The sequence below is a fragment of the Pezoporus flaviventris genome, unplaced genomic scaffold (assembly GCF_033815535.1).
Source record: "Pezoporus flaviventris isolate CSIRO_AGI_PZ_B2104156 unplaced genomic scaffold, CSIRO_AGI_Pfla_v1 ptg000007l, whole genome shotgun sequence".
NCBI classification, from domain to species: Eukaryota; Metazoa; Chordata; class Aves; order Psittaciformes; family Psittacidae; genus Pezoporus; species Pezoporus flaviventris.
In genome coordinates this window covers 92700022-92772110 of record NW_026892555.1, presented here as the reverse complement: position 1 = coordinate 92772110, position 72089 = coordinate 92700022, and the positions used below count along the sequence as shown (strand labels likewise).

Here is a 72089-nt window from a genome sequence, read left to right as displayed (position 1 = left end):
TCTCATGAGGCAAGCCATGGGTCAGATTCATGTCAGCTGTGAACTATGAAGAAATGCAAGCAATTTCTGTAAGAAAGCTCCATGGGCTATCGAAACTGTCTATTTCAGTTCTATTATAAAATTACCAAAAATGAAGAGTCTTCAGGGTCCTCTGTACGAGGACAATTTAGCAGACAGCCCTTCTCTTGGCAGCGCTGTTCCCTAGGAACATCCTCGAATGGAAGCTGTTGAGACTTGAGTGCTTGGCCTGCCTCAGGAGAGCGATGAGCGGAAGACCTCCCTGCCAATATGCTTCCAGCCGCAATTGCTAATTGTATTATTTGCTCTTTAAAATGCAATACCAGTGAAGCTGTCCTCACCATCATGAGCAGGCAGAATCACCCACATCTACTTAATCTCCTACTTTATTGCCCATTGAAAAGAAAGGCAGTTTGCCCTAGCAGCATACAACAGGCAGCTGTGAGACAGCAGCCATCCATTTCTACACAGTATACAAGTCTGATCTTGTTTGGCTAATTATCCCATTAACCTGTACCTAAAGATCTGATTCCTGTAGCTATAGGTGACTGAATAAAGGGCAGCAGTGGTGGGCCTGGAATGTGGGATCTGTGTTAACCTTCTCTGGTGTGTTTGTATCTGCCTGAGCCAAATAGACCCTTAAGAGACCAGCAAAACTTAGGATTTTATTATCATCATGAACAAATAGTAATTTTTTTTTCTCTTTCTCTCTCTTCTTTTTTTTTTTCTGAACTGAAAACAGGATTAGTGTTGAGGCATTCAAATACCAAAGGCTTGAGTTCAAAACCAGTCACAATGTGCAAGCTTGACCTGAATGGCTTTGTGGCAGGGTGCATTTGTCAATGCAACTGGAAAAACTCCTAGAGGAATGGAGGTTTACCTGTATAAAACCTGCCAGCATTGCACTAGGGGCATGTGAACTGATCTCGTGCAAGAACACTAGCGTCTAGGCTGTTCCCTTCAACCACACAAACCTTGACTTCATTCTCACTTGGACAAACAATGATGGACATACAGACATACAGCTTCCAGAATAGCACTGATGCCAATTGTATAGTAGAAGTTGCTCCAATCGCTCACACAGAGGAACAGGAGACAAAACCACCATGTTTTTATTTTCACAGCAAGTTCTACAAGGAAGGTGGAAGAGAACACAGCTGCAAAATGCATGCACTAAAAATCCCAGTGGTATAAAAGATTCATAAACCTAACAAAAAAAATAAGGAGACAAAGGAACTGTCTATGAAGTTAATGGAGAGGAGTAATTATTTTGAACAACACTAGAAATTATATAGAAGGAAAGTAAGAAAAAACTGATTAGAATCTTTATGTTTCTTAGGGACAGAAAGGTTGATGAACATCCAACATTATCTATAAGGACCTCTCACCGAGAAAAGAACAAGGCTGGTGGAAATGCACACTTGGGGTTTGCTTGAAGAAAAGGTTTATAATCTTTCAGGAATATCTTCAGCATCTAAAAATCTGAACAATATTTTGAGACAAGGCATTCTGCTTCTCCAGGTAGAGTTCTCCATTGCAAAGGGCATTTAGGTAATCCATTCAAGAAGAAACAGAGATTATCACACCAAAACTTCACAAGTGATTATGAGAAGTACAGCATGGATATTTGGAATTCAGTAGAATTTTTCTTTTTTGTCCGTCAGCCTACAGAGATCAGATCATTTACCCTGTCCGATTCTTAAAAGCAGAGAATGAAATCCAGACAAAAAGCAGCCTTCTCCATCAAAAATCCTTTTCCTCCTTACACTGAGAAATATTTTATTTTCTTCCTAACTAGGGAACAGCAAGGATCCGGAAAGCTACACTACAGCAAGCAGCTCTTTTCATTAGACTTCTCTTTTGAATATCCTTTTGCATTAGTTTCCAGAAAACTTAGCAGACAGTGGTTTTCATCACTGGTATTCTTCCTGTCTGTCCTCGTGTACCGGATATCTGTGCATGAAAAGAATTTGCAAGGCTAAAGCCAGACTGGAGCCTGCTCAGAGATCATTATATTGGTAACAGTGGACAAAGGAGCAGTATAATTCCCTTCTATAGGATGAGAGTTATCTCCTGGTTGCCCAGCAACAGTTTGATTGACTGATTTTATTCTTCTGTTGGTAATGTTTGGTGTAATTTCTGGGCAGTGTTTCTAATCTCAAATGGTCACAGGTTGGTGATTTTCATTCTTGAGTTTCATTTCCTGTGCCTAGAGGCCACAATGCTGGGCATGTGTTAAATTACAAAACAGCTGAGAAACAGGATTCCACAAACAAAACCTCACCTATTACACCTTTTATTGGGTGCTTTTGTTATGTGTGGTTGAGATACACACAGTGGTTTTGTATCAGCACCCACATGCGACTACCATTCCTGCCTGTCAGGGGCTTCCTGCAAACACAGGGATCATATTTTCCACTCTCACACTCACTTTCTGTCCTTTGCTGATCACTTCTCGATATGTCAGTGATAATGCTGATTTTTTCAGAACCTGCTATAGGAAGGACACCACCTTTGTCTATACATCTGCCACTTTTCTCCTCCAGCGTTCGCAGGTAAGTGTAGCTAAGTAGCTCTTGCTGTCAGTCCTGGAGCTATCAAGCTCAGAGGCAGTGCTTTGTTAGGCAAGGGCTTTTGTCTGGAAACCCTCACTTTGATATGCCTACAGATGCACATCTTCCACGAGCTTCAGAGGGTGATTTGAGAGGAGTTTATTTGGTGTAGATCTCGGTGATTCTTCAGGGACTTCACTTGTGTGGTTTTTAAGTTATCTGAATGTAAAGCGAACAAAAGAATGACGATTTTAATTGTATCCATTGTGGGTGGTGACGTTTTGTGCTTTATTATTTTTATGTGAAGTGTTAGTATGTGACTGACTGCTATGTCAACAGGCACTCCAAGTTTTCAAATAACAATGCAGCAGAATATCCAGGTTTCAAGAGTACTTGTCTCTTTCTGTTTAGAAGCTGAAGAGACTGTCATATTGCACGGTGTATCACATCTTGTGATATAACATCATTTGACCTAACATCATAGAAGCTGAGTGGCATCATGCATGAGCCAGCACAAAATATTATATGGGAAATTATGAGCAGTGCAGAGGTCCCTGGTCCTGTAAGTACTTAAACATGAACACAAATACTTAAATATGTATACAATAGACAATAGACAAGCAATGTTGCCACGTTACTCAGCTATTGCTTTAAAATGCAACTACTACAGTTTGCCATGTCATTCCTCCTTTATGATCAGCAAAAGAAAACATGGTTATAGTTTGTAACACACAAGCAATTCATGGACAGAACAAAAGTGAAGCGGTTTTGCTCATGCATTTGTATCTGACACTACCTTGAGCTTTGCTGTTCTGGGTAAACCAGAAGTGGGAATGATCTTTGTTTTTTTCTCCATCAAACTGTAATCCCTAATCAATAAGAGTTTTGCTGAACTGCAGTTTAGGCTCAGTCAATATCTGGTTTCTCCCTGAGACCAAACGCGTCTTTAATACTTTTTTTCCAATTTAATATTGCTTGTTGGTGCAAGTACAGTAGCACTTCCATGGAACAGCTCATACAACAGTTATGAAACCAATTAAGAAGCTCAGAAATATCCACCACAATGGGACAAGCCCTGCTTATGCTGAAGCTACTTGAAACGTTGATCTCAACTGAATGAAGGTTGCTATTGTGAAGCAGCAAATTCCTGCAAGAAATCAGCATGCCACATTGTGCCCAGGTGCTCACCATGTGGGCTTCCATATCCAGATCCCCTCTATTCTTTGCTAGGCTCATGGGGAGGGCTGCAGAAACGAGCTTGGGATGCCGCACACCTTCCTTTCCCCATTCACTCTCCAAACACCTTCTTAATTTACACACATTTGTATCCTATAATGTCATGGGGCAATCACAAATAAAGAGACTCATTCCCATTTACCTGGAGACTTTTCCTAGGCTTTCCAGCCCAAAGCCAAACTGTTAGATATTTCAAACAATTTAAAAAAAAAATCCATTTTGATGGAATATGGGTTTTGGTTCAAATTGTGAGACGTCTTGGGTAAATGTTTGCATTTCCATACCCACCATGTAAAATACCCTGAACAGTTCACTAATGAAGTAACAATATATTTAGTGCTTTAGGAGCTGACAACAGACAGGCTGTTATGCTGGGAGCTGGTACTGAACCATGTAAGCAGACACCAGTATGTGCGGCATCAGACAATTTTCTACTTAACGATATAGGCAACTGATCTGTTGGACATCTTCAAGTTTTCATCTCTTTGGACCTGGGCCATTGGGTTCAGGTAGCCTTGTTAAAAAGGGATTTGCAGGTCTTTGCGGTGCTACAGCCCTGCCAAGCTGGAAGCTACAGACAAGGTCAGTGTCTAGGACTCTCTTGTATTAAATGAGCAAGTAAGCTTATATGCATTGCAGATTCCCTGCCCATGAGATCTCTTGTCTAAAGCAATCTGCTGAAAGGTGATAGGGTTGAAGTGTAGGTTAGACAACATGCATATGGCAGAGGGTTTGTAATATTCTAAATAGCATCCACTGTGTTTTCTTGGGTCAACATACAAAGGATGTTGGTAAATCAATAGTTTAATCCACATGTTACAAGACAATTCATCAAACCTCTTACAGAAATGCTTCTCTATAAGACAAAGCAAGTTTGCAGTACTGCTGGCAGAAGCCATTTTGCACCACATGGCATAATGCAGTTATAGCCAGTGAGAGGTGCCTACAACTTAGCCTTTCTATGCTGAGGGTAGGTGAGCTGGGCAATCCTAGTATTTGGGCTTGGAAAACACTGTTTAGCACACAGTGACGTCTTGCATTATAATACGTACGTAGAAGGGGTGGAAATAATGACTGTGTGTTCAACTTTATTTACAAAGGGGAATTTGTTTTGCTTTTGGTTGAAGAATAGGAGCCATTGCTCCCTGGGCATTACAGAGACACAACTCATGGCAGCTCTTTCAAAGGTATAGGTAGGATGCTGTTACAAGAAAAGGGAGGAATATCGCTATGTGACAGTGACAACAGAGAGGAAAAGAATGGGGTACTTGTATTTCACCATTTGATAACTTTGTGTAAATCAAGGGCAGCATTTGCAAAGCCTGGGTCCCTCCAGTTCAGTCCAGAGCAGCATAATCAGACATTAAATTCCCTCAACTTCTGAAATCAAAGGCAACAACAGGTACCTGCACATATTAGCAAATGCGTGTGATCAGAAGCATAAGGCCTGCAGGTTTGAATGATTCAGGCAGGAACTTTGCAGGTGTACATCTCCACATATCAAATAGAGGTGCTCTTCTAAATTCCCAGATTCAAAAATGTGCTTAGAGCCCCCACCAGGATACATATATTAAATGTAAAAGTTCTTTGACCTAAGGTCTGAATAAAGCAAACTAAATTAAAGCCACAGGAAAAGAACAGTAGGGGAAAAGAACCCTATCCCTTACAAAAATTTGTACAGTCAGATAGAGGCCAAAGATTTTGTTCTGAAACAAGCCTACATAATATAACTGAATGAGAATTCTTGAAAACAATTGAGTGCATGTCAAAACAGGGTTATGCCTTGTGCACCTATAGAATATCCTTGTTATAAAATAGCTGCTATAACAGAATACTGAGCAACTCTTTTTTTTGCAAGGCCATTAGAGCCTTACAGATACTTTACACCCACATGTAATTGCTCACAGGCTAAGAGCTTCTATTCATATTACTCAAATGCCTTGCCTTAGCTGGAGACAGTTGAAATGAGTACAGTGCGCAAGAAGATAGAGTGAATGAGCTCTAACCTTTCTTCACTAAAGCAGGTACCAAAAGATACCAGACTTGTTTCACTCTGTGGATAATGAACACAGTTTAGTCTCTCATTTCACTTACCTTCCAGGCTATGTGTCATTGTGAAAGGCTGATTTTTTTGCATTTTTCTTATTCTTTTTTTTTTTAGTTTTTTCCTTAGAGAGACTTATGGATGAGAAGGGGGGGAGTCCATCTAAGAGAATGCCTTGTTCTTGGCTTCTCCTGCTTCAACTTTTTAACCGGAACAAAGGTATAGTCATTTCAGCATCAGTGACTCAACAGAGCACCCAGTGAAACGACAGATGACATTTTACATACTGGCCTCAGACATGAGCAACTCCCAAGGACATTCCTGTGGTACAATTCTTCACCACCTCCCCACTACCATGGTCACCTTATAACGTGGTTAGTGAAAGAGTCATATCACTCCTGAGGAAAAGGACTGCACCTACAGAGAAGTAAAAACAAAAGAAAAGCTCCATCAGTAGAGACACAGAGGAAAACACTTTCAGGAGTGTGTGAAAGAGCAGAGAGCAGAAGGGGACACAAAACAAGTAGTAACCTGTGTCCCTCTAATAGCTATGGAGCAGTAGGTCTTTTCTTTTCTTTTTTAGGAGTAAAATAATTCCTGAAGGTATTTTTCCTGCATAAGGTTGTGGTAATTGTAAGTAGAAATTCACCAATTTTCCACTGAGTTTGTTAAGCTGGGCAGATTTTTTTTCCTTTCCTTGAGCCCTAAATGTGATGTAGCTATTCAGCCCCAATGCCTTCCAGCTCTAGAAGCAGCTACTCTGATCATGGGTTGTGCTAGAAGCCAAGGTCATCGGCAGTGAAAGCTTGTGCCTTTGCACTCCCTCACATGTGTCCCTCCAGCTCCTGCAGTTTCCTTTCCTGGCAGCAGCTGCTCATGCTCTTCATCCTGCTTTTAAATGCAGTAAAGAATAGGGAAGTGACAGTAGTACTGAGTGAACAGCAATGGTGTAATCCTGCAAATGAGCCATCACAACGTGGCCAGCTATCATGTTCTGTGTCGCTTCGTGTTTGATACGTCACGTCTAACAAATACCTAGACTGGCAAATACCTAGAAATACCTAGAAACTTCTACTGCTAGGTCAGATTTGCTTGAAATAAGCAAAAGTTGATAAAGGGATGCACCAACAGATACACAGATGGACCATGGTCCTATATATTATGTTTATACAGAAATATGCATAAGACCAGTATTATTGTGGAGCTGTTGAAAGGCACTGGGATGGTAAAGAAATTCAGCTGGGCAGACCGAAGTCCAGCTTTCCATACGTGTCAGTGTAACAGCTTGATCAATGTCAACATTAGAGGCAGCTCAGCATCCTATGCACTTCTTGTCTTCCTAACTCACTCTGAAAGGGGGCACAAGACATGTCAGGTTTTTCGCCAATAAACTACAGCTGAGACAACCTTCTCCACCATCCAAATTAACCTCATCCCAAACTCTTCAGATGAGTTTAAGGCAATCTGAAATAATGCTTCGTAGAGGGCTGGGCTGACCTGAAATCTGCGGTGTGTACCCGTATGATAGACCAGTAATGATTCACCCCACTCTGCTAGTTACAGCTTATGCTTCACCTCTGGGGAGAAGGTGCTAGAGATAAGGCTGCAGGACAAGATAGGATCTAACTCTGGACTTTTTTCAGTCTAAATAGTGTAGTCTATGTGATGCCCAGGTTCCCTACACACACTCCTCTGGTCCTTCAAACAAGCACTCTTCTAAAGATACATCTTTTCTTAGCCTGTGAAATGTATAATACACACTGGAGAGCAAGTGGGGGAAAAAAAGACTATCTCTTTAAGAGTTAAAGCTGCATTGCCAGGTTTCTGGAAGTTGATGCCTACGTTCTCTACACATACTTCTCAAATCTTTCAAACAAGTCCTCATCTAAAGAATCAGTTTTCAAGATGGTGGCTTGGTAACACTTAGGATAAAATAGAATATTTAAGTTGGAAGAGACCTCCAGCAATCATCACTGCCTCAGAGTGAATTTCACATGAAAAATGCAGTTTCCACAATGCTGAAATCTTTTTAGATTATTTTGTTCTTATTTTTAACAGATTTTTCTCTTTCCCTCCCTCCCCCCCAGTCAGTTATCATCATTAAAGACTTTCTGTTGCTCAGGCTATTTCCAAATCAGAATTCCTCACATTGCTGGACTGGCCTAAGCTATTCATTCTGAAGCAGTTCCAGCTTAAACTGGAATTGCATTTTAGTGGCACAGGGCTTCCCAGGAGCCCATGCCTCCTGTGATGTCCCACAGTCTCCTTCAGGGGATTTGCCATGGGCACAGTGCCCTATAGATGTGTTGTGAGAGTTAATTAAGGCCTTGTGGGAAAAGGGGGAGTGTTATGTTCCCCATCTTCAACTTCTCTGTACCATGATCAGAAAACACTTTTCTGATGACCCAGTGTGTTTTGGGTCACTTTCATTTATCTCTCAGCTTGCTTCATGGTGATACAAAAAATGCTCCCAAAGCCCATTTTCAAGGTAACCCTTTGGGGCTTTTGATTCCCCAAAATCTCAAATCTTTTGTTCTCAATATTCAACAAAGATTAATATTGGAATTTTTTTGTGTGGGTTATAAATTCCTTTTCTTTTCTGCAATTCTAACTACCTGTAATGCTTTCTTGCTATCTTCCCATATATCTGCCTCTCTGTAGTTACATATGATATAAGATTTTTCCCACGTGAATTATCACTAGGACCTAATCCCAGATCCCCAAATCCCATAGTAAAGATCTGTTCTCTCCAAGATGACACAACAGTAGGCAATTCATTGAGCACAGGCAGACACATCTTTTCCATGAACACATTTAGCATCATTGCTAAAACTGTCTCAGTAGCAATTTCAGCTAATAAGAAAATGAAGTTAGCGCAAAGCTTCTGAAAATAAATCCTGTGGAAGACGTCTTTCTGCTTTAATAGAGATTGAATGCAGTCCATTTCTCTTTCCCCATGTCCCAAACAACACATCAAAACAACGTTTAGCAAGTAAGCTACATTTCACAACACACTCGCATCACAGATGGATGTAAAGTAAGTTGCTTGGCAGCATAAATGCCCTGGAGAGAGGAAAGTTGGTTGGTGTTTTGTTGTTGATTTTTTTTGCCTTTTCTTTTCTGTCCAGCCTGTTTTCTCCCACTACTTTAGAATTGCCCAAGATTATTCCATTATCTCATCTGTGTCTCTAGTGGCTGTTAACCCTCTACGCTGCTTAAGAAGTGCTGCCACCAGAAGAAGCCTTTTCGCCTGCCCTTTAAATTCAGGTTGCAGAATAGCTGGGCAGCACTGCTGTTAATTCCCAGCATATCCTGCCTAAGTAAACTCAAACACCATGAAATCACAGGTGTGAGAGGTGCTTTAAAATGCAGGGACTCCAAGCTCTGTTTAACCAAGCAAGGAGGAAAGAGGTAGAGAGGCATCATCCAGAGCAAGTCATCTATTCAGTGATTTTCCCCAATTTTCCAATTTGCTTAACGGTCTCAAAGACATTATTTTCTCAAGTGCACTGGTGGCTAAATGGTATGTGGAAAATGTTATTTTACTTGAGATTTTCCCTTCCAATGGTGGGGCCTCCATAAAGTAGGTCTTGCTAAGTTCTCCCTGTGCTTCTCGGGAGGAGTAAATGCAGGCCAGGTCCCAACATCTGCAATGGGGCCCGTGGGGATCCATCGTAGAAAATTTGGCCCATAAAACTCCATTTCAAATTTCCCAACTTCTCTGCCCAAGAATATCAGAAACATGGCACTGGAAATGTGTTTTCCTGAAACATTTGGTCTAGTCAAGCGCCTTCACACAATGTATGTGGCAAGCAGATGCAACAGGGTCACAAACACTGCTGAGACAAATGCTTAACGATTCGGCAGAAGATGTGTGGATTTTTTTGTTGTTGCCTGCTGCTAGACAACTTCGTACGCTGCTGGTAATTGCTGTATCTGGGGTCTTTTTGTTTGTATACTTACGCCTTACCCAGTAGCTTTGTTCATGGCAATAAAAATATTCCAAGCAGCTTGGAAAACTTCCTTTGCTCTGACTTGAAAAGGCTGAATTCAGTTCTCGGGGAACTCGGTGGGAGCTGGATTAAGCTCTGTGGCAAAATTTTTACTTCTTACCATGCTGCTGCTGCAGCAGGTGCTGAATTTCCTTTTACTGATTGGTTAATTTATCCTTTTATGGTAATGATGTACCAAAGTCCCCTAAATGTCTTCCCTTATGCAGGGTTTCCCTGAGCTCCAGTAAGAGGAGATACTCAGCCAGCTCAGTGTCCCAAAGTTTCAGCTTTCCCAGGATTTGTCCTGCACCAACAGGTTCTCTGTGTCAGTCAAGGAGATTTGCAATACTTCTTACTCCTTTTTCACATACTCCATCTCCGGAGTATGCCTGTATGTTTATTCTTCCTCCAGAGTGTCTAGCCCATCCAAATCACAGTTCTGGGTAGAACTGGAAACAAGGACAGGCACATCCTCTTACAGCCCGAGGGAGAAGAGGAGGGACAAGGTAAAGTTTTGGTTTTAAGTCTGAAAAAGAAATGATGTATTTACCTTAACTAGTATCCATTTACAGTTTGAAACATAGGTACATTTATTCCCAGGATGTAACTTGATAGACACTAGCTAAAAAAAAAAAAAATAGAAAAATACCGTTTCTTCGTTCATAAAGAGATCTGCCAGTCTTTGTTGTCCTGTCTTTCTTTGGTGCCCTTCAAAACCATTATTTTGGTATCTTTGAAGATTTTAAACAAAACTGTAGATCTAGTCCTATAAATCATGACAAAACAATTAAAAGAAAAAAGAAAAGTGCACGTGTTCCCAAGTTTTGCCATTTTCCCACCACTGGAGAAAGCATTTTTTAAACAAGCTTTCCATCATCTTTTGAATGCTCAAATACCACAGGGCTGAAACAGAAGCTGTAAGCAGCCACCATGCCTCACAATACAGTGAAAATGTTCTGTTCAAACTGGAAAAAAAACAAAACCCTTCAAACCCCACTCAAAGCAAAACAGCAAAGGCACCTTCCTTCTGTGGCACTGTAAATTAATTTTAGAGGCGGGCACATCTCTAACTCAGCTACAGACATAAACCCAGGAGCATAAAGCTCAAAATAAAGCTGGGTCATTGCATCCAGACCACCATGGTAGCTGGCAAACAGGTAATAACTGATTAGTTAGCAAAGTCCACAGAACATCCATTCCGTATATCCCCTATCTCACAGTATATTTCCCCGTACTCTGCACCACTTTACATCCTGCACTGATGTACCACAGACATTTCTGACACCTTAGGTCTCTGTGACAGACATAAAAGTTGTTGGTTTTTTAAATATATTCTTAAATAACATAGTTTGGGTTAAAATTTTCACCCATAACTTTGAGCCTCATTTATGGAACCTCTCAAAATCCTTCTTATTTATTGAAAGACAAATTCTAGTTAAAGATACACCAAGAAAGGACATTCAAATAGAGCAACTTACCTAAAACATGACCCAAATCTGAATCTCAATGGTCACCAATTCCTGGCAATTCCAGTTTAGTCTGGGACTAAGAAACAGAAGCAAACAAATATATAAATACATGCCACTTATTTTCTGAATGCATTCATGCTGGACAAAAGTGAAGAAATGCAGAAGATATGGTCTTGTTTTTCATTTTAGGAAGAATTAGTTTATTTAAGAGAATCATTCAGCTAATCTAATGTGTTGCCAATAGTTGTTATTTGATACCAAGGAAATAAAAAGACTCGATAGAGCAATTCAGATGATTGCAAATAATAGGGAGGTAAGTCCGTATGGCCTCCTAAATCATAACAGTTTCTACATTGTTTAAAATACAAATCACACAGAGTGGTCAAAATCCACCTTTAATTCTCAGTCTAATGATTACATTGGTCAATTTCCAAGACCACAGCTAAAGGCCATGAGAACTTTTAAAATATTTTCCCATCCATATGCATACTGTCCCAAGCAGTGGAAAAAAAAAAAAAAAGAGAAGTAAAAAGGCAAGCAACCAAGAAAGAAGAAGAACAAAAACCACACAGACAGCACAGTAGTGAAATAAAACTTTCGACATGGAGTTACTGCAAATGAGCTTTGAAATCACCAGGAGACATTACGATCTTCATTTAGCATCCCGTCAAATTCTCAGAACTGTTTTGAAAGGTGGAAGGGGCCGCATATAGCGCCTTGGACCTCTTTACTATGGGTTTGAGGAGTTTCAGGTTTCTTTCGTTTTTTAATTTGCTTTCCCGTGTGAAACAGATTGTCATAGAAAATTATTTCAAGACCTTTCCCTTCGCTTTCCTGTGCAGGGCTACAACAGAGTAGTATTAGCATCTGGTTCTGCATATGCTTAGAAGCCCATTCATTTCAAGCCACTTTGAGAATTAGGGCCATGACATGTATTAATTCACTACAAATTCTGATATGCATAGGTTTTATTCTTAAAATTTCAAAATACCCAAAAATCTCTGCAAGTCTCTTGGGAGAATAACTTTCTGGGGAATCGTGACATTCTTCATAGCGTTCTGATAAAGGAGCAGTATGACAAAAACTTGGTCTTATAAAAAAGCTGGATAATATCAAAATAAAAATACGAATACAATTTTACGAGCTGTATTAGTCATAATTAACCACTCAGGAGAAATGTCAGTGTATACAGATCTGCCATGTGAAAAGTGCTGAATATTTTAGCAATTTTTTCAGAAGGTACTGAACTTTTCTTGCAATCAATTATTCATCCATAAAACTTTCCTTTCCTTATTTCCTCCTCAAATTATTGCAGAACTTTCTTCGTCTCGGTAAGATCAGGGGTGTAATCACATGCATGTATATAGTACACAGACAAAAACACATACCCATTAAAAAAGCTGCCACAGATACCACCCCCAACTCTCCCCAGTTGTACATTTGATGCTTGCTGGTGCCATTAAGCAAACACAAAACAACAGCAAGCGCATTCTGTTGAAATGTTTAGCTAAATGGAACCAAAACAGTCACAGTTCACAATTTCATAAATACATTAATTAGAAGTGTCTCCAAATAGCATGTGATTTTGAATTATTAACATAAAACACTGCATTATAAATGACTGCAAATTGCATTCCTTAGTGCTCTCCATGCTTAATTTATTATGCCGTAGGAAAATTTGCAAATTACTTCACTGTTTTATATTTAATGGATAGTTTTATATGTATATTGTTTCATTAAGATAAAATTAAACCACAGTGTACATATTATATGCCTTTCCAGTGACATAAATGTCACTAGAGACCCTCAGACTTTGTCAGGAGGGGAACGTGCTTCTGTCATCCCCTAGATTTAATAACGAAGTGAAGAGCAGGTTTGAGTTTCTGCCCTTTCTGTGCCCATCCACAATTGCTCTTCCCAGCCAACCCATTTCTGAGGTTTGCGAAGGGCACTGCAGAAAAGTTTCCTGTCATTTGAAAGTACAGAGAGGGATGGTGGAGCAGCCATCCCTTCTCTGCCTCTGTGGTTTGAGGGCAAAGGGGTCTTTTCAGCAGTGGCCTCTGCTGCTAGGGCAATGCAGTCATCACATCACCCATGTTTTGTAGGTGAGGAAGAAGGTAGCAAGCCAGGTGAGCCTGCTGCCTCAAATCCCACAAATGAAAATACCTCCGGAGTACTGCTTCAATCTCCCAGGAAGAAGAAAATAAGTTTGGCATGGGCTGGTGTAGTACACTGCCAAGTTATCTGCTGTCACATCTTCCTGCAGTAGGGAAAGGCTGGAAATAAAACATATTAGGAAATCCTGGTGAGGCTAGGTGGGGATAGATGTCTGGAGAAACATCAGCGAGAGGGGGTGAAGGACATTGCATTCAAAAGGAAAATCCATTAAAAATTTAACTATAAAGACATTCATCTTTGACAACTTCTTTGTATGTTGTCTGTTCTTAGCCATTTGTCCTCTTTATTTGTAAATTCCTCATAAGAGGAATTGCCTCTAACTATGTGCTTGTAGAGTGCATATTACAATGGGGACTCAACTTCCCTGAAAACCTGAAATGCAAATAGAGCATAAATAATAGATATTATTTATGATACATAAAAAAGTAACATTGGGCCATGAAGAGGCATTCTAGATGTGTTTAAATAGGCTGTCCAATTCCCTGTTTTCTGAGGACTAATAATATCACTTTGATGGATGTGATAGATGTTTCTTAGAACTCACTGTCAGGCTTTTTTATAAGATAGAAAATATGCTGGTTACCTGTTTGCACAGGATCCACACAGTTTTCAGATGTCTTTTTGTTTAATAAAAATATAGCACAACAAAATGCTGCAGGATGGATAGGAGGAGGAAAGATGGCATATTTGGGCAAAGCTATAAATTCTGTTTTATGTTAAAATTGTATTAATGAAATTGAAGCTACAAGAAGATGAGCACAGGAGAGAGAGACAGCCCTCTAAGCTATTCTTTTCAAGTAATGAAGATGAGACTGTCAGAGATTGAGGTGTCAAAACTGGAAGTGCTGGAACAAATTCACAAATTAAAGAGCAACAAGTCACCATGACCAGATGGCATACATCTGAGAGCTCTGAAGGAACTTAAGAATTAAGTGGTTGAGCTGCTAACAGAAAAATATGCAGCCTTTCATTAAACTGCTATCATGCCAGAGGACAGGAGGTAACAAATACCTCGTCTCACAAAATCTGGAAGGTGTGTTCCTGCGAGCTTGATTAAAGCTGTAGATTGCTTTTCTCTTTTAATCATCCTGGCTTCAGAGAGAAGTTCAGCAGATCCAGCAAAAACAGCTAGCCTCAGCCGATTGGGAGCCTCCAGTGAAGGCAAGCGCGAGGGGTTTGCTGATTCAGCATACAGTGGTGACCATTAACCTGGATATGGCTGGAGGGCCTTCCAAGGACTGACTTAAGTGATAATTAAAAAACAACTGCCCTAATTACCCCCTGCCTTCTCAAACACCCACAGGTACCTATCTCTCAATTGGTTAACTCTTTCTTTGGCACATTTATGAATAGGATGAGAGGGCAAAGCTATTGCTTTACTAACCCCAGAAGTTTCCTTCTTCCTTTATGTCCTGCTTTCATTTTCTTATGATCCAGAAAAGAAGCTCTCTGTGGGAGCATACAGAGGAGGAGGCATGGAGAGTTAAAAATTAGCTCAACATCTACCTGTGCAGCACAAACCATGTACTTGTATCATTGCATCGATTTTAAGGTGAGTGTTCAATTGTCTAGTCCTGCTGTGCTGTTACCTAGTGTGCATGCAAGCACACAGCCCAGCTGATGGGCATGAAACCATGCAGATGTGTCCCCACAGCCTCAGGTGCACCTTGCATTCACAGATTAGCAGTGCAGGGCATCCTTGCCTGTGACAGCAGATAACTTGGCAGTGTACTACACCAGCCCATGCCAAACTTATTTTCTTGCCTTTTCCTGCCATGTAGAAGTGGAGAACCCTACCTCCACAAAAGCTAGGCTGACAGATACAGGCATCTTTGATCCCATCTTCTGGGTGTTACAGAGCAGAGGTTTTGCACTATTGTGCTCATATCAGATTGAATAAAGTAAATCTTCCTTCTAGGTACTTAGCCTGGGACAGACAATGTTAGGATTTAGGAAAGTCATCTCTACCAGTGAAGGTCTGCCAGTCACTGGCACTACTAAAAAATATATGCCTCACTTCTAAATTAAATACACCTAGCTTCCATGCTCAGCCACTTGTTCTTGTTGCATTCTTATGGTTAATGACAACCCTCAGGAATCAAGTTACTGCTTTGAAGATTACAAACAGATTTCAGACTATCAAAGCAAGAGCTGTGGGGGAACAATTTAGACACCCAAAAAAAAACATTTGGAGTTTTAATTGAAAAAAAAAACACAAAACCAGAAAAAATATCAGGTCCTTCCTTCAACAGCCAAATCAACCCACGCCTTGTAAGAGCTTTCATTTGCAACAACTAGAGACTCTCCTACCATTTCAAAATATTCAGAATGGGAGAACTGTTATCTAGGATGTACAGAACAGGAGGGGAAATATCTGCTTGAGAATAACCAGCCACTTGGCACTTCAGACATGTATTTCCAACATATAGGAGTGAGACTCACGTCACTGCTTTGAGTGAATGCCTGAAGCTATTATTCGGGTGAAAAAGGCTGTCTTTCTAGTTAGGATGAGAAGTTCTATCCATGTAGAAAATAAAATATACACGTATACAGGAGGTTTTAAAAATACTTTTCTTTCCCCACAAATTAAATAGTTTGTAAGAGAAAACTCCTGGCCATGAACAGTCTTGCTTGCTTAAGGGCTTCACAGCCCCCTGAAGTGACTTTCCTTGCTGCAGAGGATAGCTGTAAAGCAGATTTTGGGAACCCCTGATTTAGCTGCATGGGCTGGGGCCAGCTCTTACCTTGCCAGTATTGTTCAGCCTAGCAGTCAGGCTGAACATACAAACGCTTAAGGACTCCTTGCCAAATGCAGTGAGCATAAAGTGTGGGGCTTCTTTTCTCTGAAGTGGGTGGTCTAGAAAGTGAAACCTCTTCTTCCACAGATGCAACAAAGGAACAATGGCTACATCAGCTATACATAACAACAGCTTTGGAACTGTGATTTGATTCTATCTAACCTGGATCATCATCCTAGCTACAGTTGACGGAGTGGTGCAAAGAAGTGGTGCTGTCTTCTGATAACTGTTGCTAAACCTTGTTTCTCCTTTCGAAGCATATATACTCATATATATATTTTAAATAAAATATGGGCATTTCTTCGGGGGGGGGGGGGGGATGCAGAGGATAACAGTGACTGGTTTAAACTTTTTACTTCTTGATATTTCAAACACACACATCTGTGAATAAAGATCATAGCATAAGCAGAAGTCCTAGCGGGATAGGTGGGCTGGCGTAAACCATCATCTTTCATGTTTTCTCCCTCTGATGGATCTGCTGGAAAAATAGCATATTTTTTATGATGTCTCAAAGGTTATCACTTTCATTATTAGCAAAGGATCATTTCACCATTGTCGTTGTCTCAGTTTCCACCTTCAGAAAGGTAAGTTCTAGTAGATACATCCAAGTGCTCTGGGTGGTCAAAGCCGCTCAGTCTTCTCCTGGAATGGGCAATCCAAGGTTTTAGGTCATGATGGAAAGTCCCATCATGAATGACTCTTGTATTTTCAAAATCTGACAGAGGAACCACAAGCAGATGTTCTCGCAGAAAAGTGAAAAACAGGATATGTGTGGGAGTCCTCGCTGGGAAGAATGGTGGCAGTCCTGCAGATTAAGTAATGACCATAGGACTCATGCTCAGCAGAAATCTACAGCTTAAAAATAGCTAACCCTCCCAACATATTCCCTGCACATTCTTTTCATGGCAGTCACTTCCTTATCCTAAATCGGGCAATAAATATGGACAAATTCACAACTTGCTCTAGTGACATTTAACCTAGAAATACAAGCCATTTTTCATGTTTTATCACACATTAATTCCACTCATGATTATGAAAACCCAAGTTTTCCCATGCTTGACTCAAATCAAGGCATATGCCAACATTTTTGCAATCCCTAGGCTGGTGTAGTGCAGCTTATTCTTCATGAAGCTATCATTGGAAAACTCCATATGGTTCAGAAAATGGATGTGCATCTCTTAAGTGGTCTCCAGTGGTCACTGGCTGCTCTCAAAAAAAGCTTCCGGTGCTAAGACTGCTACCTTTCTCCATAGCTGAGAACCCACTCTGCAAAGAGATGGCCATTGTCACGTCCCAGTTGCAGTCATCATGCTCTGTGGGCTTCTTGCAGACCTTGATGCTCTCTCAGCAGAGGGTTTCTGTTAGCTGCACATCTCTCTGGCTGCATCCATCATCTGCTGGAGTTTCAGAGTCAGTTCAATCTCTACACTCTTTTGGAACCACCAGAAGCTCAATTTGAAGAGTTCAAATTGGCCTGAGTCATCTATCTGTTTTTCAAATCTCTAATTGGCTTTTGGCAAAATTTACTTCAGCCTCTAATTTTTATAGCATATTTACTGTTAGCATTATTTTCTTCTGGTTGAAACTGGCAGAAGGCAGACAAGTGTCACAAATTCATGAAACTGTGATAGATACTCAATGAAGCTGAAATAATTTCTTTCGTGTAGTTGAAACAGACTCAAATAACCAAATCAAGTTGATCCTGACTGAAAACTAAGCTTGGTTTCTTGGATCATGAGCTGAAGTGGCTTCAGGACTTTCGGCTATAAACCTACTAAACCTAAAGCGCAACCTTTGTACCACCCAGTGGAGCCAGGATATCCCTCAGTATCCTTTTCCCTAACAATGTTTGGACACAGAGACCTGGATGCAGGCTGTGGGCCCAGGCAGGCAGTAAGAAAGTGGGTTTGGAAAAGCCAGTGTAATCTATGTGCATTTACTGCCTGGATGGCTCCCTCCTGCTGGAGTTAATAAAGGCAGGTCTGGTGCCAGGTTTCTCCCCAGCTTGCTATCCTTCTCCATCCAGCTGAAACAGTTCAACTGGAAATGTGGGGGTATGCTGGGACCAGCCTGAAGCACTTCTCCAGAGAATGCAAGAGACCGCCACAGTGGATGGACCATCTTGACGGGTTTGATATCAAAGAAAAACAGCGTCTGTTTGACGTTGTGCAGCACTTTGGGTAAGGTCGTTAACTTTTTCAGGCTGTAATTTCTTTCATTTTGTGGAAGTCTCATGTCCCTGAGCTTTGCTCAAGACCCAGAATCTAATGTCTTTGTCTGTTTTCTCCCTGACAAGTCTCAGAGATATTAAAAATCAAAAGCAGACTCTAAGGAGCAAATAAAGCGTCTTTAAAGTACTGCTTTACTTTTGTGTTAAATCACAGAAGCCTTTTGCTCTCTCCGCCTGGCCCCAGTCAGATCTTGCATAAAAGGGAAAAAACGCACTTTAAAGCACTGTTTTCTTTGCACTTCCCCATGCACTTCAAATCATTGGTCTTTCTTGCATTTCTCGTTTATTCCCAGACTGTCTTGTGCCGAATCAGATTATAATACGTTAAACCTCCAAGAAACACAAAGCTCTCCAAAGTGCTCTTTGGAGTCTCCATACATGTGTCCTCCTGCTCTTTCCTGCAATAATTACTGCCATCCCAGGGTCAGCCCCCGCATGCAGGTCCCGCTCAGACACACTCAGCCTCACCTCCCTTCACTGCAAAATGAATTCAGGGTGGAATTTGCCTGTTCATCGCCTCTGGTTTTGTGTGCAAAAGCAACGGAATTGCCTTGTCTGCAAGGATGCCCTGCCCTACTTTTCCAGGCTCAGTCCCTTTTTGCAGGAAGGGCCTTCTGCAGCTGCTTTGGAGAAGTAGGGATGGTGGTTTCTAACCAGCTTCTCTGGACGCACCTTAATTCCCTCTCTACTAAAGGCAGGGAATCATTCAAATCACAGTTCTGGCCTGATTGACATCTATGCCAATGCTCTCCTGGTTTCAGTAAGACCGGTGCCCTCGCCCCTGTGCAGTCTTGAGTGAAGACAGCCAGGGCTGGGAGCAGTTCAACAGTATTTGTACTTTCAGAAGGAAACACTGCCTTTAGCTTGGCCTTTACCCTGAGCAGAAGGCAGCTGCATAGGGCTATCACATCTAGAAAGAACAGCCTCATCCTAAGGCAACATAGTGCAAATAATTGAAGATAAAGCTATTGCCAACCACATCAGCATCAGCTTTGTAAGCCCGCAGAGATAGTTCACAGGGAGGACCTGCCCTGAGCGTGGTTTGATTCATTACTCACAGGTTACTGGAGAGCAGTAGCTCTGATTTTCCCAAGTAATACTTACAGCTCTCCATAGAAGGACATGAGGAGTTCCAGGAGGGACTCAAGGGTGCAAACAGCCCTGCTCTGCGGCTGCCAGGGCTGCCTGTGATTGCTAAAGCTCCTAAGAACTGCGGCTGCTGCTGGTCGAGGGAAAGAAGCAAGAGCCACAGCCCTAGGTGAGCTCTGCTGGAAGCAGCTGAGGACCGCTTCTGCCCATTCAATGCCACAATGCTCAGTATATAAAAGTGGCTATGAAGTCACAACAAATAAGTCAGTGTAAGTTCTGCAGAGAGCATTACTGAAAAAAAAAAACAAAACCCAACAGTAAGAAAGAGAGAACAACTGGAACACTTGACATCCAAAGAAACATCAATGGGAGCTGAAGCCATGCAAGCACCTTTTTTTTTTTGCTTCTGCAGGGGTGGAATGAACAAAAGCCCTAGGTATTATGAAAATCTGCAATGTGGTTTTTGGTCAGGTCTGCTCCCAAGAATGAATTCCTAAGGGAATGAAAATATTTGTCTGTAAGCTACCACAACTGTCCTTTTCTTTCTTCTGGAGAATATGAGGCTACATTTCTTCTGAGGGTGTAAGGATAGCAGTGGCAAACTAAGTGGCACATGCTTCCACTAGACCCTTGTTAGCAAATCTGAAATCCCTCCTGAAATGCTACTCTCCTGCCAGTCCTGATCTCTACTTCCGAAACAAAGCCTGCTCTCACATTTTTGTGGTGGTTTAATAATGTGGAAGAATGGGACTGTGATGGAAACAGGGAAGGTTAAAAATCTATTTCTACTCTTGCCCTAAGCAAGAAATGAGCAGATACCTCCCAAACTGAAAGCCTGGTTATCTCGTCTGCTGCAATGCCATGCCAATAAAGAAGCCTTTTTTCTATTTAAAGAAGTAATATAATAAAATGTTGGCTCATTTCATTATAATAGCTAGGAAGGATTTGCTAGTTTCACAGCATAAATTTAGATTAATTTTTTAGATTTGACAACGTTATAAAAATTATATTGATTCTGAAATTATAATTTTAGATTGGTTCTGTCATTTTAGCCTATTAGCAGTCTTTAAATGAAGTGATCCAGTGTTACAATCAATCTTATCTTCCATTATGCACTTCCTGGTGCTAAAATGTGAGATCGATTCTAATTAACTACACTGGTTCAGTTATTTGGGTAGTTTGTTCAGGGGAAAAATAGTTACTGCCCTAATATCACTAAACAATCTATTATACATTTTTGTACTGAATTTATATCCAAAATGAGTGTCACTCCTTCGGTAAAAACAAGTCACAGCTCTCTAAAATCTTAGGATGGCAACATTAGTGCTATTTCATTAGCCAATACAGCATATGACATATTTTCAGGGTCCACCTGAGCTTTAAGAAGCAAAGCAGGGTCAGCAAAAAATACTTTCTCTGCAGCGCAGCCTCTAAATCTATATATGTACAACAAAAGCGACTTCTAAAATGGCATTTCCAACATGCAGCAGCTGCCAGCTAAGAGAACAGGTTTAAATGCTGCTTAAGAATCCATGATGGTGAAAATAATGCTGTGAAGCAAGGTGATGTGATTTAAATATGAATCAGCTCAAACATACTTCTTCTTGCACTCCCTAGCTTCAGCTTGCACTGCTGTGCTGGAGCGCCAGTGGGACTGCTGGCAGACCTGGATTTCCACCTTGCCCTGTGCTAGTGTCAAACTCTCTAGACCCCTGGCCTTCAAATGAACTAGAGATGGTGGTGTAAGTGCAAGGAGGTGAGGGACCAATACGCTGTGATCCTGCCTGAAATGAACCTGGAGGTTTGATGAATACTTGGAGAGAGAAGTGAAAGCCAGAAAGACCTGCACCCTGATCTGAAAACAGAGACACAAAGGCTGATGTCAGATGAAACTTGAAGGAAAATGTATATTGCTTGCAATTTTATTTCTTAGTAGGCTTAAATCATTCTCTTAACTCAAACAAACACTATACACCAATCTGTTACTTTTCTCCTCTATAATGCTTGTGCCTGGAGTCTTTTGTAACTTATTCCCTGCTACAGCTTTAAAGAAATTGAGCATATACACCCTCGCTACTAAATCAGCTCATCTATCTGTCACACTCAGTGCAACTTGGAAATTATCCGCAGTTCAAGAGATGCTACACTAGCTTTTCCAATCACTGCCACTGCATCCTTTCGTATGGAGTGACTTGTTGGGGAATGAGTCAAGAATAAGAAATGTGAGCCTGGCATACTGCTGCAGCATATTTCTTGACCTCCCTCCCTTCATACGCCCTCACACATGCTTTGTTCCCATTCTTCTAATGGCATTGTCTTTCTAAGAAGCCAAATTGATGAAAAGAACTGTGAAAGGGAGCAGCAGCTTTAAAATGCTTCACTTACTCTTATTTCTTTGTTGCTTTTCTTTAAGATCTCGTCCTTGGGCATTTAATGGAAAAAAAAATCAGAGATCAGAAAATTACTGTGAGCCCCTTTTCTCTGTCCCCTTTGAGCTGAAAAAGCATCTTGCCAAGGGGAAGAGAAGTCCTGCAGAGGTAGGTAAAACTGAATGGTAAGTGGATCAGCACTGTACTTCCCTGTAGGCCCTCGAGTATTGCTGCCAGTTGTCATGAAGCTAGACAATAATTCTTACTAAGAGGAAATCCCCAAATCCCATTTCTTGATGGGCTCTTTTTATTCCTTCATTGAACACGTCTTGATACAGATGATGTTCTGGCTCAAAAGATTGAGTTTGGATTCTGTGCAAAGCCATTGCAGAAACCTACCCTGGGTGCTGCAGGAAAACTTTTCTGTGGGAATCTCCTTTCTGTACCGGTGGTGTGTTAGTTCAGTGACAGAATAACTGTTTTGCAAGTGAACCTCTTGATTTCACTGTTACTGCTATTGAACTTACATTGCACACCGTCATTAATTACTTGCCATCTCATAAGAAGCCCTCAGGAGCCTGATTCTCCACTGCCTCACACTTCATGTAATCATCTACGTCTGTGGAAAGCGAGTGCAAAACACTATCATACAGCTGCAAGCAGAAAGGTCTGACTCAGGCTGTGCTCCACCACCTTCTTCCACCAGACAGAGCAGTGGAGGATGAGACTGAAAAGCTTCAGAGAGGTTATATACGCACACTGCTCTTGTTTGCACAAAACAAACAGCATTGGTTCACCTTTTTGCTTTTGACTTAAGGATGCCTTCTTGAAGGCCAGTTGGTAGGGAAATCTCATTATGCCTGCAAAGCAGCGTTAGTGTTTGGTGCTGCGCAAGGCGGAAGAGGATGCTGCCTTGGTGGTTGAACAGTGGCCAAAGGAGACTCCAGTGTGATTCGCTTTCTATTCAGGTCTCCCAAGATGACAAGCCGGAGCCACTTTTGCAGCAGCAGAGCCTACGCTGTTACATACCTGGTGAGATGGTGGTGGGATGCAGAGCCTGGCCCCACCTGATCATCCATTGGTGCCACTGGCAAAGCAAGAGGACAGACTCTCCTGCCTCTCACAGCAGTCTCCTGGAGTTTTTTAAATCTCATCACCAGCTGCACAAATTGCTGCAGATGCTGTTTGTAGTAGGAGGCTGCCACAGACATGCTACGTCTTCCATGTGCCATGCACATGGGACATGCAGTTTGCCCATGGCCCTTTGTGGGGTGGCAGGCATTCCCTGTTGCTGCAGCCCTGGGAGGCTGCTGCGGTGTGCCAGGTCCCCCCCCATCCCCATGTTTCATCCCAGCAGAGCAAGGCACCCCTCACCAGTTGGATTTCTAGGCACAAGGATGGCATATTAACATGAGCATCACTAGCAGGCCTGTGGATGGGGGAAAGGCCATGTCCCAGGGCACCTGAAGGAGAAGATGGATGGGGGTGATGTAGAAGGAGACCATGCTGTGTGGCCAATGTCACCTCGAAAACAAAGGGTGTGAGAGTAGGACAAGGTGAGAGATGCTGCAAAAGAGAGAGGAGATGACATTTGTGCAGAAAAACTGCTTTTGTTTCTTTGCCATTTCACAGGCAGTGTGTCTATTGAATGTGGCTTTTGCTGCCAAAGGACTTGTCATATTACATTAGGTTTAGCAACTTCTGCTGTGGCAAAGTGTGCAGCGTCTCTCTTCACATAAAGAAAATATTTTCACAAGTCTGTTCAACCTGCTAACTGTGATTACAGACAGTTGGCCCCTGACATGACATTTATTGCTCCAGCTTCCAAGTGAGATCCTCACAGCACTGCCCAGCCAGCTACCTGAAGAGCACATATGTGTGTGGAGACCTTAAACAAGTTTCTGCTAATGACTTCACTTTGTACCCTTTTAGTAGGTCTTTAGCAGCTTGATAGAAAAGATGTTACACTACAGTAGTACAAACAAGAGCTCAAAGAGCATGTGCAAGCTAGACAATGTTGCCAAATCTCCTCTTTTTATGCTCACCTTCAAATTATATCTGTTCTCTGCTGCAAGTGCTCTTTGCATGCGTATTTCTACACTGCTCAGCAATATTCACCATAAATGGCAACTACTGGGGGCGGGGAAGATCTAAGAAATCATTGCCTACCTCTTGTGAGAGACAATCTCATGCAGAGTGAAAAGACAAGAGGGTAAGAAATTACACGAAAACTAGGGCTGTGCAAGAAGGCAAGGTGTGCTGACAATGGCCACTAAGAAGAGATTGACCTAGCTGGGTCTCATCATCAAGGAGTCCAAGAAAAAACTGGCCAGGAGAAAGTTTGCCATGAAAGAAAAACAAACGAACCCCTCAAAACCCAAAGCAGAGTAAATGAGCAAAGCACATACTTCCCTGTTCCCTGTAGGTTATGCTGATCGTGTTCACAGCTCCACTGGAAACAACTGCCAAGAGACTGACTTCTGACACCACTGCATCCAGTAACTGTTCAGGCTACTGCAAGACCTATGTATCTATTTTCCCCGCATTTGTAAAAAAAGGAAGGATAATGAAGCCTTGGTCAGGACAAAAGAATATCATCTGGCAATCGTCTGGTTATTAATTATTGTTAAGTGAGAGGGGATGAGCTATTTTAAATTGGATTATTTTAACTGTTTTGTGGGAGTTGCCATCATTTAAAAATGTGTTAAATGGCCTGGATTTTAGCCTTCACTTTCTTTTCATGTACAACATACTTGTAGGGCCTGAATTCTTAGATGACTTTCCCTATGCTGTTTTACTTTTGGCAGGTCAATTTGCTTTATTCTTTTCCAAACAGAAATTAAGCTTTGGCCGAGGGAGGAACAGAGCAGAATGCAGCCTGCTGCAACAGCTTGTAGTGAGTTGGAAAGAACTCTGTGTTATAGATGAGAGCTGAGCAAATACCCTTCTTTTTTTTTTTTTGTTAATTTTACTGTCTTATTTTTAAACTTGCATGTGCATCTGCCAGCAGCACTGCATCTTGTGATAATATTCCTATTAAGCAGGTGGATGTATTGTGAGCACAGAAAATTTAGTTCCATTTCAGTTAAGGGTATCCTCTTTAGTGATTAAGTTTCTTCTATTTCTTCCGCTGGACTGGGAATTAAACTGATTCTGTGGCATCAGCCTGAACACGCTCCCTCACAATTTTGTCTTCTATCATGTCAGAAAATTATTTTAAAAAAGGCCATATAGGACTCAATGGCAGGCTCTCATAATTTCTTTTGCCAGTCGTACACCCTTGACAATAAAACAACTTGTGCCCAGAAAGGATACGTAAGAGCTTTGCAGCTCTGTTCTGCTTTCCTTGTTCACTCTTTTAAAGTCATCCCTTTCATACTCTGCTTGTACTGACATCAACTGAAGTGGGGCTGGATAAGCGACAAAAGATGGGTATCAATACACAAGGATGGAGAGCTCACACTCTGAAACAAAACCATTTTCCCTCCTTCTCTCCCCACAGCTCAATCCAAAGAAATCATCTCAGAGCAGCCTCCCCTGATGTTGAGATCCTTTCCTGGAGATTTCTAACGTGCTGCAGTAAGAAACGTTTCCCAAGACCCTCCATAGGTCCCCACGGATTTTTCATGGTCCAGTCTTGGTTAAAATAAAAAGCATATTCAGGGGGAATGGCTAATGCTCTGCCTGAATACGACATGCCTGTTGGAAAGTTTGTGATGTGGTACACTAACTCTCTGATTTGTTTGGCCGTGTGAAAACCTTTTAAGCTGGCTCTGGAAATTCACCCCCGACGCCTCTTCTGGGGCTTGTACTTTTATTTTTTCCCCATTTCCTCAAATCTTTCTCTTGTTTCTAAAGAGTGCCATCGTCCGTTCCTGAGCCCTCAAATCCAATTACCAAACAATGTACAAATATATGGCTGAGCGTGGTCTATGGGAACAGCTGCAAAATTGCTAATATTAGGTCTAATTTAGCTACAATAAATTAGCAAGTGTGTGGAAGCAAAATGATGACAGCATAATTATAACAAAAGTCGATGTGTTGAAGTATATGGATGACAATACATACTAATTTTAGTGAAAAAACGCACCAAATGAAATGCATGCAACGAACAGACGGGACTAATAGCTCAGACACATATACTTAATGTGACCAGTCAGTGTAAAAACAAAAAGATAGATGAAGCTGTTCAGAACCTAGTGCTAACAAGCAGTGTAGTCTGAAACCATTAACTGTCAGGGGTAATAACACTCAAAGTACTGAAGTGCAGTAAAACAGCAGCACTTTTCTCGGGATGATGTGCTGATGTACAAGCACACACCTGTGAAGAGGGTACTAAATCTATCCTTGCATTTATTACTATGGAGGGAGGAAAAACAACACTAATAATGTAAAGTATAAACGAAAATAGCAGACAGCAGAGAGTGACATTTGCATGGTCCCAGTCAGCTTGTTAGCTGAAGTGGGTTTTAATTAGCTATTTTCCAGCAAGCAAACGAGCAAATTAGTGGCAGCCATAAACAAGCAGAGACAATCAGGCCCAAAGAAAAAAAAAAGAAAGAAAAGATCGGACCTTTTTCGGTGTGTTTTCCTGTCACAACTACAATGCCTTCATGCTTCAGCTAAATATTTCTATTAACCTAAAGAATGTGGAAAACCGAAGACCTTGGCAATGGTGCGATTTCCCAAAGTGGCTCAAAACATGATGTTAATAGTACCTCAGGGACTAAAAGCCCTGCTCTGAACAAACCTACCCTCTGCATCAAAGGGTAAAGCTTGGGCCTCCCGTGCATAGCCTCAGGGGTCTGGTGCACCTGGCTTTGCCCGCCCTCCTGCTGAAGACTGTCCTCTGCTCTTGGGACCACGGGGCTCCAGTGCTGTGCCTCACTCCTGCCCTGGATGAGGAAGAGCAGGTGCTTCAGAAAGTGCAGTGCAGGGTATAGGTGCGCTGCTCTCCATCTTCACCTTCACACTGCAACAGACGTGAGAAAAGCAATGGCCAGTTGAGACCAAACAGGTGCCAAAAGCAACCAGCTACTCTTGCTGCTGAGGAAGAAAGCTATGGCTCTGCAAAGGCAGCAGGAGACAGAAACCACTGAGGAGGGAAGAGGTGAGCAGCAGAGGACAATCCCTGGTGCTAAACTACCTTGCTAAGAGAAGATGCTTATTTGTGTAAGGATAAGGATGGAGCCCCTGGCAGATAATATGGATTCCGGCAGTAATGAACAAACCCACTTTTGGTGCTTCTTTTATTACCATAGTACTACCGGCTGCATAATGAAACCTGCCCCGCTGTTACTGTAACATGGAGATGAAGATCCTTCACAGCCTGGTCAAGTAAGGCTCAAGGTTAAGCAGTTTACTGCAGTACTTTTGTTACTGAACTGATTATATTAACAATCAGCCATAATGAAAAACATGGCAAGCTTATCCCTTGAGTCAGACATGTTTACCCTCCTGTTCCGTCTGATTTTAAGAAATGCTGATGTTGCAAAGATAAGAAACCAAATACAACAGGGCAAATTACTTCAGCTCTTAGGTTTTATACCTGAAGAATTTAGGTACATTCAGCGTAAGATACAAGTGTGCAAAGTCAGAGAGCAGTAAACAGCTACTAGAGGTAGTTGCTGGGCAGGAGGATTTGGGGATCTGAGCACTAATCTAGACCTGGAGAAACTGAAGTTCATATTTCACTCTATGAGAGACTTCTCCCATGACCATGGGTGACACAAGCCGTCTGTCTGGAGATAGCAGTGCTTCTGCCTTAGGAGTTTGCTGCAAAATGTTCATTAAACACTGCATAGGGCTCTGATATTGTGGAGAAGGGGCTAATTACCTGGAAGTGAAAATGCCCTAATAAAAATTAATCTTATTTATGCATCACTATTGGTACATGTGGCACTAGCGAAAGACATTGCAGCAGGCTTTCAGTTGGTATAAATTATCAGGAAGCTGCAGGAGAGACTCTCTTGCATCCCTGTCCTTGTCTTGTGCCAAGGGTATTACAGTCTAATTAATACAGATAACATGAGCGCAGACGCTTACCTGTTGGGCGCAGTTGGAATACTAACACAAGGGGAGGGCTGGAGAAAGGCTCTTGAAGAAGGTTTATTTTATTTAGTTCATTTGTTTAGTAATGTTTTGACGGTCAGAAAACCCTGGCAATGAGTAGAGCCCAAGAGGCAATTAGTAATGGGGCAGAAAATGTAATGAGCCAAAAAATGAATTAACTTGAGCAGACTAGGCACAGACACAAGGGGCCAATGCTTTTTGCTAGTTTATAACCCCTGCCCCTCCACTGGATTCAGAAAAGTAGGATGAGGTGTGATTTAACATAGAAACAGCTCGCAAGACATTTCCTACCGCACTCAGGGTAGCTCTTTGCCACAAAAAGCACTGCCGATGCGCCTGCAGGCAGGCAGCCTCACTCAGCTCTTGCTTAGAGTGAGTCTCTACCTATAAAGTTTCCTGCCATTACCACCACTGCTGAGGAGTGTAGATCACCACCATACCCAGGAAGAGGGGACAGACAGGGGTACCCTGTCAGACAGGAGCTCCAAGCATTGCCCCTGCCCAGCAAGCAGGGCAATGACAGGAGTGTAGTTTGTTCAGTACAATGATGAGCCATACACAGGCAATCTCTCTTTTGCTGATTTTTTGCTCCCTTTGCCTCTTCAGACTTTCTTTTGTTCCTCTTTTTTTTTTTCTTTGAGGGCTTTCAGGTATTAGCAAACATACATGCTTTGAATTAGGATTCAGTCTTTGGTTCTGAATCGTGGACTGGTACTGTTTTCAGCTTATAGGAAACCATAAGAACTTTCACCACATTCAAACTGCTTACACATGTTTTTTTACAATGAACTTGTTTCCCTGTCTCTGACAGCTGTATGTGAACACTGGGGTGGGGAAAATCAGGCAATCTCTTTTGCAGGTACACACATGTGGTAACTATCTAGCATTCACACGAGGACACAAGAGGTAACCATCACCCCAATTGTCACGTTAGCCATCATGTTAGCCATTAGAATCAAAGATAACGATTCCTAGTTTAGGGAGCTACTTGACTGAATCGCAGAAAAACACAACTGCCCCCAAGTGTGTGCTAGAATGATTTTCAATGCATGCTGCAGTTCTGCAATGCACAGTCCTATATGGCCCATAAGCTTTGTCCTGAGGGAGATAATTCCAGAAAAAAAAAAAACAAACAAAAAACCCAAACCCCAAAGTTGTTACGTGGAGTGCAGGAAGGGAAACTTTGAGGAGAGAAAAAAAAAGCAAAATAAAAAATCCTCATATCATTTTAATTCTCTTCTTGCATGGGTAGTTCAATGTCAAATGAAAGCACAGGAAAGCCACAAAGCACACACACACTTCAACACCGCACCTTTCTTTCTGGGTCATGCCCAGTGCTATTTCATCATGGCCAGGGGACTCTGGGGGAAGTGGGAGCAGAAGGGAAAGAAGAAAGAGGATCTTTAAAAGAACAGAACTGTTGAAAATTCAGAGCAAAGGAGTCAATTCATAGCTTTATCAGCATATAGCAAGTGGAAAAGCAAGATATTCCTCTTCAAAGAGGAAAGTCCCCAAATGTATAAAGGTCAAGATAAAGGGGCAGAATTTCTGCCTGGTTCCATGCAGCTCACGGCTGCTCTGACATTGTCTGGATCTTCAGTCTTTTTGGGGTGAAGTATCACTGAGCACAGGGAAGTCATGACCAGCTCCCTGAGCATCCAAATAGAAAAAAAGCAAGAGGTCTAATCCAAACCCTTGACACTTTATATCAACAACTGTAAATCTTTGCCTCAGCTCCTGCTGGCCTCAGAAGTTAAATGGAGAGAACTGTTCATTTCTCATGCCTATACTGCTCTGTTGCTTTTAGCGAAGTTGCAGATTGTAATTGAGAGTCTGGTAAGGATCCCTTTTCACTGAGTGATGTTACTATCTTCCTTGTTGGAACTCTTTCAGCCTTGTAATAGCTCTTTTTGAAGGACAGCCTGATCTACTTTCCAAAATCTTCTGCAGAAAATAAGTTGCATTCAGAACAAGAAATGAAGTTGAAATCCAAAGCCCACCACAACAATATCTCACTCACCTCAGGACATGTCCTGACAATCCCTCTGCATGAGGATGCTTCAGCAGCAGAAGGAGAAACAGCTTTCAGCAAGGATCCTGACAGATAACAGACAAGAAGCCTTCCGCAGCTCAGATAGGTTGGGAAAGCAGGAGACAAACAGCTCAGCATTCAGCCCCTCACAGGTCCAGCCTGAAGTGAGTGGGTTACCTCAACCTGGGCAGTGAAGCAAATTATACTAGTGAAACCTGTTCTCCTTGGCTTCTGTGTTTAAAACATTCCATACAGAAAGTAAAGATTAAATGGGAAAGGGGCTCTCTGCTCTCAGTTTACCCCCACTAAAGAGTTACCACTGGTCTCTGTGGTCTTGTCTAAACACAGTAGTGAGACACTCGGGTGTTCATTACCGCAAAAGAAAGACTGCACCACACATACATCAAAACTATTTCTTCTGTTTTTCTCTCCCTGTCTCTCTCATGACTTTCAATCCTCTTCTTTAAATTTAGTTCTGCCATTATTACTTGCACTGAGTGTATATTAGACACTAGATTATCAGGAATTAATGAGAGGGCTTAGCGAAGGCAGAAGAAGATAACGTAAGGGTCAGAGTGGCAGAACTGGATGCTAAATAGCAACTTCTTTATGAGTGGGTTTTGGAGACACAAATCTACCTTCAATTCTCACTGACTCTGGAAAGAGCTTCAAGAAACAAACTCTTGTGGCATGAACTTTTATCTCCAGATTGCTGTAAGAGAACAGCTGGTGGACAAAATCAAAGTCTAACAAGGCACATGCTAAAAACCACAGAGGTAAGGACGCATCATAGCTAGCTAGGTTGTTCCTAGTTTTGCTAAGCTATCATGGTCCTAATAGGTCAAGCCATGGTGTCTCTGGTGTTGGTCTAGTTAAAGGAAGCAGCTACTTCCTTTAAGGCAGGTGTCTGCCGCAATGACAAAGAAATTGCCATCTTGGAATAGATAGTCCTTTTCTATAAGGGCTGTTTTGAGCTGTCTCTACTACTTTCAGCATATCAGTGTATCACAGTTAATTTGCTTTATGACAAGGCAGAAGATGCATTTCTGTTGGAATTGAACTGTGGCCAGGCTGACTGGCTAGAAATAAAAGCACCTGGCTTTCCTCTTTGCTTACAGTTTGGAAGAGTTAATCCAGTCACACGTTTCCATAGGACACAGACCAGACTGAACAAGTGTCTCTCCTTTCCCTTCCTGGTAGCTCCCCTTCTGAGAAAAAGGGGGAAGAACCAGAATTCTAAATACAAATGTGTCTCACAGGGTAATGGAGAGAAACCAAACATCTCCTCTTGTATCTTCTCCTTTTTGCTTGTTTTCACTCTTGAATGGGAAAAAGGGACTCATTTCAGTTACAGGAAAGTGGAGAGGATGCCTCAGGCTGATGTTTTGCAAATGAATGATGAAGCCCGGATATGAACTTAGGATCAGACTGTAGCTATAATAAACTACTCTCTGCATATGTGATTATTAGTAGCAGTGGGAATATGAGAAATTCATAGGCTGAGATACAATAAGATCCCTTAAACTCTCACCATTCTTCTGTAATTTAAATAGATTAAGGGTGTAAATCCCCTGGATGTAATCTCACGAGTACCTTTTCCTGGCAGTTCATACATAACCAAGAAGCGCTTCCCAGAGGTGCCATTTTCCTTCCCAGTATTTCCATCTTTCTGCATCTAGTTCCAGCATCAGGCACGGAGCATGGGAGGAACTAGGCAGAGCTAGAAACTCTTATTTTGAAACTCAATGATTTTCTTCAAAGACTGGGTGCAGCTGTATATCAGGAAAATCGTTGACACTCCTTGTAATTATTTAGTGCAGCCAGTTAACTTTTAATACCTATTTCTATTTCCTTTAAGCCTTTATCACAGAAAATACGTTCAGGTTTTTTTGCATCCAGGTATAACAATGATTTCCTTGTTAAAAATATATTAAGCCAGAAGACAGATAGGTGTTGTTTTTTTTTTCCCCAAAAAGAATAAAATAACTAAAAGAGGTTCAGGAAGAAGAAATAGGTTATAGGCACAGAAGCACTTTTTTTGCATTGCAAATACAGAAGATCAGATTCCAAACTACTGAATATGCTACAAACATAGAATAAAATTAATGGAAATACTGCTGCTGACTTTATTTGGCTTTGGATCACCCAAATGGATCACTATATATATATATATATATAAAAAGCAAAGAAGATACTGACATAAGCACAAAGGCTAGCCACAAGAACCAGAACTCTGGAATCTGGAAAATAGGTAAGCCATCCATATAAAAATATTCAGTGCTTCGTCATCTGCAAATATTTGCAGTGATGACTTTCTTAAAGGTTTTCAGATGATCTATGTATTCCCTAGGTCTCATCTGCTTTTCTATCATGGCCTTAGTTTTATTCAAATGCAGCACACAGAAAAGAAACATTACCTTTTCCATTGGCTTGATTATGCCATTATATAAGAGACCAAAACTCATGGAAATGGGAAATGCAGAAGAAAAACCAGACCACAAAACAACACATGTGCTGGAATGACAAAAAGAAATAAAAAATAACAAATCAATTGCTAAAATTACTTTCTTGCTATTAGGTTTTAGGCAGCAATGGGCAAATAGGAAAAAAGAAATCTCATTCTAATTCTTATCTGAAGATAAGAATGATGAAATTTTTTGGATTTGTAAAGCTGTGTTGGCGTCTTGTGAATTCAGGTTTGCACAGAGTCAAGCAAGTCCATTCTTTGAGCCAGATAGTAATATTTCCTCTCCCTCTGGTTAAGTGTAAGGGATGATCAAAAAACCCAATCCTCTGAGAAAACTTCAATGGTGTTTCTGCATGAGAAGTTCTTAGAAAGGTGTTTCCTCACCACTTCCCCTGCTGCAGCCTGGTCTTCATCATGGCTTTGCCTGGAGCTCCTGAAAATGCTGAGCACACACTTGCTTCCTGCACTGCTTCAGATCATCACCATCAGTGGTCCTGGAGCTAATCACAGATCCAAAGAGCATACACACTGCTGAAGCACACTGCGGGTTCCTCTATCTGTCTCCTTCTATTTATTTTTTTCCTTACACATTCCTTGTGTTTTCTATGACATAATAATGGATAGAAAACATGCATATCAGATTACTATCTCAGAGTAAAGTGAGGCATAAAATTTTAGAAAGTTTTCCACTAAATTCTTAGTCTTTTGGTGCACTAAACATTTCTGCTATGCTGTGTTGATGATGATTAATAGAGGACCTGACACCAAACCAAACAAGATATAAGAACGGTACTCATTGTCCTTCTCTCAGCACATTTTTCTCTAAGCTCTTTCGAGATTAGAAAATAAATTGATTTTCAGGACTTAGCTATTTCCAGTTGTTAAATCAAAAATTATATGAATCAAATTCTTGAGAAATATTGACAATAATCTCTCAGGAAACAAGAATTTTCAAGCTATGACTGAAAAAGAAGAGAGAGTTTCTGGTCTAACAGAAGAATGTGAAGACACAGCCGCTTCTTTTGAAGGACAGTGTGAAAATTCAGACAAGCCTCCATGCTGCTCCAAATCAGTGCAAAACAAAGCATACATTCAGGATTTTCTAGGGAAGGGTGTCAGAAAGAGCTGGAAAAAGAATCGTCCTTCTGGAGTGTGGATAATAGGTTTTCTGAAGTGGTCTAAAGACAAGATTGATTCACATCCCAAGGCAGCGCACCTGGACAAGTGTAATTTCCTGGATATTAACTGTTAATAATGCCATGACTAGCATGGTAGCAGCAGATCACATCTGACCAGAGCAGCTGTGAGATAGAAGGGACCGGCTTTCCAGTTAAAACATTTAATTTATATTGTATAAATTGGAGCTAAGAGATGCTGTAAAACAAAAGGCCTTAACTGCTGGGAAACAAAGACAATGAAAGTAGGAGCACCATGTGAACTGCATCCTCAAGACACCTGGCCTCCTCCAGGAATCCTTAGACCTACAAAGAGTTTTGATGACAATTTATGTCCCCACAGGGGTAACGAGAAGAGGGAAAAATCTCAGGATCACTGGGGGAGACAAGAACATGGGGACAAAGTTTACTCTAGCCTTTTTCTCTGTTTAAACAGCTGAAGGGACAATGCTTGACATACTTAAGCCAGAAGGGACCTGAATGCTCATGTGGTCTGACCTCCCATGTAACACAGGTTAGAGAGAAGCATCCACCAGTTCCTGCATCCACCTAAGAAATCTGTTCTGAGGCGAAAGAAACTTTCAGGAGTGGCCAAACCCCTACCCAAACACAGAAGTCATTTTCCCAGCGAATTGCAAGCCAGAAAGAAGGAGAAAAGATGTTTTTCCCCCTTTTCAGGCCTTTCCTTTTTGCTTTCTCAGATACCTCAGGAGCTTCGTAGGAGTCAAGAGGCTTCTCCCAGCTCAGGTGTCTGTTGCATTAATGCAACACACTAGCTGGATGATCAGAAAAAAAAGCCCCTTTCCAAATTCTAAGTTTTGTATTCCCAGCAAGGTATCCTTTCCTCTGGCACCTCCTGCTACTCTCTCCCACTTGTCATGTCCCAACCCCTGATGCAAACATTTGTTTCTCTCACCAGAAAACTCCTTGTCAATCAACCTTAGGTCCCTTCCAGACTTTCAGCCCACCTCAGAGTCACATAAAGGAGCATCCAGTGTTGTGCAAACAACACTCACTGCTCCCATCTGGTCATCTCCATCCTGCCCCACAGCCACCCACTGGTCCCACTTCAGAGAAACTGAAGTCAGCTAAAGAGGCCCTAGCACAGCTGTAAGTTCAGTTTCATCTCAGCCTTAACATTGGTTTCTGCTTGAAATGTACACCTGATTCGGTGGGAGAGCTGCTGCATTTCTGTCTCTCAAAAGCTCTGGTTCCTTTTACACATATAGCTTTCCTGTTAATGGGCTTTGTTCCTCCCTCCTCAGAGAAAACAAACTAGCCTCGGATCTCTGAGGACACTTCACCCAACACCCTTTAGGAAAGCTGTCACATCAGAGGCCACTTTGCATTTCAGTCCTGACTTCCCTGCCTGCACCTTCACACACACAGAGAAAGGACAGGGACAAAACACTTAAGATTTCAAATCACTGACACAAATGTTCATAACACAAATGTTCTTGTGAGCCACAAACATTCCCAGATGCCTCTGATTTAAATCAAATACTTCCATCCTTAGAAATTTCAATGGTGCCTTAATACTGGAATATTGCAAACTGCCATTCCCAGAGTATTCAGTGTCTGGGACCTAGCCAATCCTTCCCAACAAAGACAATAAGAAAGCAGCAAAAATCCACCTTGTTCCTTTACTTCGATAACCTGGGAGTTAACAGTAACTGAGGTTGATCCAACAGGCAAATGAAACCATGTATTTGTCATAGCTGTCATGTTGTACTTCCCACATGCATATTAATGCTCTACTCACCACTGTTTCCATTGGTAGGAGGAAGAAACTATTGTCCAACCATGTTGTTATGCCATGAAACCATGGTTTCAGCAGCACAAGAAGAGCTTTTAATTTCAAAAAGAAATGATCCATAAATCCATCTTATTTGTCTTTGGATTGGATAGGAGCATCTCTCTTTCCCCAGCAAAAGAAAAATGGTCACTATCCTCATTTTTCACTTCTATTATTGATTGTCTCCTTGCTAGGGTAAGAAAGGGATAAATCCTCTTCTGCAAAACAAAAAAGAACATGATGTTAGAAAGAGTTCACCCAGGTATAAAACCTTAATTGCTGGAGTTCCCTTTATCACTACTTCTTTATCATTGCTTTTTCAGACAGGCAGCTCCTGAGAATCCTGTCATAGCTAGCACCTGACCCCGAGACCTCTGGGTACAGACCTATGAGCCCTACCTGTTGCATTAATGTAGATTCCTATCAGCTGCCACTTAGAGTAGCCCTGACGTGCTCCTCCAGGCCCCCTAGCTCTGGGTTAGCGACTGCTACAGCCCTGAACAGCAGGAGCCCATGCTTGCATATTTTATTGATCTCAGGATGCACTTAGACAACGCTTTTTTAACATTTAATTTACAATTGCTTTCACAACCCAGCACAACGGTGGGGGCTTGCTCTCGTGTCCCCAGAGGAGGAGAGTGTATCCTGACATGATAAAGTGGATATAGCACTGAGGGCAGAGAGCAAGCAGCCTGTGGGACAGGCACTGATGGACTGTGGGAAGCCTGGGGGATTTTGCAGCACCAGTGCAGGTACTGGGAGGATAGAGACCAGGAGCATCCCATATACTTGGCAGTTACCTCAGAGGCAGCTGAGAAAATGTGTCAGATTGAGAAGGCTCAATAACAAAGACATTTTCCAATTCAAAGAATGCTCCTATTAGTCACCTTAGGCTTGCCCTGGTAAAAATCTCCTGGTCTTCTATCTTTATAGCTGGACTGCAGCCATACAGACATCACACATATGTTTTTTCATGTATCTTTAAAAGGCAAGCTGCTATAAACTGTGTTCAAGTTACAGAGTATTTTGTTCCCAAGGCAATATTTCAGCTTCCCATAATCACACATAAATGAAGAAATATTCTGGTAATTATACTAGCAAAGAGCAGTTGCTTTCAGAGGTGGATATTATAAGAAGATCCTGGGAAGCTGCAGGTGAAGAAAAGAGAAGCTGTGCTCAGTTTGCATTCCCCTCCCCAGCTCTGGTGAGGGTTGCAACCGCCTCATCTTCCTCCAGAAAGGCACTGTAGCCTGAGGACCAGCACTTCCCATTGCCCTCAGTTGAGGCCATAGCAAGGCTGGGCACAAGAGCTGCTCAGGAGCTAGATGTGGGGCCACACTGAGACAAGGGAGCAGGAGCCTTTTTGAAGGAGTCCTTTTGCAGGTTCTGCTTTGCATATCTGGGCTCCCACTAACTTAATCTCTCCCTGTTTTAGCCAATAAAAACTCAGGCTAGTACCGTCACAAAGTCAGTCACCACCAAGACTTCCCTTCAGCTCTTCAAGAAGCGTTTTCTGTCTGCACTGCTCAGGAATATGGACCCTTCCCATCTCTAGGCCCTCATTCACCCCTGTTTGTACCTACAAGCAAGTGGCCAAATGCCACTGCGGCAGCATGCAACATCTTTACATACACCTTGCACAAGTGAAGTGGGAGAGGAAAGGAGATGCAAGGCCCCGGCAAGCTCTGCTTGCAACCAGTGGAGCCACAAGACACAGGAAGCTTCTGGTTTTCTTTCAGAAAAGCTAAAATATTTCTTAAAAATGCTCAAAAGCACTGTCTTTCAAGGGGTGGATGGCAGAAATATTTCTGTCAGTCTCCACTGTCTTTGCTGAGACCATCTGTAACAAAGGAGTGAAAACAAGGAGGGCATATTAGATGCAGCCCTGGTGCAGCATGTTATAATGATGCATCTCCTGGAGACAGCGCTGCCTTCGGATGAGATGTCTCCCCAAGAACACTGTCACTCACTGCTTACTGCAGGTGTCAGGTGCCCCGACTATTGTTGTTATTGTTATTATTATTATAAATTTGCCTGGTGCCAGCGGTGCACCTGGTGCTCATCATCAACTCAAACAAGCTCCCGATTTTTAACAGTGGGCTGATTGCATTTCCACCTGTGAAAATCTGCCTATTTGCTGCTTCAGGCCCTATCTTCTCCAAGGGGAAATATGCAACACATAGCTTTGTTTCCTTCCTCCATGACTTTTGGTACCTGCTATTTTTTCAAACACACAACAGCCCAGCTCCTCACCACAGTAAGCCAGTCTTTTTTATCTATCATCTCTTCGGGATCAGATCACTAATTCGCGTACAGGGTAAGACAACTGCCAAATTATTATACTACAAAGAGAAGATCTTCAGACACCTGTCATCTTGATGAAAGCAGCACCATCAACTGACCTTTGCCAGTTCAAGGTCGATAATGAGACAAGTCAGGCAGGAAGAGCAGTATGTGCTGACTCCATTAACGCTGGCTGTGTGCACACTCGGTAGCACTGCGTCTCCTGTCAATTAGTGTGGGTAAACTAGGGACTGCTGATTGCCAGAGACATGGCATAGAGAGCTGCTGCTACCTTTACTTCTACACCCTGCTGCATTTTAATTAGCTCCAGTCCCCTGACTATTTCTTCAGAGCTTCATTACTGCCGTCTTCAAGAAACTCGAAGCAAGCCTTTTACATTGCACATCACTAATGAGAAGAGATGTGAACATCCTCACCATGGAGTCTGATAATGCCGGACTGTCTGCATGTGCGTGTGAGGGTGTATGTAAAGATTTAAGGGGCTCCTCAGCATAACACAGTGTAAACATCGCTCAGAGATGGCAAAAGAATAGAATGACTCAGAGCCCACAGTGGAAGGTATTCCCAAAATGACCAAAAACACAAGATGGAAAAATGATGCACAGTCCATGATGTGTGCAGGTGAACGTGTGTGTGCTTGCATAAGGTGTCATTTCAGTAATGATTATGAAAGACCACCCACATACACTACAGCTCAATAGCATGAGGTCATAAGGTTGGAAATAGTGAGTTCTCCAAAGGGGCACCAGATCTGCCGGCACAGTCCACACAGAAGCCACCCATACTGCAGCCGAGAGAGTTGGCAGACAAAGGAACCAGAGCATCACTCAGTCATTTCCAAAATTCCACATGGAACGCCACAGCTTTTCAACAGAAAGCCAGGTGGTTTTTGTTTGGTTGGGGGTTTTTACTGTATTTTTAACTTTTTTGCAGTTATTTTGATAGCATCAGCCTAGCTGTACTAATTTTTTCTCAAGTTTCAATTATATTTGAAGCAAATTGTGATAGACAATTGCTGTCTTTACAGCCGAGTGCTGGCCAGACCCGCTTCCAAATAGCTTCAGGTTAAAAATATTACAGGCTGTACAATTCCCCGTTCACAACACACAGATGTGCTTGGTGCAGATCACCTCGGTGAGGGATTCATGGTGACATTATGAGTCAAAGTCTTGGTCCCATTCTGTTTTTCTGGCTTCACCAGCTGACAACTCCCTCAGCATATGGGAGGTTCTGATGCTAATATTTGGCTTAGACCTCTATATATCCCAGTTATAACTCAATATGAATATTAGCAGAGTCCCACTCCCACCCTGTATGACCACCAGTATTTATTCCTTCCTCACAGCAATAGCTCTTTTAATTAACTTCTCTTGTACGTCACTCATGCCCTTACAGACTTGCAGCTAATGAGCCAGAAAACCTACGCTAGGATTGTTTTCCTCAGCGAACACTGGCGCAAATCTTTTAGATGTAACAAAAAGTTGTGATGACAGCGTGCTTGCTGGAGATGTGATGGAGAAGTTGTGGGGTGGTCTGAAGAAATTCTGTTTACTACATGGCTCCAGCAGCATTTGGACAAGATGCCTGGTGAGAAAGGGATTAGAGGCTTTTTACTGACAGTGGTTTTATTCTCAGCAACTGTCCAGAAATAAAGGATGGGTCTCCCTCAACTCAGGGACTGCCTTTACTGCTTCAGGAGGAAAGGTTCCTCAGAACAGTTTGTCCCTAGGAAATCTCCTTTACAATTAGTGACCCACCTCCATTTGGTGTTAATTGCTTCCTCTGCACTGAGCAAACTTAGACCTAGAGAAGGCTGTGGATTGAAACTGGCTTCAAAATCCTTTCAGTAAAGCTGCTTCTGGACATACACCAACAACATCTGCTCTCCTCTAAGTGACTGCCAGTACAATGAAGCAGTCTTCCTGGAGGGGATGCTCCCACAACTGTGAAATGGAGGGAAGAAACGAAACCTAGAGAAGCTGGCTGGCCACAGGGGAAAGCTCTTCTCATCCCATAAGGAAGTGGTGCAAAACTGTGCCTCTCTGGTGAGCCCGTGGCCTTTGCAAACCAGCTGCCCAACCTCTGGGACTGTGCAATCTCATTCTGTTGCTCATCAGAGCTGTTCTGCAATGGGGTACTCTGCACTCAACGTATATTTCCATTGACAAAAAAATAAAACAGAACAAAAAACCACACTGCCTTCTCCTCCCCAAAAGCTTACGTCTTCTTTTAAATTTCCTTTGAATGACAAAGAAAATAACACTTTGCACCCAGGCATGAGATAGGGTTTGTAAAAGAAAAAATAATACATCGTTTGCTTTTCTATAGTGCCTCTACCCAGTGGGGCTTTTGCTTTCTCTGAAACAAGAGCCTGCTGTCAGCCTCCACACAGCCCTGTGCACTTCCCCAAAGCTAACTGGAGAAAAATAGTCCTTTATTTCTTAAGGCAAATAGCCATTATTCAGAAAAGCTTGCACACCCGGCACTGCTTCTCCTTCTATTCCTCACCCACGAGTGGTCAGATTGCTTCAGCATTCATGCTGTGCCATCTAACAAATGCTTGTTAGCCACCTGTGTGGATATCTTTAAAACAGTAACTTTAAAAACACCCACCATCATGCAAACATATGGATATGTGCCTGAGGGATGAATACATTCTGTACATACAGTTATTCTCATGCCTGATGCAATCAGATGTTCCATCTATGCTACTGCAGGGACACCTCCCTGCATCCTCCTACAGGCTTTTACACAATGGCTGGGGGTAGGTCAGTGGGTATAGTGGTAGCCACAAAATTTACATTATCATCTCAGCATTAAGGCTTTATCGTGCAGCCCTGATCAATAAAGATAGAGCTGATCAATAAAGATACAGCTGACACAAAGGAATCATATTTCAAAAGAAATTCATGGAAGTTGTATGGAAGATGGCAAGAACAAGTGCATGCCAGTTGCCACAGGGGAGCATCACTTCATGAACATCTCAGCAGAGCAGGAGAAGCCACTTTCACCAACACTGGCTATTCTATTAGAAATCTCTTTTTATTCATTTTTCATAATGTTCCAGCTATGTATGCCTGCACATCACAAGGCTGCTTGAGGAGCCTGAAAACGTTAGCTTTAAGGCTCAAAATCGGAAGGAAACCACATCATATCCCACATCTCTTCTTTACAGGTGACAGAATTACTGCCTAGGAAAGCACTTTACTCCACGCTCGATTAAAATTTTTCTATTAAGATGAACTGGTTTCTCAACAGAAAACAGTATCACCAATAGAGCCAAACCTATTTCTTCCCCCACAAAACTGATGTATCTTCAAGAGGAAAAAGATAAAAATTATATATATATATATATATATATTTTTGCACATACGTCACTGAAAGCCAAAAATACAAAAATATTTCTGACATGTATTTCACTGAAAACCAAAATGTTTTGACTAAAGATATTGCTAAAGTGCCTCAAGAGTGCTAATTCCTTGCCTCACTCTTCCACAAGGGGCCTGCAAGATTTACCATCGGGTGGCAAAGCAAAGGACTCCCATTTTGCATCACTTCAGCTCTTTGAAGGAAGACATTTCCTGAGGGAAGATTTGGTGGGATGAAACAGTTCTGGCTATAGGAAGTATACGGGTTCCTGTACTAATGTGCAGTGGCAGCCTATCAGAATTGAAGTTGCTCTTCTGGCTCAATTGCTTCATCTAATCCTGGGAATTATTCAAAATTCTATTTTTCCCATGGTTTTAAACAAAAAGAGTATTAAAAAAAAAAAAACAACACAAAAAAAGCCCCAACAAATCCAAACAACATTTGCACAGGCTGTATTTTTCCCTTCTGGCACACTTCTTCAGACCACATTTACTAGCAAGCCAGATAGTGGGCAAAAAGCACCCATTATCATTCCCCAAGCAAACTGATGCACAACATGCGTTGCAAGATACCACAATGGCCATGACAGTTACACATGAAAGACCATGAAGTCAATGGAAATTTTTCCTATAACTCTCTCCTAACTGGGCTGTACCCTTTCCAGCCTGAACAACAGTATCTCCTTGCAGCACCAACAAGCAGGACCAGCAGTGCCTGGACCACAGCTCTCTAGGTAGCAGCCGTTTTTCCCAATGAAAGGAATCTTGCAGCTTTTCAAGCTCCACACAGAGGTAAAAAATTATGGATGTCTGTCACACCTCTGGCACATCTCAAAGTCTACTCAGAAATGCCTGTCACTTTGCATCTCCTCCGCTCAGCTGACAGCTTAGTAAGGGGCTGGACTCCATTAAACAGAAGATAGCACAGCAGCAGCATCCACGCACAGGCATCTATCTTGCCTTGAAAGGCAAGACACACACAGAGGGTTTCCTTCTTGATCAAAATTAAAGACTGTTTTCATTGAAAAATAAATGAGAACTGAGGTAAAATTTTGCTGTGGTGTGCAGGTGTGTAAGAAAGCAAAATAACAGGATTTTTGAAAGCATATTGGTACCTACTGCTCTTTAGAAATAAGCTGACAAGAGAAGCAGAAGAAAGACAAAGCAATGCTGATCAAAATAAAGGAAAAAAAAAAAGGATTTAGGGATTTAAGTTTACCCAGTAGTCAGCTACATAAATTTCCTGTGAATAAGGGTTTAAAATGTTTTAAAACGTGCTTGAGGAATATGTAGGCTTGCTTATTTGCCAGGGAATAATATTTGTGCCTTTCTATTGGTCCTGTTCTAAATCACCCAAAATAGACTATAATGTTGCTAATAAAACAATATGAATCCAAAAAGACCAGGAGCAGAAAAAAACATCCCCAGGTAAAGATATAAGAAATAAAAGACATGGTTGGGTTCTGAAACTGAGACTAGATCCTGCAAACCAACAAACCACTAAATACATGCCAAAGAAGGAGGGAGAAAACATGAGGTGTAATAACTGTTATGTGTCCATGAGAGATTTATCTCCAGAATCTCGTAAATGCCAGTGTTATCTGTCTGCTAGAAGCACAGGGATATTCAAGCAACATGACCCATTAGAAAGGTCTCTACAAATAAAGACCCAGCGAGAAGAGAGACCAAACAGAATACAAAGATCCATATGATTTTGTCTCTCCTAAGGTTTACCAAATTTCTCAAGGACAGAGCCAGGAAAGAAGCAAATGTGATGCTTTCTCCAAAAGAAGTAGAGAAACAACTGGCCTAAGCTTGAGAGATTCTGAGCCAGGTTGTGGCCATCATTTCACAGCTTGGTGCACATGCCAGCCTGTGTGGGTTAACCTCCGGGCTCCCAGCTGCACGCGTAGCTCGACCACAGCAACTCTTTCCCTCTGCACTGCAAACAGGGTACACCTCATGGGATGAGCCGCAGCTGACCAGGCTCCAGGCTTTTGCAGGTCAGGGTATAAACTAACTGGCAGCATCTTGTTCCATCTGCTCTCACCAGCGACGACTTTAAGAAACAGCCCAGTAACCGCAGAGCTGTAACGTGCTCCTGTGTCAACACAGCATTTCACTTGCTAAAACTTTTAAGGTTTGCTCACATTGGAAGGAGCTTCCCCTTAAAGATAAATGCAATCTACTGTTAGGTCATTATCTACAGCTCATGGCTGGACTGTGTGAGAAAAGCCAAATTTCAGCATGTGTTAAAAATGTAAGGGATAATTCAGGATACTCACTTTCCTACCTCAGCCAACAAAACGAAAGTCATTTCTGAGGCGTTTGTGCTACAAACGTCAGTTCCTTGCTGTAAGGTTAAAAGCAGCTCCAAATGTTTTGTTCAAGGCATATTTCAGCAAGGCAAAGTTTATAAGATAAAAGGCCAAGTACAGACCACATTCTGCTCTCCTTTAACCTCATGTAAATTAATATGGAGCATCTCCACTAGCTTCAATCTAGCCTGTGCTTGTGTGCTACAGAAAAGGGATTTGGCTCTATGCTTTTAAAGTTGCTGTGGGAACCAACAGGCTAAAGCAACCCAAAGAAATGTGTGTGAAAAAAATCTCCTTGGTTTCTCTCTTCACTAGCTACAAAGCTACGAGATAGTAAAATCCACAGATAGCAGTCTCCCCCAGAATAAAATAAAGAAAAACAAAAACCCACACTAAAAACCACTAAAAGCTATCAAAGAATAGATAAATCAGCAGGAAATGGAGGGAGAGGAGGGGAGAATGAAAAAAAAATACCTCAAGAGCCTAGCAGGCTTACTAGGCAATGTGAGAATGGAATAGTCTCCATTCTTTTACTCCCCATTAAAATATGCTTGTTCCCCCCTACTAATCATCTTATTTGATTTATTTCTTTTGCTGGATGGATTTCTGTGTTGATCACCAGGAAATCAAGAATAAAAGTCCACTTGGTCTTCTAGGCCCTCGCTGAATTACTTTAAAATTCAGCAGAGCATGGAAGGAGAAGGGTTTCATTTTCTGTTTTGAGTCCTGGATCTTCCTGTAAGTATACAGTAACCCTGCGTGGTTTCAAACATGCTCATTAGGTGCTGAGCTAAAGGTAGCTATAATTACATGCAATTTTCCATCTACTGCCAAGGTGCATAGGTTTCCAGGGAGCCAGCTCGTTGTCACCTTTTCTGTGTACTTGTTGCTAAATATGAATATTAATGAACTCTGAGTTCTCAGCCTCCGTTTTCCCAATTTATTCACAACCATTCTACCTTTCTGCAATGAAAGAAAAGGAAAAAAAAAAAGGCAAAATATAATTAGCTTCTCTCTGAGCCCTCTGCTCTGGCATCAGTGACTGAGCCTCCCACTTTGCCAGTGGACAACATGCTAATGAAGAAAAGGGTCTTTAATAAGATGGGGGTTTGATTATCTTCAGTCCTGACAAGCTTCAGGGAGAATTGGAATGAAAAACATATTTCTTGCTCATGTTCCTGGCTATATCATTCAGAGAAGATGTTTATTCTGATTAGAAACATTTTATCCCAACTTAGGTCCCAACACTTTATGATTGAAAATCATCAAACTCTCAGAGGGAGTGAGGACAGAGGGTCTGGTCTAAAACTACTGATGCTAATAAGAATAATGGCATCTCCTGTCTGCCAAACCATCACCTTACTAGAGCTTGCAAATTAGCTTAAAACTGGAGTAGGAATCCATAATAATCAAGCCACATCCTTGGGACAGCCTGCCAACACTGCACAAACCACTCCCCCGGTCAAACTCCCTTTTCACCAGTCCCAGGCCAGGCAAAGCCCCCACTCTAGGGCACAGCGAGCTGCTTTGCTCTGCTCTGCCATAGACTGACCCAAGTTCAAGAGGGAAAATCAGGGAGCACACATCACCACAGACTGCTACCTCCTCCACAAATTACACCATCTCAGAGAACCAACAGCAGTGCAGCACTTCTCCTTCCACCAAGGAGGGTAGGAGAACATGCAATGGAAAACCATTCATAGGATACAGTGTCCCAACACCAAATGGGAAAGGACTTTAAGGAGAGAGGTGAGGGGTGAACACGTAGGAGGCAGCCTGAAAGACAAGCGGTTGCTCTTGCTAGCCTGGCCAAGGGCTGCCACCTCACCAGGGATACCAGGCCTCCTTTTCCGCAGCCTGCCCATCCTTCCTGAGCCACGTCACCACAGAAGCAGGTTGAGTTCCACCAGCTTTTTGGTGCTGAGCCCCACTGATCACCACCTCCACTAGGGCTCAGTTCAGCACCACCTTCCCCTCAACCTCCAGAAAAGGCTGTCCACAAGGACTGCTGTGAGGACCCTCGCAGTGTAACAATTCATTATTCAAGTTAAATGGGCTGGTTCACACCACACATGGGTATGCCACCCATCCAAAATGGGGCACACATCACTGCATCTTGCACTGTAAAAACACGCTCCTCTCTATATACATCCCCTGAAAAGGTACAGGCTTGAGCTGAACATGTCCAGGTTTGGGCTGGAGAGCGTTCCCTGAAATACAAGGCAAAAAGCAGATTCCAGCCTCCTCCAAATTGTTTTATATTAAAAATTAATTCCCTTTGACTGTGTTCACACCTCTGTGGTGTTTACTGACTGAAAACATGCTGGAAAATGTGTTTACTGAAGAAACATTCCCTGTACTGGCAAATTTCAGGGAAATATTTGTGGTAAGCAATTTTCAAAAACTGCAAACCCAAATATTTATCCCAGAAGAAAGATTCTAGAAGTCCACTCAAAGGACAGAAACATACCACGTAACCTCGGTTTCCAGCCAGTCAGACAGGCGCTCAGCAGCTCTGCAGACAAAGAATCCTTCAGAAGGATCCTGGGAGCACCAGGTAAAATCCCAACTTGCTTACAGGCAGACCAAAACCCAAAGGAGAGGAAGGACAAAACTTTATGAAGCAAGCAACTCACAGCAATTATTTGCTCAGTGTGCCCATCACATTTGCTGAGAGGAGGAAGCACAGTCATGGCCTGATAGAGCTCCATCAAGGTTCAGGAGAAATGGGGTCTATTCCCTTCTGCTTCTTTGGCAAATGAATAGCAGCTCATTCAAGTTTGCAGTTTGCAGCCTATGTCTTTAGAAGCAGGGGCAGCAGGATGGTGGCCACTAGACCTCAATTAGATATGAAAATATCATATAGATGGAAACATACATAGTTTCTGTACATAGCTGCAGAAACACCCTTACGTCTGCAGAAACCAGAGGGAAAAAAGGTAGCTTAGGAGGCAAACTTTATACTAGATCCAAGCCAAGCATCTATAATACATGTTTTGTTTGGTATTTACACAGAATCTATCTGAAAACGAAGGTGCCTTTAGTTGCCAAGGGTAGCAGATGTGTTTTATGCAAACTACTACCAAAAAGTAAGCTAAGAAAGGGGGAGAAGTGCAGAGGGAAGTTCAGCTCCTTCAGCATGGAGGGCCTGGTGTCCAAATACTCCAAGTTGATCAACTTGCAATAAAATTTAAAATATTTAACCCAGAGGGCTAAAACTGCAGCTGATTATTTTTAACCTCACCAACAGCACAAGGTTCAAATGTTGGCAGCAGAGTTCAGCCTTTCTGGCATGTACCTTTCCCCATCACCTACAAGTGATACATGGGAACGGCCAGAAGACTTCCCCTGGGTCTACCCTGAGACACTGCAAGAGCAGGCTTCATTTGAGAACTTTGCCACTGCCTCCTCCAAATAAATTGCATGGTTCAGGCTACTCAACAACTTGGTCCCACAGCCCAGTCACACCTGACCAACCCTCCTCATACACTCACCACGGAGGAGAGGGCTTGACCAGACTGCAGCACAATGCCCTCTGAGCGGTGCACAGCTCCTTCAAATTCAGCACCTTGATGGGAATGGCAAGAGAAAACATGTATTGCCACCAGCCAGCACAAGCTGGCTGTTCTCTAAAAAACAAAGGGGTTTATTTCTGAGTTCTCAGCCTTTCTGTCTTTCATGACCTAAAATTTCATTCTCGATGGACTTCCTTGAAGGCATTTTAAGCAGAACTGCACATAAAAAGCCCGAATGGCCGACAAAAGATCAATAGCTTTTTTCCCAGTGAGACCTGTGAAAAATTGTATTTTTAACGTGCACTTTTAACCTCTCCCAGACTCCCTGTCTCAGTGCCTACTGCACAGCATATGGCTCTAGCCATCAGAAGAATTAAGCAAGTATCTAGGAAGATAATAAAGCAGTAAAACCCGCAATAGAGATTAAACTCTCTGGAAATCTGTGAGTAACTGGAAAAGGTTTAGAATGATGCTTTTGTAAATAGGAAAACAAACAGAAGACAATTTTGTTTTAAAGCAGCTGAGAATATGAAGAGACTGTGAAATTGTAGAAGAATTTGTTAACATACATAAGGCAGAGAAGTTGATTGTCAGGTACTAGGAGGGCTAACTTATCTCTGTCAAGGGAGCAGAGAGTGATCGATACCAGTATCAAAACACCCAGTCAGAGCCTGCCAGGGAAACAAGCTCTTGGAGATGCAAAGAGTTTGCCAAGCAAAGAGAATTTCCTGGTCTGGACTGGCATTTGCACTCCTCCAGCAATGCAAGCACCATAAAAAATTCAGTGCACCTAATGGGAAACACCTGAAGCAGAAACACAGACCTCAGATCCAAGACAATGGGTGCAGAAGCCCTGGCAGCAATCATAGTTTCATGAGCAGAACACTGTAAGTAGCCAGATGGGGAGAAAGGTTTGAATCCACAGAGCTGTTTTCAGAGGTAGGAACAAGTCAAAGGACATGGTATCTCTGCAAAAGCCACATTTTCCCAAAATTCTCATGGGGAGGAGGCAGTCAGGCCCCTGCCCACTGCTCCTAGCACAGTATCTGATGGGAGACAGCAACCTGAATGCCAGTATTACTCAAAGAGGCCAGATGATATTTCATCTGCTGAAACACCATTTGAACCACAGCATGGCAGAGAGCATCTCAGAGTCCCCATGGACAGTGAATTGCTGTGAATTGTCCTCGTCCTGTTGGCCCTGAGGCAAGAGATGTGCACAAGCATGTCTTTCTGAGGATTTTACAGGAATCCTTTTGCACCAGTCACTGTGTTGCACAGAAATTCAAGGGTCAGAGCACTGGCCAGGTTGATAACTGCTAACTTTGCCAAGACTGAGAATGAAAAGCCTCAGCATCTGACTCATGTAAAAACAACACAAACTTCCCTGCTGGAATCTGAGCTCCTGATAAAGGCTCCAACTTTGTAAAGTCTTCCATATATTAATAAGCTTAGTTATTTGTGAGTCTAATCATTAATGTACCATAATTAATGTACCATAATTAATGTACCATTATGGCTGTATCTACATTACCTGCTGAAATATGTATTACAGAGTCTGGGTGATCTGGGAGATCATGGTGCACACCACTCCCACTGGGCCTGGGTTTCCTCCTGCAGAGGTTAGTGTGCACTTGAGTTTCACCCTAAGAGAACATGCGCCCAGGTTCTGGAAGAGTCAAGAGATGCTGCTGCATTCAGTAATGGGCTGTATGTAAGGACAGAAAACCTTACCAACTGCCTTACAAGCCCATACAGGGTGGACTCTCAAAAGCACATTTTGTCAGAGGTCAGCTAAAAGAATAAAAATACATTTTCTTTATTGCCTCACAAGGGATGAAGGCTGTTTAAAAAGGAGTAGCAGTAGACAGTACTTTCTAGGATTAAACTACAAAGCAGTATTTGCAGAAAACCACACACTGGTTCTGACTCTACAAGTTGCAGAGATTTTACCTTGGTGTACATGAAGGTTTCCACCTCTGCCTCACCAAAGCTGATCAAAATCAACAGCACAGACTGTTCAAGAAGCTCTTGTTGTCATAGAAATTAAAATGGCAGGAGAAACATTTATATCAGCACAGTCATTCATCTGGCCCTTTTGCCCTCCTTCTCTCAACCCTGGCTATTAAACAGATCACTCTAGTAGGAAGTTCTTCATATCAATTCCTTACACATACACACTGCTGACTGTTTGATGATGATGTCAACTTCCCAATGCCACAATGGTTTGGGATTTTTTGGGTTTTTTTTCAGAAAAAATATGTGGGTATTTTTTCAGATGACATACTATTCAACAGAAGATGACAAACAAACCTCCAACTTCAGATACTGCAGAGAACCATCATCCTGTGACCAAGAACCGCAGAATGCCTGAGGTAGGAAAATACTATTTGTTCTTGTAACGGATTTTATGAACAAATCAAATGAGGTGAGATGTTTCTGAAAATTTGATCATTCATCACCAAAGCTTTTTACCATCTTGTACTCATCACTTCTACTACCTGCCACTGCTGGAAATATTTCCTGTACATAGAAATAGATACAACATGCACACACACACTTACTCATATGCACAGACTCCAAGCAAGTGCCTGGTCTTCTTTGGAGAGCAGCGGATTTATAAAAATGAGAGGAACATTTAATCAATCATTTTTATTTGCTTTTCTTTTAATAAAAAGCTACGCTATCTATGGAATGTGAACTATTACCTACTTCTTAAATGTTCGACTTTACTATTCTCCCCCTTTTTTCCTCCATCTCACAAATAGACTTAATATAGCTGTATGGGATATGAATCGTATTTTTCAGGTTTGATTTTGTCTGTCAGAATGGCAATGGTTTTAGAGTTTCAGAGATATAAAAAATCCCAAAGGTCTGAGTAAACTGATAACTTGGATACCTTAAAGCATTTTCTGAGGCTTTGGGAAAGAAGATGCTGTGGTTGCAAAAAAAGCAGTTTTAATCCTGGCAAAGTTTTGCACGTGTGTATACATGTTTGTGTGTGTGTTTTAATGTCATGAAATACCAGAAAGAAGTTTTGGGGTTTGTGGGAATAAATTTTCAGCATTTTTGCTCATTTAAGGGATGGCGGCCAAAAACAGTCTATTCACAGAAGCTTGGCATCAATCCCTCATGGAGACAAATAAGTACATTACAAGATAGCACTGTTCCCTTTCCACTGCGCAGCAACGTAGGATTTCACACTCTGTTCACATTGCAGAAGATTGAATGAAATTTGTCAATGCTCGAAAGGATCATTAAAAAAAAAAAAAGAGCAAAACCCAATCTTTGCCCTGCGAGCACTCAAGGTTAGCAGCTGCTGGTGTGGGGTTCTATTGTGATGGGTTCAAAGAATGAACGATGTGTCTGTCAAGGCTGTACCGTTACAGGCTGGTTTGTCTCTTGCTCGTCAGCAGTGTGGTCAGTCTTGGAGGCACTCCATGGCTTGGCCTTGGGAACTTTCCCTCCATTTTTAAGACTGAAGACAGATGGTTTTCTGCTATTTGTGGCTCCTGGGTGGGGAGCGAAGTGTAGGATTTCTCTCATGTACTCATCACTTACACTGATGGCTGGTGACCAAACAAGGCAGTTGATAGAAATGGTGTTTGGCTATCTATAATCCATCATTTTCAGGTTGAATGGCACCTCACTCTGAGGAAGCACTGTTGCAACAGTAAACAATCTCAAAACAACTTACCTAAAATATCGTGAGACTCCAGCTCCAAAACTATTGCCCCCAAAATAAAACCACAGAGGTTATTTATTTCTTCTCTTACCCCAACATCCTCTTTTTATTTCTACTCTGGAAAATGCTTTTACTGCATCTTTCATTCTTCTTTCCCTCTCACCAGCTGTTTTATCTCCCTAGTGCACATGAATTCCTTGTCAATATCATCTTATAAATTTTCTCCTCTGTCTGCCTGAGAGCAGTCTTAAAAGCCATTCTCAGTCTCCTTGGTTGGACCTTCTTCAGCTACCCTGTCCCTTCAGAGGCTCTCTGGACTTTGTGGTGCTTACAGGATGCATTGAAACATATTGCATCTTTCTGACCCCGAAGGAAGCCTTGTAGCTTCTGAGGTAATAAGAAGACGGAGCTGTAAAATCTAGGAGGGACAGCATCCCAGAGGGACATCAAGGAGGATATATATTCAACATCATTCCCCACATGCAATAAAATTAGCTTTGCTAGAAGTTTCACTAAGGCTCCACCATTTTCCTGACTTCAGTATTTATATAATTAAAGTACATAAAGACCTAAACTGAGAAAGTATTCAAGTTTGACTCCAAAATTGGTCAAATATTTGCAGTGGTATGCATTGCAAAACAACACAAGTGTGGGGGGGGAAAGAAAAATGATTAGAACAAAATCCTAGGGTGACCATTATTATTTCCTTTAAAATCTCAGAGGTGTTTATGGCAATGCCTGTTTCTAATGCATTGGGAAACTAAAAAACATAACAAACAAAACAACAGCAACAACTAACCAACCAAAAAAAAAAACAACAAACCAAACCCCAGACATGTAAGATTTATTGCATTAAGGTACTTTTAAGAAAATGGAACATAACGCTTTTCTGGCAAGTGATTTGGCTGTGAAAATGCTTCTTTCACTGCCCTCACACTGTAACATTATCAGGCAGGCTGGGCTGTTCAGAGACAACTGAAATAGAAATGTTTCTTTTCCCTTTTGTTTAAATGTGATTTTTAAGTGGTTTCACAAACACACTCAAATATTACCATACTGAATGCAAGGCAGTTTCTAAAATGCATGCGTTATTTCCTTCCAGTGTTGGTACAAGAGGGAGAGATGGGTTTGAAAAGGCACTTTGCACCCTCACTGTTCCACGCTGAGACAAAGACCTGACCTCGCACTTCCGCACTGCATTCAGAGATTTGACTAAAGGGGTTTTATCTTCTTTTGTCTGTCAGGTTTTGGCTTCATCTGGGTCAGATAGTCTGGAAATGACCATACAGGTTAGAAATTTGCAGTGTTTGTGGAAGCTGATGAAGCTTGGGTAATGCACTTTTATCACTGTATTGTTCAGGAGAAGAGCTACTGTTCTGGGAACTAGAGGGAGCTTTTTAAGACTGCCATTTTTTTTAGCCAAAGTCATGCAGATTGTTGGGTTGACCTCTCACAGGCAAATCTCCCTACAATGGCAACTATTGCTTTAGAGGAATTTCCTGGCAAGAGAGATTACATCTATACTAGTAAAATAAGAATGACCATGACAATCCTGGGGCAGTGAGGCCAGCTGACAGAGAACAGCCTGCGTCCATATAATCAAATTCTCCTACCTTTTCAAAAGGCATCTAAGATGCTTGTTTCCCCAGGAGATTCCTTAGCAATGTTTGTTTCCCAGCACATACCCCATTACTTAAAGCGCTTGTTCCTGTTGATACTACAATGCCTACCAAAGGATGGGGATGGGCCAGTGACAGGTAACCTGCCTGATTTGCACCCAGGTAGTCTTAAAGATGAGACCTTCATGTTGGCTATCCTGAGGCCACTTAACGGGGGTGCAGGCAGAAAAAGGGCAGGAGCAACATTTGACTGTAGCATAGCTAGATCTAAAAGGAACATGTGTCTGCACCCAAAGATTACAGGCCCATCAGGCTAATAAAAACAAGAGTATTAGATGCAACATAAATACTCTTACAATTTACCTGCTCAAAGACAGCCAGGGGAAAGGGAACACTAGAAACAATGCTCCTCTGAACAGTGGAAGACTAGTGCACACACAAGAAAGCTCTGGAAAATCCCAGCAGACTCAAGGGCATCCCTATGATTGTATTATTTTTTTATTTTTTTTTATTAATCATCACAAAACACAGCACCAAATTGCATTTCTGCACTTCTAGGGTTAATGTTGGCGTGCTGTGCCTGTTGGTCATGTCGTAACTCTCACCAGCATTAATGCAGACATAGTGCTGCACGACCAGTTTACCATCTAACTGTCATGCTTTCTGCAAGCATGACATCATTTCTGCAGGTTTCATTGACATATATTGTAGAATCACAGGAGAAGGAGCTGGAAAATATCTTGAAATGTCCCAGGGTAGGACAAGCTGTATCTCAATGCTGCTCCTAATGGATGCTTGTCTCCCCTACTCTGATAATGGGCTCATCAAGGAGGATGGCTCATCAGATGTTCTTGCCCAATTTGTCACCATCATCATGGGTTTTTTTTCTTTCTTACCTACATCCTTCTCTCTGCATCTTATGACCACTACTTCTTGCTTGGCCTGTCACAGAGGTAGAGAATAGATCATTCCTTCCTCTTTCCACTTGGAAACTGTTATCCTATCCCATTTCTCCCACCAGTCTACTCTTCCTCAGAGTGAATAACCCAAATCTTCACCTATTTTCTTCTTGGACTACGCACTTAGGCCACATTTTCTGGATATCTTAATCTTGGTTTATTCCATACGCTCCAAATGATGAATGGCTTTCTTGAAGAGTAGTGTCTGACACTGGGCATGAAATAGCTTTACCAGCAGGAGGATTATTATATGTATTTGTTGTTTACACATCTCAGTATGGATTTTGTTCATACCTGCTCATCTTGTGATCCAACATAGTTCCAAGATCCTTTCTGGAAGAAACCAGCAGTTTCTCATCCCATATTTAACAAAGTCCTGTTGTTTGTTTTGGTTCTTGTCTTTGGTTTGGTTTTTTTTGCCCACTACTGCGCATAAGGCATTGTGGAATTTCATCCTTTTTTTTTAGGAAAAGTCTTCAATTTGTCAAAATCACTTTCAATTCTAAGTCTTTCTCCTGTTGTACTTGCAATCTTTTTCATATTGGATGAGCATTGGATGAAACCCCATAGAGAAGAGTGTTCGCAAAAGGAGATTTCTAAAAAGCTGGCACTTTATTACAATTCCATGACGTATATTTTGAAATTCCTGTTCCCTCTACTGATATTAAGCAAAAGGCTGATATCTTCTGACCTATGAGTTTCAAATTCACTCCTACACAAAGGCTACAATAAGATTCTAGAAAACATTTTCTAATTAGTAACTCTGAACTTCAGCCAGGCATATGCATCTGAGATACCTAATTCATATCTATGTGAATCAACTTTTACTACTAGACATTTTATATCCCTTCCAACTAAAAACAAAAGGTTTGAAATCCTGTGGCCTTCTTTCTGATGCTCAGCATCTCCTTGCTGAAAGTGAGTTTTGCACACTCTGTGAATCAACAGTGTATTATTTATCTTTCACTTCTTTTACTGGCACAACCTTGCTTTTTTTCCTGTGCTGAATTTCTTGCAAACTGAGTCACTTTATTTGATATAGCAGATCTGTATGTTAGGGTTCTGCAATACACAGGCAGCATGCTCCTGGGCTGAGCAGAGCGCTGTGAGTCAGAAACTCTTGAGTTTCAACCCTCATTTTGCCATACAGGCAGCTGCATAGATCTAGGCTGCTATTTTAGCTCCCTATCTTGTTTTACTACCAGCCAGTGCTAAAACAACTCAGCAGACAACGTTATCTCCCTTGTTTTCAGTAAAAGTCCAGAATTAATACCTACAGTGAATTGCACCAGGCTAAATGCACTTAACTACAATAATTCTTTTGTGTTTTCACTGCATATTTACAAACAACATCTTGGAAATAGGCTACCAGATCTTCAGCTGGTGTAACTGTGAGGCTCTACAGATGGCCAGAAGAACAGTTCGTGAAGGCATTATGTTATCGAACTGCATTATGTTATCAGGTTCTGTAAATCCTATTTGACAAGATCTGCTATAAAACCAGTTTCTGCACCCCTGAGCTTTACTGCAAAACACCTGCATTTAGACTTCTTTCTTCTGCTGAGGGCAAAAATATTTTAGAAGCTGAATCTCTTCACGAAATTGATGTATCGAAGAAGAGCAGGTGGAGTTCTTAAAAAAAAAAAAATTTTAAAGGCAAACAAAGGGAAGGAAAGCAAAGGAAGGGGAGCATACTAAAGAAATAGTATGAGAAATGGAACACAGGAAGATTAGGAGATACAAAAACTGGAGATAAAACAGAATTAGAAGTAGAGGAAGCAGAGCAGCAATACAATCTAGAAGGTCAGTTGATACAATATGTAGCACTGAAGCAACATCAATCGATACTGCTTAGTACAAACCAAATCACAGCCTAATAACCACATCCACTTTGTGGTACTATCTATCGCAACAACAGCATGAGCCAGTGGCAGTTCAACTTTCTGCACACTCATGGACTGGCCTCTCTCAGGGCTCCTGGTAATGTTTCATGCTGCCATTAAAGCAGCAGGGCCTTTACATGATGGGCAGCACCATCCTTGGTTAAACCTGCCAAATGGATGGGACAGCAAATCTGGGGTGGGTGATAGGCAAGAAGGTGAAAAGCTGAATATGCAGCCAGTAGGATTTGGGCCCAAATGAGAAGTGGCTCATCACACATTGCAAGTAATGCAACACACAGATCAACGTGCAGCAGCATAGAGGAAAAGCAGAGAGAGGAAAGACATATGAAGTGTAGAGGTACATACACCACAGAATGATGCAGAACACATTAGCTAGGGATGGAAAATGATCTGGACAAGAAAGGTGGGATGTATTTTGCTCTTGGCTTGGTGCTCTGTCTCCAACAATTGAAAAGTGACTAAGAAAGAACTTAGTTCGTTGATGAGAAATGCAACATCACAGACCTATGTTCTCCAAAGTAAGATCGGGATAGCAAGAGTGCTGTTAAGAGCGAAACCTTCCAGACCTCTCAGATGGGAGGCAGCCTGCTCCCTGCATGGGAGCCTGAACAAAAAAGAGCAACCTGATGCAGTTTTCTCCTGTGTACAGATGTGTACCCCACTGGTCACCCCAAGAACAGCTTAGCCTCACACTTTACTACCCTCTGGGTCAATCTCAGGGTTCCCCTGCAGGCTCCCTCTCCTGTCCAATATGCAGGTGGGCAGGGAAATCCCGCAGCCCAGCACGGTTTGGTCACAGTGCTTTCATCTGCAGGTCAGCTCTGGAGGGAAAGCTCTGCCTTCTCCATAGAGGAAGATGGACACACATAGAAAATAAGTGGAGACTGGACTGAGAAGAGTCCAGGCTCAGTATCAAATGGTGAGATCAAAGTCAAGTCTGGCCCATTTTCATATTGTAGGACAGTCTTGGCCCCTTCCAAACCAGTAAAATTCTCCAAAGGGTTTCAAAGGCCTGAGAATTCACCTTAAGTTTTGATTTAACCTCTGTTATGCTTGACCTGTGTCATAATCTCCCGTATCCTTCCCAAAATGCTGGTGGATCTCATTCAAGATTTTTATAAGTAAAGATAATAAGCAGTATATATGCTCCAGGAAAATACTGCACTAGTGCTCAATACGACAGCACACTCGATATAAGTGGCAGTTACTACCAAAAGGAATTGCATATGAAGTATGCAAAACGAATTGCTGAAAGACAAAGAGAAAAAAAACCTAAACCTGCTCTTTCTCCAATTATCTTTATTCCAGAGAAATACTGGATGATTAATTTATTTTTTTTTTTCTATACAAAGCCACAGAAAATGACCTCTTCATTCTAAACTTTGCCCTGGGTCTGGAGGCTCTTTAAGCTGCCACTGGCACAGCATGCCCATGCCTGTTGCTAGCAACAGGCATGGGAGTGACAGGGCTGGCACTGCCAGCTACTCGCTCCCCTGCCTGAGCAGTGCCCGCAGCACAGCCAGGGAGAGCACAGGGGAGCCTGGCATGAATCTGGAGCGAATTTTGCAGTCACACACCTGTGGATCTGCTGGAGATGACTGCAGCCCCTCGGGCACCACGCCTGCCAACGCAACACACACAGATGCTATCGAAGCAGTAGCCCCAGGAAAGACTTGGAACTGATTTCCTTGGTTTTCTCCACACCTTTTTCCTGTCTTTCAGTCATTTCCATGCCTGGGAACAAATTATTTTTTAAAGTGTGGATTTTTTCTTTTGCTTGTTTCGATTTCACATTTTGGAAAGGATCATCATCACTGTCCAACAGAAATACCAAAGTCACAATTCCGAAAATTCTTCAAGTTACCTTCTTAAAAAGAAAATGAAATTCATTTGACAAATTCATTATGAGATGAACAGGCCTCACATTTCAAAACATTTCATCTCAGTAAGAACATCTTTCACAATCTTAACTTGCTTGAAGCATGACCAGATCAGCAAAACAGGTTTACGGTGCTCACCAACTAGTACAGTTCTTTTTCATACCATAACTAAACTTTCAAGAACAGTTCATGAAGGCACTATGTGATCAAACTGCATTATTTTATCAGGTTGCAAGGAAGATGCTCTACCATATTTTTTTTCCACTTTCAGTAGCCGTGGTGCTATATAATATATAACTTACAGGACACATTTTGAGAACATCATGAATTTCTTATACCAGCGTCTCACATGTGCAAGGAAATAAACCTTACTGCATATATTTACGGAGCTGTTTGCAAGATTTTGGAGTCTAATTAATCGAAAGTTCTCCCCAGATGAGAAAATGAAGAAATCACAGGGAGATTGAGAATTGGTACAGGAGTGGAATTGTCTCAGGAAATTAATGAAAATGTGTATAACCAATTATTTGACAGGCATTATTTCTTCTAATTATAGCCAGATACTACAGCTGGCAGAGAAGGTAAGGTGGCTTTTTACATAACAGCAGAGAACAGGACATCTGCAACCAAAATCTATTCCGCAGCTAGTTCTCGTAGTATCTCAATTAAGACAGTCTCTGATAAAAATCACAGATAAATAACTCTGTACATTTCCTATTCTGTGGCTGTGTAAGCAAATTAAGTCCTCAACCTGCTAAGCATGGAAAATACTGCCCTGTGTGCACAACAACCTGTCCAGATGCTGGGAGAAATCCAGCTGAGATTTTTATCTTGACCCATGCCCAGCTTACGCTTGCAATACCCTTTTGTGCTCACTTTATCCACTGTTATTTGAAAACAAAACAACTTTGTTGAGTTTCTAACATCCATTGTTTCACCATTCCATGCGCTGTTAATCTTCGGTGCTGAGGATGGCTTTGTTTTGTTTCACAGTCAACAAACTAAACTCAGTCCACTGGGGTTAATTCATCACTAGTAACCTTGGCAATATTTTTATGCTGCTCCAAACACTGCCAATGTACAGTTCAAACACATGCATATCTGTGTTCATACATGCCCACACACTCTTATAGGCATGTATATGTAAGTATATGGGTACCCACAGAGAGAAACAATTCAAATATAGTTCAGCATGTTTTCCTTTAAAAATAATTTTAGCTAGTGGCATTGCATAATCTGCCTGGCCTATAACCAGGAGCCTGCACCTGCACAGATCCCAGTTGCAGAACCCCTCCTGTACTTGTTAAGCAATTTGCCTGTTAAGCACCACTGGTAAGAGTCTGGCAGATCTTACACTCAAAAAAAAACCATTTTTTTTGGCTCGTATGTTACTAAGGCACTGCACTATTTTTCAGACTGTCCAGAAAGCCACTTGTTGCCATACTGGCAAAAGGGCTTGCTTTCCCCTTCAAATGGATTGAATACTCCTTTATATCCAAGGAGTGAAGCCCAGAAGTACCAAATCCCTCCTAAAATAATGTTCCTATCCTACATGCTTTCCCTATATTTGGAGCTGTAGGAAGGAGCAGGGCTCATCGTTCGCTGTTCCCACTCCTACTCTTCCATAGAGGAGCTGGCTCTGAAAAGAGAAATGAGAAACAGTTCAGGATTCCCCCCTTGGAGAGAACAATTACTTTCTATTTCTCCTCACTTCACTCTCTTGCCAAACCTTTTAGTTAGTCTTTCACTAACATTATTATATCCATCCTGATTAATACACCTAGCATGGGCAACAGCAGTGAAAATGCACTGCAGCCCAGGTTGTAATACATGACAGCAACAAAACTAAAGATGACCCACAGACTGCAGGTCCATGCTTTGATTCCTATGGCTCTCTGAAAACCACAATTCTGTCTCCACTGCTACTGCCCTGCTAACACATGCTACTTATTGCTAGGCTGCAGAAAAAAATATAAGAAACCACTGGCAAACACATGGTCTGCATAAGCACTGTAACATGACTGCAAATAAGGGCTCTCAAAAAGGTCAGGAAGATGCTGGCAAAGCAGGTATAGAAGTGGGAGCTGAGAAACATTTTCCAGCCATTTGATTCCCCCTGGCTTCCAAGAAAACAGAACTACTTATTTACAAAATCATACACAAAATTTGCACCAAAGATGCCCGACTCAGTCACTGGTTACTCCACATGAAGTCCAAGGAACTAAATTTTGGCTGCCTGCTCAGCTCAAAAAGGAGCAACAAAAATCAGCCATTTATCCATTTCCTTAAGTTTCCCTTACTTGATTCCTCCCCTTTGGTCTTGGGTAGAATGGAGAAAGAGATCAAAAACATGCAAGTGCACAGATCTCTGGTGAAAATTTTTCTAAGATTTCTGGTGATAAGTGCAAAATCACTTCTCATATAATAGCTACCTAACTCAATCTGCCTAGAAACACATCTGCTAACCTGAATCAGTCGTCCTCTGTAGTCAGTGGGGAGGCAATAGGTTGATAGATTCACCCTCTGGAGGTGTCAGTCTCAGACACATACCTTGGACAAGATAAAACAAACTTTGGAGATGCCTTGTTCTCTCAATTCTAACTGTAGGAGGATCCTGGAAAACTTCAATTTATGTGCATCTACGAGGGTAATAATACATGAATGACTGGCAGTGAAAGAGATGAAGCTAGGTGAGAGGGATCCTGCCTTTAATATCTTGTGGACAACATAAAGCCTAGAATACTGACTGCTATAGAAACCATAGTACCATTTCTGTGTCTTTTACCTTGATTCTTCTTTCCCTTGTAAGTTTGGGATAAGTAAAATTCTGTGCTACTAGTCCTTTACTTTGTGAATTATTTAAATAGAACAAATTTTGAGGCCATTCTTTGCCTTTCTTTACCTGATGAAAAGCTTTCTCCCCCCCCCAACACACACCAGATGAAAAGCTTTCTAGCCATGCCATTAATCTGCATGTACTTCAGTGAGGAGCTGATGTGCAGGTTTAACAAACTACTGAAGATCAGTGCTTGAAAAATGAGGACCATTATTATTCCATGCCTTGCAGATTATGAACTGATAGCTGTAGTCTCCATTCTTTGCTCGCGCTTCAAAACTTGGAAAACTCTGCACATTTAGAGGAGCATTCAGTTAAAAGGGAAATGGATTTCTCTGTCTAATTAGACTAAGTGCTCTCTCCTAGACTTTGTCCTTGTCTTTCTGAGATCTCATTTACGGTGCTATTTAAAAGGCGCCACATCTGTTACAATGAGCTGTCTGTCAACTAAACATCCCATATCAGACACAATTTTCTCTCACCTTTTACTCATACTTTTCAATAACAAGATGATGGATGCAGATTTTACTCAGCAGTTTCTAGAAACTGCTGAAAGGAAAGTTTGCCCTCCTCTCTGTCTTCTTCCAGCTTGTAATATAATCTTGATTTAGAGACACCATGAACACAGAATGGAAACCTGGATGAGTTTGGCCTCCAAGTTTGCTTTTCTTTACACCACTATTTAAAATAAATAAATAAATAAATAAATCTTGGTCCTTGCAGGTTTTAATTGAAAAGACTGTTAATTGCTCAGTAGCAATAGACATGTGCCTCACTGCAAATTTCACTTTCACCCCTAGCAGTTGCAGCTGGTGTTGATTTAGTGTTACCCTGATAACCCTGCTGGGTGGTTTTTTACTTGATTTACATTCCCTGTGAAGGGTGGAGGTAACATTTGCAAGTGTGAAAACAAAGTGACCTTACAGCTAAACCCTCCTTCCTACAAACAGCAAAGCAGTGTTTTTTACCATCTAACCTTTAAAAGCAAAATTCCAAGGGTCATCCTGAGCAATACTGCTGCAATGAGTTTTGTCTTCATCTACCAGCCACAAGCATTCAGGGTCAGCTTTGAATGTTTCTTTGTTACTTTGATTTTCTCCATCCCTGTTTTTTTGCACATGTATACATAAAAGTAAACACAGCCCAGGGGAAGGAGGCAGACCTTGTCCTGCAGGTGTCCCAGAGCCTACCTCTGGATATGCCATGGATGCACGAATACACAGCACCACACTAAGGACTGCTGTGCCACCTCCAAGCCACTGAACCAAGTTTTTCAGCCCAGTGCTGGGAAGAGAAGTTAACCTGTGTCCTGCAGCCTCACCACAGCTTAGCTCAGGGGAGCACCTTCGCTGCTCAGGCAGAGGCTGCCACCAGGACTCAGCTAAATGTTCAGGCTGGATGTTCTGTGAGCTTTTATGATACAGGTCTTTCTTGTGGTTCTTGTTTCCATTTAAGCTATGAATTCTTCTTGTGCCTGGTTCATCAATGACCTGGTTTTACTAGGTCATTCACTAGCCTTCAGAGGCTCAGTCACAACACAAATAATGATTAATAGTAACAATAAGAACCATTGTCTGAAATGCCTGTGTCTTGTTTGTAATGAATAGCTGGTCAATACTTTACCCTGCAAATACAGCACCATATAGGGGGAAGAACAATATTCTTTTCTTATTCCATTTTCTATCAGTGTGTCATCAGTTACTTGCTGCTTTCTTGGGTACAGATTCTGGTAGATCTGAACTCAAAGTATTAGTCTAACATTTTAGCCTCGGTTGAAATGCATATATTGCCCTTCCTGCTTGTATATTGACAGCCAGACTTAACATTCCTTATGAAAACCATGAGAAGAGCTAGCAGAAGCAGGGCTCAGTTTTCACAAAGACCAAGATGTGCTTTTAGCTGAGTGAAACACCTGTGATAAAAGGTGGGACAACACACAAGGTCGCTAACTAACTGCTTCTTTATGTTATTTTCCATCGTTTCATTTTAGGCAACAACACTCCATTGACACAAACTGATATTTAACAGCTAATGATTTGAGAGGTTTGGTGTTTTTGATTGAAAGAGGATTTAAGTTAGATTTTGACACACCATCTTAGTATATCCTTTAATACCTTTAACTTTACACTGTGGGGTGGGTATGCTAGATGCAGCCCTTATCTGATCTGAGCCAGCCGTAGAGCAGGCAGTCTTTGTCACATTTTATCTTACAATACAGATACCTTCTCTTGGATTACATTTTGGATTTGCCAAGTTTAGTGTGAAGCACAGCAGACAGCCGGAGGGAACAAAATCTATGTTTTTTAACCGTGTTCCTTAATGAGCCTGCCCCAAATTAAAACAGCCTCCATTATAACTTCAAAAACCTTCTTACTTCTCAAAGATACACCGCATGTATCTCAGAAGCAGAGTTCATGCCAAAGGGCTTTTTTATTTTTCCCTTTTTTTTTTTATCTTAACTGCCAAATGCTGCATTAACTCACTAGCTGAAATGCTGATTCATCGGACCCTACTTGTCAGAAATGCTCATATGTTCTCAAATAGAGATTGCTTTCTTTTCTGAGAGTTGAGATGCTTCTTCTATGACAAGTTTCAAGCCCTATGGCCTCAAGAGATACCTCATCCTTATTTGGTTCTGAACTGCCATCATAGATTTAGACCTGTCAGCCACCCTCTCAAAACCTCTCAGGGGTGGAGTGGTATGATTTTTTTATTACTATTTTTAAAGTTTATTAATATTATCTTTATGATGGTTTATTATTGAATTAAATCCTTTGCTCTATTTTTTTACAAAAAATCTTATGGGGGATATTTGTTTCAAGGGACCCTACCTCAGGAGGCACACATTCTTCAATTAAAACTGGAGTGATTCACAGTGCTATCAGCTCCCTTAGTTTTCTGCTTTCACCGAAATCACAAGATTTCAGCAAGAAGTTGAAAGTTAATAAAAAATTAATAGAAGAACAGAAATAATGACGGAAGGGCACAGGGATGTAGAAACTGGTGGAAACAGTATTGGTTTGGTAGTTCAGGGCAAAATTAATCACTGAGCAGAGGCAGATGATGTGGCTTAGAGTGTGTCTAGTGGAGGGCAAAATCACCTTGCTCACTTAATGTAAAAGAGCTGACACTACTAATTTTCTCACACACATTTTGTAAGTGCAGTTTAAAAAGAAAACTAGTGTTATTTGGTTTTAACCTCAGAAATGCTACGTAATTTACAACCTGGGTCTTAAGGGTCTGAGTTTTCTGAATCTGGATCAAGTTAACACTATTGTTGATGAATCCAAAACAAACAGTTCAGTTTAAATTCACCACTAGGCAGACAGCATATAGGGCAAAGAATATGACAAATTTCATAACATGAAAAGGAAAAAAAAAAAAAAGATCCTATTTGATGGTGAAAAGATTCCAGCTAAATTTAATTTTTGGATTCAAAGAGAGTTGGTTGGGTCCTGAATCTGTTCAAAACCAGCTCCTGTTGCTATTTACAATGTTATCAAGTGATAGTGGTTCTTAAAACACTGTAATTCCCGTTACACTGGTATTTTATGGGCTGAAGTCCCATGATCCCTCATGCAGCTGTCAAAACCTCCAACTTTCCCAGGACAACTGTTACAGTTTATTTAAGTGCTGTCAGTGCCAAAATATGGGGCATTCTGAAAATCTGATGGTAGCACAAAATAAACTGAAGCTGAGTGTCAGAAAAAATGAAGCAGGAATATATTGCTCACTGACGGAGTTAATGCGAAAACGCATTATATAATAAAAACCTTCTTTGAAAAGAAGGAGCCACCACCAGATTTTCTGTTTTTACTGCAAAACTCAGAACTGAAAGGCTGCAAAAAAGTAGTCGTTTCACCCGAGAACTGAGGGTTGGCTTTGCACCGCTGTGCAAATACAGCTTTTGCCCTAGGAGAGGCATGTTCTTTCACAGCTTAATAAACATGGCAGCCATCCAGTCACGTCCCAGGGATGCCAAACCTTTACTTTCCCCACTTAGCCCTTGCTGTCAAATACTTCCAGGGACTTCTACAGGGCCATTCGCAATGATGAGAGAGCTACCAAGATCTGACCCTAAAGGACTCAGGAAAGACAAGCAAAAAATGAGTAGGTCTGAGAAAAATAAGAAAAGCAGGACAAAGATCATGACAAAACATTGCATATGCCTCTTGCCTTTTCTTCTTGCATATTCACACACAACTTAGTTGAGAAGAACATGGTCCATCCCAGTGGCAGCAGGCATACTGTGGAAGTCAGTGCTAGAAGGCAACAATAGGATCTGGCAGGAGCCCATGTATCAGGCTTTTCTGATGCATCTTTGTGGACCTGGTGCCCTGCTGGGCTGTGTAGCTTTTCTGATAAAAGCTGTAGCATCCAAAGAAAACACACTGATCAGTCTTAAGGTAAATGCAGGGTTACAGATTTAGTTTTCAAAGTTCCCTTTCAATTTATTTAAAAAAAAATTAAATTGGTACTACCAAATTTAATGACAAGGCTACCCTGCTGAGTTTGGAGCCCAGAAAGCTATTGTCTCCCTGGTCTATGTATCCTAGACCGTGCTAATGTTTCCTATAATGCAGCTAATAACCAACCATCAGCAATAAATGCCTTGTCATCTCATTGTTGTACACAGCAATAGCTGGAGCAGTGATACTGACAAATGAACCTGTGTAATCACTTTAGATTTCTTTGTTACATTTCCCAGTGTGAAGACTGCTTCTGCTCAGCACGTCACAAAAAAACAAACAAGAGCTATAGCTGTCTCTTCCATCAATCTCAGCTTATTTTTGTCAACCCTCTGCCTGTACAGCCACAACCCCACCAGCACTTGACAGCAGATGGGGGAGCTGATGGTTTGGTGAAGGGGAGATGGGTGGTGGTCGGAGCAAGACAGATGGACCTCTGCACTCTCCCTTCTCCTTTGTAAACAATTTTTGCCTTGAGAGAGTATGCGGGCAGAGGGAAAGTGAACTTTTTCTGTACTTTCCAAGGCTGCCTCACATGGAAAAAGGGGGGAGAGGGGGCTCTCATTAAAATCCAGTCGAGTCTGCCATTTTCCCTTTTACCTTTTCAATCTTTTTATAGTTTCAAATCATTAACTATCAGCGTGAAGCTCAAAGGTAGCGCTAGCCATCTATGAAACAGTGACACATTTGACAATAATGCTTTTGAAGAGCTTGTCACATCCTCTTCCCAAATCAGTCTCATTAATGCTCAGACTGTCTCTCTTTTCTCCCTACTTCTTTTCTCCTGATTTCTCTCTAATTAGCTTGGTTTTTTTATGCTCTCTCGTTCCACAGTTTGAGCTTAAAAAAAAAAAAGAAAGAAAGAAGAAAGAAAAAAAGAAAGGAGGTGGATGTCATTTCCATGAACCCCAAGGCCAAGTTAATCAGGAGAATTAATGACTCTATTATCCATCAGACTTAGGGCTATGGTGCTTATATGGCAGCACCCAGTGTTCTCCAATCTCATGCTTCTTCACTTTGCTCTCACAAATGCAAACTTTTGCTCTCTCCTGCAAGCACACTCCCTGATCCAGTCAGCCCATCATGCTCCCCTTCAGCTGGTGGCTGCCATGACCCAGGAGGGCAGCCTGGGCACTTCAACAAGGAAGGCAGCAAAACTTACCATCTGAAACAAAGGCGATGGGCAAAAACGAGGTGGTGCTGTTTTTTCTTCTCTTTCTTGCATCTATCTCCCAGGAGATAGGAGTGATCAAAGGGAAAGAGCTTTTGAGCTTAGACATGAGCTCCTGATGCCCTGGACAGGCAGTAGGTTCCCCAAAACCATTTGCAGGTTTTGCTTTGAGACTCCTCTGTGAAGCCCCTTCAGAGCATGGCATCTCTGAGCCTTTCTGACTTGAGCTGCCCTGCCCTTCCATGTTCTGGCTATCCTCAGTATGGGAAGCATTTCAGTCTGCTCTTTCCTCCCACCAGTCAGTGTGGCACTGCTCTGTAGGTGAGGCCAGGTCCCAAACTGGGTCTGCTCTCAGTCTGCCTTTCCTCACTTCTGGGACAAAGTAATGATCAGGTCCTGAGCTGACAGAGAGTTGCTCTTTTTGTGTCACTGAACTTTGAATGGAAACTTTTCTTCTCTCATTCCAACTGCTTGATTCATAGTTTTAACAAAACTGCATTGTTACACAGGCAAAATTCAGACAGCCCCACTCCCCTGACCCCAGCTACTCTGTTCTGGAAATAGCATACTTTTGTGATTAAATAAAGTATATGATAAGGAAAGAGTTTGCCTGGCTTGAAGAATAAGGGGGGCTTAAATTTGCTTTCTGAGAGGATAGCTCTATTTTCACACTTGCAACAAAAAAAAAAAGAGGCATGATCCCTAGGAATGATTTGCACACCTGCAGCCACACAGCCTCAAAAATCAGTGGCAGCTCTGCCTTGATCTCACTAGGAGCAAACTGACTACTGGCAAGTGCCTCCCATTGAAGCAGCGCAGCAGGGCATCATCCACAGGGCTCAAACCTCCCAGAAGGCATAGTAGCCATCCTGAAAATGTCTGTGTGCTTCTGGAAACACCACAATCCTTTTAGCCTGAGTGATCCCTGTGCTTTAAAGGAAACAGAAAATTGAGCTTTCCCTCACGTCCTTTGCACACTGAAGTGGTTTTGACGATAAAAACACAGCCTCTGCACTGGGGTCAGGAGCCTCTGTCCACAGAAAGGTTCAGGATACCAAGACCAAGCTGTATGAAGTATAAGCTGCTTGCATGGCAACCAATAGGGACATTTTTGACTACCAGAAATAAAAGGCAAAAGACAAGTACTACATGCCAGTGCACCCCAGAGAACCCAGGAAAAATAGGTACCTTTTTGTATATGCACCCTTGTTAACTCCCTACAGTTTTTAGCTCTCATACACACAGGTCTTACTACAGCAGAGATGCGAACCAGGGTGAGCCAAGACTGCCTCTCCTTCTTTGCAGCATTGGATTAAAGCGGACAAAAACAGGAAGCCTCATCAAGGTGGTTGTGTGAGGCTTCATGCTTTTTCAGGGAGCAAAAAGGCTGGGAGCACGACCTCTTCCAACTCTTCTGCCTGCCATGGACTAGTTCTGTCTCTTATCAAGTTCTTTGCTCTAACTTCATCATGGTGATCACCTCCCTCCCTGGGTACTCAGCAGTGTTGATTTCAGACTCACCCCTACACCACATCCTCTTCCCTGTAGGTAGGAAGGTTTCTGCTGCACTGTGCAGCTCTTCATGCTAAAGAAAATGCTTGCACAAGCACTAAGTGCCACAATGAACGCCAGTGCGCCAGCTCCTTTCTATCAGCCAAACTGAGTGGTCTGTAGGATTAAAACTTTGAATTGCAGCTGTGGCAATGGGAATTAACTGATTTGCATGCAATTCTGGTTTGTAGATGCAAGCAAAATCACCTCAAGTGCTTTGAGCTTGGTCACTCACTGGTGCAAGGCCTTTCCTCTTTCTCTCATAAACTGGGACTTTGCACATGAGGCCATACTAGGTTCTGCAATGACAAGTTGAAAACATGGTTGCAAAAATACACAAGATGCCTCACATTATAATTATAATACACATTATAAAGCCTCAGTATCACCCACTCAGCCACTCTCCTGTAATGCACTGCTGTGGAATAATGACAAGCATGGGTACAAGCAAACAAGCACCCTCTCCCCATCCCATTACCTGTAGCTTTTCCCTTCTTTTGAGAGCCATTTCATAGCCTTCCAAGATAATTCTTTGTCCTTCTTCAAAATGTGACCCTGCTTGTCAGCCATCACGGCTTTTCTGTGTCTGCAGCCCTGCCATGTAAGGCTCTGGGTATGACCTGAGGAAGGATGGCAATGCAGCAGGACCAGGAGTCTGCAGGTAAACAGCTGTTCAAGAAATAAGGCTATGGAGAACATCAGCTGCTTTACACAAGCTTTAACTGTCTGGTTTGAACATGGGACTTATCAAACCCTGTGAAAATAGCTTGACTATGGGTAAAAAAAAAGATAGAAAACTGAGTTCTTCGCCTCCTTTCCTGAATATTTGCTGCATCTCCTTAAAGTCACACAGGTTCTTTCTGAAGGGCCCAATCTTCTGAAGCAAATGGCAGATGAACCTAAAACAGACATGAAATCATAGACCTGGGCTGTTTGGCACTTGACATTGCCAGCAGCTGTGCCCCAGCAGCACTGCTGTCCTCATTACAATAGTTTGCCCAAGCCAGTTGTAGCAGCTACAGTAGTAAAACACACTTGCTGCTATATGTGTGCTCTGGGTGCCTCTTGGACTGGAAGCTCATCAGTCACTGCAGTCCTGGTGTCATCTTCCAAGGCTCAGTCCCATCTCCTTCATAGTCAGTATGAAAACCATGACTGCTTTGCAGGCTGCAGCACATGGGCACACAAGCATGAGAACGACTCTGGTGCTGGCATGAACTGCAGGAGAGCGTTCTAGCATAGTGCACAGAGGGGGATCCCTGAACCAAGGGAGGATGAGAGAGTTACCAGGAGCCTGCAGTTTACACAATAGCAGCTAACAGGACCTGGTCAGGGCCTGGACTAATGGTGGCCAAGTCATCCCCCACCCCCCATATAAAAGAACCACTTAGACATGTGCAAGTGTGCCATCACATGGCACCTACAGGACAACCAGGTGATCAGGCCCTCTCAGCATGGGTTCATGAAAGGCAGGTCCTGCCTGACTAACCTGGTCTCCTTCTATGATAAGGTGATCCACTTAGTGAATGAGGGAAAGGCTGCAGGTATTGTCTACCTAGACTTTAGTAAAGCCTTTGACACCATTTCCCACAGCTTTCTCCTGCTCATGTCTTGGACGGGTCTACTCTTTGCTGGGTAAAAAGCTGCCTGGATTGCCAAGCCCAGACAGAGGCTGTGAATGGAATTAAATCCAGTTGCCAGCCAGCCACAAGTGGTGCTCCCTAGAGTTCAGTACTGGGACGAGTTCTGTTTAATATCTGTATCAGTATCTGTTTAATATCTTTATCAATAATCAAGTGCACTCTCAGTAAATTTGCAGATGACACCAAGTTGGGCAGAATTTGATCTGCTTGTGGGTTGCAAGGTTCTTCAGAGGGATATGGGCAGGATCAATGGGCAGAGGCCAATTATATGCGGTTCAGCAAGGCTCAGTGCTGGGCCCTGCACTTGGGTCACAACAACCCCATGCAAAGCTCCAGGCTTAGGGAAGAGTGGCTGAAAAGCTGCCCAAAGGAAAAGGACCTGGGGGTGCTGATTGACAGAGCTGAACATGAGCCAGCTTGTGCCCGGGCAGCCAAGAACGCCAGTGGCATCCTGACCTGTATCAGCAACAGTGTGGCTGGTATCAGCGGGAGCGGGGAAGAGATCGTCCCCCTGTGCTTGGCACTGGTGAAGCTGCACCTTGAATCCTGTGTTCAGTTCTGGGCCCCTCACTACGAGAGAGACATTGAGGTGCTGGAGTGGGTCCAGAGAAGGGCAACAAAGCTGGTGAAGGGTCTGGAGCACAAGAATGATGAGGAGCAGCTGAGGGAACTGAGGTTGTTTTGTCTGGAGGAAAGGAGGCCCAGGGAAGACCTTATTGGTCTCTACAGCTACCAGAAAGGAGGCTATAGTGAGGTGGCGGTTGGTCTCCCAAGTTTAGGTTTAGATTGCATATTAGGGGGAGGTTTAGATTGGATTTTAGGAAAAAATTCTTCACAGAAAAAGTTGTCAAGGATTGGAACAGGCTGCCCAGGGAAGTGGTTCAGTCACCCTCCCTAGGGGTATTTCAAAGATGCATAGATATAGCACTGAGGGACATGGTTTAGTGCTGGACTTGGCAGTGCTAGGTTAACAGTTGGGCTCGATGACCTCAAAGTTCTTTTCCAACCTAAACAATTCCATGATTCTATGGAGAATTTTCTTATGTTAACTTCATAACAAAGCAAAAATTTTGGTCTCAAATTTTGCTGCAAAACAGGGAGTAAAGTACCCTGGTGGTCACTGGGGTAGAATAATAATCAGTGAAAATATTAGAATAAAATCCATGAGTAAAAACCAAGAAGCAGCATAGCCAATAACCAGCATTAGCATTTCTCCCACATGGAGACATTATTTCACCACCATATTTTTCACACACTGCTGTTTCAGGTTCACTGGACCGATGTGGCTGCGCAAACACTCCCCTCACCCAAAACTAAATTGACCTGAGAGAACATCTTTTGATTTTATAGCTTTGTTTTCAATGCCTGTTCAGGATCCAGTGCTTCTTTAGATATAGTTTTAATATGCACTTTTCTAAAGCGCTTTTAACAGTAAATATAGCAGACTAGGGATAAATTTGGCCCAATGCATTTAACCACATGAAATAGAGGTAAGGCACAGGGGACATCCTTGAGTTTTCAACTCATCTGCCCCCCAAAATCCATAATAATAATATTTTTATTTTAGCACTCATACCTGAAGGCCTCTAGGTACTTTAAAAAAATGTGTAGAGTAGTAAAAGCAATTTAGTCCCCAATACTTTCATATTTTAGTTCATAGTAGATTATTATTCCTCTGCACACATATTGCTTCAGTCATCTACATTTTTATACCCTTTCTTTTTACTGTACAACTGAGTTCTTAACTATATTTATGGACTGCTGTATTTTCCCTGTACACCTATGCACCTTATTATTTATTCATAATCTCCCATTTCTCTTTAAGTTATTGTTCACAATATATTTTTAAAATAATAATAAAGCTTAAACTCCAGATTTGACTTTTTAAAATAAAGAAGAGGCTGCACAGGGCTAAGCAATGTTTGGTTTACACAACAGGAGTGAAGACAGGATTTGGCTCAAGAATACATCACTCCAGGTAGGAGGGAAACCATTAAGATTCACACCACATTCTTGCGCACGAACAACGAGCAGGCACAGGTACAGTTGTGAAGAGGATGCATTGTGTTACCACAGATGCCTCATTAACCACCAAAATTCCTCATAGCAGCAGGTTAGCCAAGGCCTTACCAGCACACTGCGCCATTTCCCAAAGCACCCTTCTGGAAGCAAGGATGCTCTTGGCAAGTCCTTCCCAGGACCACTGCCCCCTCTGACAGCACCAACACGAGTAGGTCTGCATGCAGCCATTCAGGAGCCTTGTGGCAGTAATTATCTGCTTTGTAATCGACTGTGGTGGATGTTTATGAAAACACTGCACTCTGAGCCTGGTGTTTTTCCATGTCTTTTTCCCTTGAAGGTCTTTCCCAGAGAGGAATACTGCGTACAGTTAATCTGAATTAACTGTTAAAATGGATTAGTTAAAAATGCATTAAATCTCTACATACGTATTCTCCTTCAGAATTAGCTTGGCCTTTATGAGACTTATCTTTCTTTACCTTAATTCTGAACAAGGACATCTACACAGGGACTTAATGCAATTTAACCAATCCACTTAAAATTCAGATCACTTAGCTAGCTTGTATTTCTTTCCTTTCACATGCCTGTGTAGACTAACTTATGACTCAACATATCTGAGGAACAGCTGACAGAGGGAAGGAATCTGTAGAGAGTTGTACCTGTTTTCCTGAGATATAGTGAGTACTTCCTATTTCCACATATGTACATGCACTCACAGAGCCCAGCAAAGCATTCACATGCCCTTGCAATTTTGAAAGAAACTTGGGTCTGAAAACAGCCAGGATCCCTTCCATCATAACCGCATGAAGGTGCCCACAGATGGCCCTTAGGAAGTCCATGCAGTTCTACCAGGGTTGACAAGCACCACCTCCATGCAAAACTGAGACATCCAGATGAGAGGAGACAGCTCTACCATTTTTTCTAAATTCCCACCTAAGGACCAAGTCACAGGGAGACACAGACATGATTTCTTATAACAACTTCTATTTGCTGAGCTGTTATTTCCAAGAGGTCATGCCAAAGGGTTTTTGCTATCTACCAGCTATTCCAGCAAGCCAAAACCAGGTCTCTTCCTGGAGTTAGAGGAGACCAGTTAGTCCCACTTGATTGTGTGCTTTTGGCAATGCTGAAATGAGCATCATTTAAGCTGCTTAAGTGGAACTATGACATTTTTCTGACTTTTCCAGAAACGAGGAGAAATGAGCTGTGAATGTAAAACCTTGCTCTCTGTGTTACAGCTTTCTCTTTCCCTATATATTCATATATCTAACCTTCTTCCTCTCTATTAGGTATGTTTCTCTTCAGAAGTCACATATTTCACTGTTCATCTCC

The 72089-nt window shown here is 42.0% G+C and overlaps 2 long non-coding RNA genes across 2 annotated transcripts; one reads left to right on the top strand and one right to left on the bottom strand.

Moving 5' to 3' along the window:
- Positions 1 to 21130: 21130 nt before the first annotated feature.
- Positions 21131 to 29166, top strand: LOC133266433 (uncharacterized). Its single transcript, XR_009742407.1, has 3 exons — positions 21131 to 21828; positions 22020 to 22143; positions 25478 to 29166. It is a non-coding gene; the product is annotated as an uncharacterized LOC133266433 (long non-coding RNA).
- Positions 29167 to 35350: 6184 nt separating this feature from the next.
- Positions 35351 to 67400, bottom strand: LOC133266432 (uncharacterized). The gene is made up of 2 exons (XR_009742406.1): positions 67303 to 67400; positions 35351 to 35734 (listed from the first exon to the last, which is right to left on the bottom strand). It is a non-coding gene; the product is annotated as an uncharacterized LOC133266432 (long non-coding RNA).
- Positions 67401 to 72089: the final 4689 nt, after the last annotated feature.